This window comes from Bos javanicus, chromosome 5 (assembly GCF_032452875.1).
Source record: "Bos javanicus breed banteng chromosome 5, ARS-OSU_banteng_1.0, whole genome shotgun sequence".
Lineage (NCBI taxonomy): Eukaryota > Metazoa > Chordata > Mammalia > Artiodactyla > Bovidae > Bos > Bos javanicus.
This window is the reverse complement of record NC_083872.1, coordinates 69,536,809-69,608,897: the sequence shown is the minus strand read 5'-3', so window position 1 is coordinate 69,608,897 and position 72,089 is coordinate 69,536,809. Positions and strand designations below refer to the sequence as shown.

At 44.0% G+C, this 72,089-nt stretch overlaps 1 long non-coding RNA gene across 1 annotated transcript; it reads right to left on the bottom strand.

The window, feature by feature from the left end:
- Positions 1-25,877: 25,877 nt before the first annotated feature.
- On the bottom strand, positions 25,878-45,319 carry LOC133247844 (uncharacterized). The gene is made up of 2 exons (XR_009736523.1): positions 43,502-45,319; positions 25,878-26,779 (listed from the first exon to the last, which is right to left on the bottom strand). It is a non-coding gene; the product is annotated as an uncharacterized LOC133247844 (long non-coding RNA).
- Between the last annotated feature and the right edge of the window lie 26,770 nt (positions 45,320-72,089).

The window sequence follows — 72,089 nt, the reverse complement described above, 5'->3', positions numbered from 1 at the left end:
TATATGAAAAGGATAAAGTAGAAAAAAACAGGTTTTAAAACAGTAGTCATAATATTCTTACTTTTAAAAAAACTTTACAAATACATGTATAAAAATATCTGAAAGGCAGACAGCAAAATGTTAATCAATATTAGATTGGTGGGCTATAGATCGCTTCAATATTTTTTTTAATTTACAATGAACATATATAATTATGTAGTCAGAAAAAAGTAATATCAATATGATTTTTTCAAGTTAATTGTTTTTTTAATTTGTTTTTTCTATGGAGGATAATTGCTTTACAGAATTTTGTTGTTTTCTGTCAAACCTCAACATGAATCAGCCATAGGTATACATATATCCCTCCAACAAGTTAATTGTTTTTTTACCAATACATAATAGATCTAATATGAAAGCCTATAAAGATCTGATACTTAATGCTAGTGTCCTCCAGACACTAGATTGTCCCAACTAGCCCACCTCCCCATAACCTTAAACCTTGGGTATTATTATTTTTAATATCTGTTCCAATTTGATGGGAAGTAAATTAACAGTCATCCCAGTCTTTTAATCTGCCCTTCCTTGATTTTTTTTAATGAGACTCAACATGTTTTCATATGACTGTCAGCCACGTAGTGTTTCTTTTTCGTTTGCTACAGTTCTGCTCTTTCAGATTACAGAAGAAAAAGTTAGTTGCTCAGTCGTTTCCAACTTTTTGTGACCCCCATGGACTATAGCCCACCAGGCTCCTCTGTCCATGGGACTTCCCAGTCGAGAATACTGGAGTAGGTTGCCATTCCCTTCTTCAGGGGATCTCCCTGATTCAGGGATCAAACCCAGATCTAACCTGCATTGTAGGCGGACTCTTTACCATCTGAGCCACCAGGAAAGCCCTTGAGATTACTGAAATTCCCCCCAAATTCAAGCATGCTTCGATTCTGAACCACTGAGCCCAAGCATCCAGCCCTCCATTGCTTCCTCCCAGCTTCTCCCAGGCTTTCATTAACTCAATGATTCTCAACCTTGCCTATAGATCACAATGACCTGAGGAGCCTTAAAGATCCTGACACCTCCAGAGCTGTTGGTTTAACTGATATAGGGCTTCCCTGGTAGCTCAGATGGTAAAGAATTTGCTTGCACTGCAGGAGACCTGGGTTCGATCCTTGGGCCAGGAAGATCCCCTGAAAGAGGGCATGGCAACCCACTCTAGTACTCTTACCTGGAGAGTTCCATGGACAGAGGAGCCTGGCAGGCTACAGTCCATAGGGTGGCACAGAGTCAGACACCACTGAAGAAACTAAGCAGCAAGCAGCAGCAGGTGCAGCCTAGGAAACGGGAATTATTAAAGCTCCCCAAGTTACTCTTTTTTGTTGTTGTTGTTGAAGTGGAGTTGATTTACACCGTTGTGTTTCAGGTGTACAGCAAAGTGATTCAGTTATATGTATGTATGTGAGTATATATATATATATATATACACTAACATATGCATACATTCTTTTTCAGATTTTTTTCCATTATAGGCAATTATAAGATATTGAATATAATTTCCCAGCTCATTCTAATGTGCATGATACTGAGAACCACAGCTTCAGAGAGTCTCTGCTAATGGCATCCTAATGAGCATCCTGAGATGCTGGAAAATGCCGCCCATTAGCATCTACATCTGCTATGAAGAGCAAGGCAATAAAGATGCACACAAAAGACAGAGATGAGGAGGGAAACAGATTGATCTCCAGTGTCATCTCATTCGTTTAACATATTGACTCAATAAATATTTGAGCATCTACTAGGACAATAATGGGCTTCCCTTGTGGCTCAGTGGGTAAAGAATTCACCTGCAATGCAGGAGACCTGGGTTTGATCACTGGGCTGGGAAGATCTGCTGCAGAAGGGAAAGGCTACCCAGCACAGTATTGTGGCCTGGAGAATTCTGTGGACTTCTTGCAAAGCCCTGTAGACTATAGACTATAGCCCATGGGGTCGCAAAGAGTCAGACCTGACTGACTTTTACTTTCACTAGGACAATAATAATCGTGCACAATTATTGAACGTTTACTATAGGTCAGCCTCTCTTCTAAGCCCTTTACACGTAGTCCTTATCTCATCTTATCGCCATTATATAGATGAGGAAACTGAGGCACAGAGAAGTTGAGTTATTTGCTTACAGTCACACAGCTATTAAGGAGTAGAGGCAGGATTCAAACACAAACAAGCTAGCTCTGGCATTCATGTCGTAACACCACAGGCCAGTTGCTGCAAAGGCAGCTGGTACATCATAGTAAAAAAACAAAACAGTTAACAGTTCCTGCTTTCATATGTTTTAAGGTTTGCATGCTTGTCAAGTCGCCTCAGTCATGTCCAACTCTTTGCGACCCCATGGACTATAGCCCGCCAGGCTCCTCTGTCCATGATTCCCCAGGCAAGAATACTGGAGTGTGTCGCCATGCCCTCTTCCAGGGGATCTTCCTGACCCGGAGATTGAACCCATGTCTCCTGTGGCTCCTGCATTGCACAGATTCTTTATCACTGAGTCACCAGGGAAGCCCTGTTTTAAGGTTTACTGGAGAGCAAATGAATAAACACATGAGATATGAAGGAAAACACAAGACACTATAAAAGCACATAACCATATACACACATTCATAGCAACATTATTCGCAATAGCAAATGTAATATAAAAGATGGAAACCACCTAAGTGTCCATCCACAGATGAATGGATAAAGAAAATGTGGTATACACATACAAAGGCACATTATTCAGCCTTAAAAAGGAATGAAAATACTGCCTCATGCTACAACATAGATGAATCCTGCGGACATTATGCTAAGTGAAAGAAAAACCAGTCACAAAAGAACAAATACAAATAATGTACGATTCAACTTCTCTGAGGAATAGAGTAGTCAAATAGAAACAGAAAGTATAATGGTGGTTATCTGGGGCTTGAGAGAAGGGAATGGTGAGTTTCTATTTCATGAGCACAGAGATTGCACTTTGGAAGATGAAAACCAGTTCCAGAGTTGGGTGGTGACAAAAGTTGCCGTGAAATGTGAATATATTTAATGCCACTGAGCCATACACTTGAAGATAGTTCAGACTGTAAATGTCCGTGTTCTGTACCTTTTACCACAATTTTTTTAAATAGTTTTTAAAATTATAAAGAAAATAGCCAGAAATCTCAAATTAGGATGGGGAGAGAGTCAGGAAAGGTCTATTTCAGGAGGTGACATTTTATGGGAAACTCGGGGATCAAAGGCTTAGCAAGGTAAAGATTAGAGCAAGGCTATTCTGAATAGAAGGAACAGTGTGAACGAGACTCCAGGCATGGTCCCTGTACAACTCCTCCATCTCAGAGGCAAGAAACCGTGGCGTGGAGAAAGAAAACGACTCGTCCCAGGTCACCTCATTTCCTACTGTCCAAACCATCCAGGCTCTTTCTAAATGCACTTGGAAAAAGTGACCCAGCAACCAACCCTGTTGGTAGCAGCTGGAAGTCGACCTCACACAAAAACCATGGCAACAGCTACAGAAGAGGAGGGAGGATTTTCCTAAGAGCTGAGCAGGCACTGGCCAAGCAAAAGGGAAGTGGGAGCAGCAGAGAGGTTACAGAGTGAGTTCTGGAGCTTTGCACTGTGTTCTGCTTTTAGGAAAAGAGGAACATTATGGTGGGAGACATCTGGGCTATAGTTGTGAAGATTGAGCTAATGCCCTGATTATCAGTCTGCCTACCACAGCATAGTTGCCCCATAAACAATAGGAAAGCCAGCGAAACTTTTCTCGAGTGTGGCTGAAAATATTTCTGAGTAACTCCTCATCAGGAAAAAAAATTTGATCGGGAGAATGTCATTTGGGATATCTGAGACTCGGCTATAAAAGTGAGATTTTCATTCATTTCCGGGAAGGGGGTTGGGTGCAAGTAAGGGAGGGAGGGATCCAAGGAAGATAAAACATTTCTGCATCCCAGGCTGACACACTGAACCTTTTCAAGTATGAGAACAGTTGGAATTCAGCAGGGGCATTTTGACAGCACTGAAATTTATGCCTGCCTGGGAGGAGATAGTACCCCACGTTTTTAAACAGTTTTGGTCAGAGGAGAAAAATGTAAAATTGGTCCCGAGCTAATGAGGCCTGATCATCCTTTTATGGCGCTCTAGTATGCAATTAAGGTTAGCTTCATGTAAACTGCCAGCAGGCTCAGACTTTTAACAGCCTTATGTATGTCAGGAAGGAAAATAAATAGTCCGCTGTTTGTGCTTTATGTGGGGAAATTATTGAGATAAACAGTGTGAGCCTGACAGGTGTGACTTCTTGCAGCTTAATGTGATGGATTCGCCAGGGGCAGCTGGAGCTGATAGCACCAAACTGTTGATGGAGGAAAAGCATGGTGAAGATTCTGACAATTATAGAATTGCCAGAGCCAGCCTGGGTCTGCTGTTTGACTGTGAGGCATGCAGACTTTCAGGGTTTGGGAATGTGGATGGAGCCAGAAAGCAGAGATAGCTTCATTCTATAGAGTAGGTGGAATCCTCAAACTCCAGAGGAAATTAGAGATGGGGACAGGAAGACCTAGAAACGTCTAGTGACCATACAGCTGTTCAGAATTGGCCCCCAGGTCTCCCAGCCTATTCTGCTTCTGTTACCAAACTTGCGTCACCTGCAGGCAGTGAAACCAACTTACTGACACCAGTTTGTGCTGAAGGAAAGTGCCGTGTCTATGGCAGGGCACCAAGCAAGGAGTCAGTCCAGACAGCTAGAGCTTAAAAGACCCCAACTCCAGATAGCTTTCAGGGAAAGGTTTTTAAAGATAAGGTGAGGGAAGGGGGTTGTGTGCTGCATGATCAGCTCAAGGACATTCTTCTGAATGGTGGGTGGTGAGGTAATCAGAGACATTACTTTGCCAACAAAGATCTGTATAGTCAAAGCTATGGTTTTTCCAATAGTCATGTATGGATGTGAGAGGTGGACCATAAAGAAAGCTAATGGCAGAAGAGTTGATGCTTTTGAACTGTGGTGTTGGAAAAGACTCTTGAGAGTCCCTTGGACAACAAGGAGATCAAACAAGTAAATCCTAAAGGAAATCAGTCCTGAATATTCATTGGAAGGATTGATGCTGAAGCTGAAGCTCCAATACTTTGGCCACCTGATGTGAAGAGCCAAATCGTTAGAAAAGACCCTGATGCTGGGAAAGATTGAAGGCAGGAGAAGAAGGGCATGACAGAGGATGAGATGGTTGGATGACATCACTGATTCAATGGACATCAGTTTGAGAAAGCTCCAGGAGATGATGAAGGACAGGGAAGCCTGGCATGCTGAAGTCCATAGGGTTGCAAAGAGTTGGTCACGACTGAGTGACTGAATGATGACAACAAGGTAATCAGGAGCCAACATCATCAACCTTTTGGTTCCAACCATGTGGGGTCTACATGCTTGTGAGCAACTTATAGTTAACTCCTTCTACCTTGTGAGAGTTTCAGTTCAGTTCAGTTCAGTCGCTCAGTCGTGTCCGACTCTTTGCAACCCCATGAACCACAGCACGCCAGGCCTCCCTGTCCATCACCAACTTCTGGAGTCCACCCAAATCCATGTCCATTGAGTCGGTGATGCCATCCAACCATCTTATCCTCTGTTGTCCCCTTCTCCTCCTGCCCTCAATCTTTCCCAGCATCAGGGTCTTTTCCAATGAGTCAGCTCTTCACATCAGGTGGCCAAAGTATTGGAGTTTCAGCCTCAGCGTCAGTCCTTCCAATGAACACTCAGGACTTATCTCCTTTAGAATGGACTGGTTGGATCTCCTTGCAGTCCAAGGGACTCTCAAGAGTCTTCTCCAACCACAGTTCAAAAGCATCAATTCTTTGGCACTCAGCTTTCTTTATAGTCACACCCATACATGACCACTGGAAAAATCGTAGCCTTGACTAGATGGACCTTTATTGGCAAAGCAATGTCTCTGCTTTTAAATATGCTATCTAGATTGGTCATAACTTTCCTTCCAAGGAGGAAGCGTCTTTTAATTTCATGGCTGCAATCACCATCTGTAGTGATTCTGGAGCCCCCAAAAATAAAGTCAGCCACTGTTTCCACTGTTTTCCCATCTATCTGCCATGAAGTGATGGGACCAGATGCCATGATCTTAGTTTTCTGAATGTTGAGCTTTAAGCCAACTTTTTCACTCTCCTCTTTCACTTTCATCAAGAAGCTCTTTAGTTCTTCTTCACTTTCTGCCATAAGGGTGGTGTCATCTGCATATCTGAGGTTATTGATATTTCTCCCGGCAATCTTAATTCCAGCTTGTGCTTCCTCCAGCCCAGCGTTTCTCATGATGTACTCTGCATATAAGTTAAATAAGCAGGGTGACAATATACAGGCTTGATGTTCTCCTTTTCCTATTTGGAACCAGTCTGTTGTTCCATGTCCAGTTCTAACTATTGCTTCATGACCCGAATACAGGTTTCTCAAGAGGCAGATCAGGTGGTCTGGTATTCCCATCTCTTTCAGAATTTTCCACAGTTTATTGTGATCCACACAGTCAAAGTCCTTGGCATAGTCAATAAAGTAGAAATAGATGTTTTTCTGGAACTCTCTTGCTTTTTCCATGATCCAGCGGATGTTGGCAATTTGATCTCTGGTTCTTCTGCCTTTTCTAAAACCAGCTTGAACATCTGAAAGTTCACGATTCATGTAAAGCTGAAGCCTGGCTTGGAGAATTTTGAGCATTACTTTACTAGAGTGTGAGATGAGTGCAATTGTGCGGAGTTTCAGTATCTGCAAAACAGCTCAAAGGACTAAGAATATATAGCTGAGAATATTATCTATAGACCTTGAGGAACTAAAAGTCCTTGACTTTGTTTAGTAGCTAAATTATTTTGTCTTTCTTGACTCTTTTCCTGTGTTTATGCACTTTCTCACTTCTCTGATTTAAATTTATTCATTGGAACTCTGGGAAGGCCTAGGAAGATAAAGTTTTACTACAAAGAAGAGGCAGACAGACATGGGGGAGGGGGGTAGTCTGCCCTGGGAAGGCCCCATAGGGTCCTGCTCAGTTACATTTCCACTATTCTCAACTGTTAAGAACCCTGCAGCATAATGAATTGATGGACTCAGACATAAACTTGGGTTTGATCCTGCTTTTGCCACTGTCTCCTGGCCTCTGGTCACCCCCTCTGTCACCTCGTTGTAATTCATATCATTCAGCACCAGTGGAATTTCCTAAAATGCAAATCCGAGCCTGTCTCACCCTCTGTCCCCTGTTTAAAACCCTGTAAGAACTATTCTCTGCTATCTGGATAAATCTGTAACATGGCTCACAAGGACTTTCACAAACCTGACCTGTGCTTTCATCTCCAGGTTCATAATCCCTGTTTCCACCCATCCAAACTCTATATGCCAGTCTTCCTGAATACTCTGCTCTCTCTACAAATGGTTTGTCAGATAAAATACACAGTGCTGAGTTAAGCATAAATTTCAGAGTGACAATGAGTAATCTTTAGTGTAAGTATGTACCATGGAATATTTGGAATGTTATCTGACATTATCTGATGTTTTCTATCTGACATTCAAATTGACTGAGGGTTTATTTATCTGCTAAATCTGGCAGCTTTACTCAATTAGACCTTGATATTTCCTCACCTCTGGGCCTTTTAAAAATGCACCACGTTTGCTAGACCATCAAGCCTTTTCCCTATCATTGCTTAGCTAACTTACTAAGTCGGGGACACCAAAGCTTCATGTTCACCTTCCATAGTATAAAGTTATCACTGGTGGCTACAAACTCAGCAACTATATTTCTAAGCCCCCTGCATCTAGGTGGGGCCATATGACTAGATCTCACCAGTAGAATATGAGCAATGAGCATGCATGTCACTTCTGGGCCAAAGTGGTTAACAAGTAGGTATATCTTCTCCCCCCTATATCCTCATCTGACAACCATACATAAGGACCCCAGGTCTTAAGGGATGGTGGAACTGTAAGCTGGAAGGAATCTGGAACCCTGAATCACTGTAAGGAAGGCCACCCACAGATCAATCACATTGTCAGTTACATAAGGGAGAAGGAAACTTCTATCATGGCAGTGAAAGGTGAGGGTTTGCTTGTTATAGCAGCTAGCATTATTTTAGATAATATGTGCGTTCTTTGAGTCTTTGACATATCCTCCTCATAGAGAGTCCCTCAAATTGGGTTAGTGACCCCTCTTATGTGCTCCCATAACACACTCATTCTTTCTAATTTCAGTAACATCTACCATGCTGTTGTAATAGGCTCTTGTCTGACATTTTTTCCTACTGACAAAATGTTTCTTGGAGGTAGGGACTAGAATTTTCTTGGTCACAATTACATCTGCAAAGCATAGCATTGTTGAATAAATAACTAGAGTCTCTTCAACTCTGTTGTTCTGTTTCCTTGTTTTTTAAATTAAGGTGGCAATCAAGTGATTTCTAAGATCACTTTCATATCTATAATTCAGGAGTTATGAATGCAGTGAAGTGAAAACCTGTTGTTTGACTTCCCAGAACCACATTTTCCATGGGGAATGTAGCTTCTTCCATTGGCTATGGTTCTGATGATCATGGCACCCACCCCTCAACTTTCACCACCACAGAAATGGGGCAGGAGATCAGGTTAGACCCTACTGATTCACCCTCCTACAACAGTGATTGATCAGAGATAGGAAGAAGACCCATTCTAGATTTTACCCTTTCCTTATATATGCATATTGAAACACAGAAGCTGTTTCCCCGCCCACTGGGATTCTTACGGTAGAAGGATGTATATGGTAGCCTCTTAGTGGCAGTCTAATAAGTGGCTCACTTATTAGAGTGTTTTAAAAAAATAAAACTAACACACACACACACATCAGAAGGAAATGAAGAAAAAGGATCTCCAATAATTTCTAAGTTTCTGGATCAAGCATTGCCTGAAGCCAACAACCTCTAACCTTTTCACTCACATGTGCCAACAAATCCTGATTTTGGCTTGAACCAAACCTTAGATTATGCACTTATATCCAAAAAAAGTTCTGAATAATGTAAAAATAGTAGCCTTCATGAGATAAAATATATCCAGGACCGCACACTATTTGGTATAGAATACATACAAAATAAACTTGATATTTAATTTTAATTGGTTAGGATGAGATAACAATAGATACAACCAGTGTATTAATATTTACCACAGAACATAAAGCACGTGCCTGTACTATTCACTATAAAAGTGGATGAATTTAGAAAAAATTTTTTTAAATTTTTGGCCATACTGTGCAGCATGCTGTGATCTTAGTTCTCTAATCAGGGATAAAACCCACGTCCTCTGTGTTGGAAGCATGGAGTCTTAACCACTGGACTATCAGGGAAGTTCCTAGAAATGCTTTTTAAAATTCAGTTTCATTCTGTAAGTGCCAACCTAAAGAACAACTAAACAATATAATTTTAAAGATATGAAGAGTTCTTGTCAGTAGGTACCTGCTCTCATTTTCTCACATGTACTGGAGGAGGGTAGTTTCTAAACAAAATTTCTAATTTGCTATAGGGAAACCAAGTTGAAGCAGCTGCCAAGTTTTTGACCACACTTGCATGCATGCTAAGTCTAGTCGTGTCTCACTCTTTCCGACGCTAGAAACTATAGCTCTCCAGGCTCCTCTGTCCATGGGCTTCTCCAGGCAAGAATATTAGAATAGGTTGCCATGCCCTCCTCCAGGGGATCCTCCTGACCCAGGGATGGAAACCGTGTCTCTTAAGTCTCCTGCGTTGGCAGGCAGGTTCTTTACCACTAGCACCACCTGGGAAGCCCTTTTGACAACACCCCAACCACCAAATCTATACCACTTTTTATCCCCAGCACAGCCAACTGATCAAGGAAAAGTACCTTACAAGCTGAAGCAATCAGCTTCTGTCCTACCTGAAATTTGAAGCTTGTACTGAGAGACAGACTGAAAATGAGGGCACTAGGTCACATGAAGAGCCCACCCAAATGAGAAGGAACCTAAACATCTGCTTCTGTATTTCAGGGAATGTGCTTGTTTCTGCTCTTTTAATTCTGGATTGTCTATTCCTCCAATCATAGGAGCAGCCCAACATCTTTTTCCAGAATGTTTTTCTTAATCACGTGGAGTCAGAAAGAGGACATCTAAAAGTGGACATCCGATATCATTGCTCCTGAGGTCCATCACTCATGCCCTTCTGCCAGCATCCCACTGGATACTGGCGTGCTCCTCTGCCCTCCATCATGTTGAGGACCAGTCCACCTCCTGCAATCACCAGTGTCCTGAAATCCAAGCCCCCAATTCCCCTCAGATATGTAATACTTTCCACAGCTGCAATTTGTTATATTATGCTACATTGTCATGCAGAGTAGTTGAGCTATTCTGTCTCAAATTTCTCCACTATAGACTAGGATTTTAATTTGACCATTGTACTGCAGTATGTTATGTTTTTCACAAAATAAAAGGCCAGCCTTACTCCAAAGATGAATTCTTCTTCTACCGTTACAGGGAAAATAACTGGTGACAGCTTTATTCTTTTTAAATTTCTTTCCAGTTTCTTTTTTTTAATTTCTCTTTGTATTTGGAATCACAAAATTAACAATTAACAATAAGCACACAATATATACATACATGGATATATTATATATATGCATGCATGCATGCTAGGTCATTTCAGTCATGTCCAACTCTGCCACCATATGGACTGTAGCCCCTCCAGGCTCCTCTGTCCATGGGATTCTCCAGGCAAGAATACTGGAGTGGGTTGTCATCCCCTTCCCCAGGGGATCTTCCCGACCCAGGGATCGAACCCATGTCTCTTATATCTACCTGCACTGGCAGGTGGGTTCTCTAGCACGAGCACCACCTGGGAAGCCCCATATATATGCATAAATACATATATAGGCAGATATCTATCTAGAACAATAAATATACATATAAAATGCAGAAGCCTGTACAACAAACTATGCAAAGTTTGGCCCATGGACTGGCTAGTGGCAGCTTTATACTATTGGTTTGTTCTAGCTTCCAGCCTAAAGATTTCAGAGCTATTGGAAGTCAGACTAAGTACCCACTTTGCATGGAAAGGCCTGGTTCACCTCCTTTTCTTAGAACACCAAATGGCATCCAGGGAGACATACCTGAAATTCTTCAGTTCAGTCGCTCAGTCGTATCTGACTCTTCGCGACCTCATGGACCACAGTACGCCAGGCCTCCCTGTCCATCACCAACTTCCGGAGTCTACTCAAACTCATCTCCACTGAGTCGGTGGTGCCATCCAACCATCTCATCCTCTGTTATCCACTTCTCCTCCTGCCCCCAATCTTTCCCAGCATCAGGGTCTTTTCAAATGAATCAGCTCTTCACATCAGGTGGCCAAAGTACTGGAGCTTCAGCTTCAACATCAGTCCTTCCAATGAACACTCAGGACTGATCCCCTTTAGGATGGACTAGTTGGATCTCCTTGCTGTCCAAGGGACTCTCAAGAGTCTTCTCCAACACCACAGTTCAAAAGCATCAGTTCTTCTGTGCTCAGCTTTCTTTGTAGTACAACTCTCACATCCATAAATGACTCCTGGAAAAACCATAACTTTGACTAGATGGACATTTGTTGGCAAAGTAATGTCTCTGCTTTTTAATATGCTGTCTAGGTTGGTCATAACTTTTCTTCCAAGGAGTAAGTGTCTTTTTAAATTTTTTTTATTTTATTTTACAGATCGAAAGCTTTATGGTAGGAAGATTTCTTTCTTTTTTTTTTTTTTTGATGTGTTGATTCCACTCTTGTGGAATTGAGATCTTTATTTTATTATCTTCAAAACTCAACAATAACAGAAATATAAGAGTAGAAAATCTCTTTAACAAGTGGTGCTGGGAAAACTGGTCAACCACTTGTAAAAGAATGAAACTAGAGCACTTTCTAACACCATACACAAAAATAAATTCAAAATGGATTAAAGATCTAAACGTAAGACCAGAAACTATAAAACTCCTAGAGGAGAACATAGGCAAAACACTCTCCAACATACATCAATCACAGCAGGATCCTCTATGACCCACCTCCTAGACTATTGGAAATAAAAGCAAAAATAAACAAATGGGACCTAATTAAACTTAAAAGCTTCTGCACAACAAAGGAAACTATAAGCAAGGTGAAAAGACAGCCTTCGGAATGGGAGAAAATAATAGAAAATGAAGCAACAGACAAACAACTAATCTCAAAAATATACAAGCAACTCCTACAGCTCAATTCCAGAAAAATAAATGACCCAATCTTTTTTTTTTTTAATTTTATTTTATTTTTTAACTTTACAGTATTGTATTGCTTTTGCCATATATCAACATGAATCCACCACAGGTATAATAATTTCATGGCTGCAGTCACCGTCTGCAGTGATTTTGGAACCCCCCAAAATAAAGTCTCTCACTGTTTCTACCGTTTCCCCATGTATCTGCCATGAAGTGATGGGACTGGATGCCATCATCTTAGTTTTCTGAATGTTGAGCTTTAAGCCAACTTTTTCACTCTCCGAGTTCTATCAGTAATCCAGAGCCAAGGGAAATAATCCAGGGGACAAACGCTTCTGTCTCCAGACTCCCTCCAGGCATCTGGTGATCCTCAGGCAGCCAAGGTGGACAGGCTGCACGGCGACAAGCAAATAGGAAACAGGCCTCCGTCCGGGTGGTCTGCCGCTCAGTGTCCATCACAGGCCAGGGAGCCATAAACAGCTGTCTGGCAAGGAGGCCAGCGCATGCCCAATGCAGACAGCGACGAGCCAGCCCTCCCCACCCTTCTGCCCCAGGAATCCCCCAGTGGGCTGCCAACAAGGAGGAGGGACAGTCTTTTTTTCACCGAGTAGGTCACATCGAGTTGACCAACAGAAACCACCCAAAGGCTGTGTCCACACATGGACAGTCATCATGGTAGAGGGGCCAATCAGTGTGTAAATAGGGAATCTCGCTCAGGCGTCCTGCAGTTTGGAGAAGAAAAGGAAGCCATGGATGTTTAATTGGCTGCCCGAGTGCCCGAGAGCCATTGTGTACAATGGGTGGAGACTACAGTTCCTCTGCTCCACCGAATGTGGGAAATCACTTCATATTTGAAGCTACTTTTCTGACTGTAAGTTGAGATGGTTGGACCAGACCTTGGAATCGCAGAATACTAGAGAATGACTGGTGAGCTAAACCAACCCCCTCATACGACAGCTGAGTAAATTGAGGCTGGTTTCATATAATAAGCACGTTTCTTGAGCTTAACTGAGTGTCAGGTGAAGTGTTAGATGCTAGAGATAAACTAGTGAGCAAAAAAATACACAGTCCCTTCCCTCGAGGTGCTTACAGTACAGTGGGGGTGGGGGGCAAGAGAGAGACATTGATTGAATAATCACAGGTATGAAAGCCTACCACAAGCTGAGCTCTGTGAAAAGGAATTCAGTATACTAAGAACACATTTCAGGCAGACCTGACCCAGTGACATTAGTCCTGTAGGGAAGTTCTTTTAGATCTGAGACCTGAAGGAATGATAGGCTTTGACTAGTTGAGGGAGTGGTGGGGAAGAAGAGACAGAGAAAAAGCATATGCAAAGGCCCTGAGGCCATAGAGAGCAGGGGGACTTTTAGGATTCTGAAAACTGCCAGGGGGTGAGGGGCTAGAACAGAGAAAGATAGGCAGAGAGTGGGGCAAGATGAGACCAGAGTGGGAGGCAGAGACACCCTCCAAGACGTAGTATGAAGGGGTTGTGTGGTGGGTAAAATTCTAAGATGGTTTGTAACACTTCAAGGCCCTCTTGTTCTTGATGTGCTCAGTTGTGTCCAACTCTTTGAGACCCCATGGACGGTAGCCCACCAGGCTCCTCTGTCCATGGGATTCTCCAGACAAGAATACTGGAGTGGGTTGCCATGCCTCCTCCAGGGGATCTTGGAGGAGGGATCAAACCTGCATCTACTGCACCTCCTGCACTGCACATTGCAAGAAGATTCGTTACCACTTATCCACAGGGGATGCCCCCAGTGTCCTGTAATCCCTCTCTTTTGAGTCTAGGTAGGCAGGACCTATGAATATGATGGAATGTTACTCCTAAAGTTGTGCTACATTAAAGAGCAAAAGGGTTTTGTAGATGTAACTACAGCTAAGTCACTTCAGTCATGTTCGACTCTGTGCAACCGCATAGACAGAAGCCCACCAGGCTCCCCCCTCCCTGGGATTCTCCAGGCAAGAACACTGGAATGGATTGCCATTTCCTTCTCCAATGCGTGAAAGTGAAAAGTGAAAGGGAAGTCACTCAGTCGTGTCTGACTCTTAGCTACCCCATGGACTGGAGCCTACCAGGCTCCTCCGTCCATGGGATTTTCCAGGCAAGAGTACTGGAGTGGGGTGCCATTGCCTTCTCCAGATATAACTAAGGTTCCCAATAAATTGCCTTTGAGTAAAATTAAAGGATTGGAGTAGGCAATGGCATCCTACTCCAGTACTTTTGCCTGGGAAATCCCATGGACGGGGGAGCCTGGTGGGCTGCAGTCTGTGGGGTCGCTAAAAGTCGGACACGACTGAGTGACTTCACTTTCACTTTTCATTTTCACACATTGGAGAAAGAAATGGCAACCCACTCCAGTGTTCTTGCCTGGAGAATCCCAGGGTCGGGGAGCCTGGTGGGCTGCCGTCTATGGGGTCGCACAGAGTCAGACATGACTGACGTGACTTAGCAGCAGCAGCAAAAAAATTAAAGGATAATTATCATGGGAAGGCCTGATCTAATCAAGATCAGCAGCAGCAGCAGCAGACACTCCTCTGCTGACCTGGAAAAAAAGAACTGGCCATCTTTATGAGCTGCCTGTGGTGGGGGCTTGTGACTGTGTCCTGAGGGCAGCCTCTAGGAGCTGAGAGGAACCCCTGGGCAACAGCCAGCAAGAAAATGGGAACCTCTGTCCTGTGGAAACAAGCAAATGAAATCCGCCAACCACCTGATTCAGTCTAAGAGGATCCTGAGCCCCAGGTGAGAACACAGCCTCAGTCAACACCTAGATTTCAGCCTTGTGAGACTGAGCGGAGAACTTGGCCTGCTACACTCAGAATTCTGACCCATAGAAACTATGAGACAACAAATGGGTCTCTCAAAGTCCTTGAGTGTGTGTGTTTGATTGTTGTAATTGGTTGTGTTGTGACAGACACTAATACAGCTGTTTAAAGATGTTTGTATTTACCTTTAGAACATTAGGAAATCATTGGGGAATTTTAAAGAGGGGCTTGGAGGGGTTGACATAGTCTCCTTGGGTTTCTGAAGATTCCTTAGGTTCTTATATGAAGAATGAATTTGAAAGCAAGAGTGCAATAAGATGCAAGAGATGGTAGTGGTTCTGATGGTGGATTTGGTCACAGAGACAGACAGAAAAAATAAACAGACAGTAACCAGGGAAAATTCTGACTCTTACCTTCAGAAATATATACTGAAATATTTGCTTCAGAACAATCCAAAAGGTAAGGAAGAGAATAGATGAGACAAAATTTGCCATGTTTTAATAATATTTCAAGCTAATAGAAGCATCAGGTTTATTATTATACTAGTATTTCTATTTTGTATGTATACAAGTATATTGATTTTTAGTTAAAATATATACACAGTGAAACATAAATCTCAAGAGTACAGACTGATAAATTTTGAAGAGAACATATACTTACATGACCCATTCTCCCTGCCATCCCAGAAATGCTCCCTCCATTCCCCACCCAGCTAATATCAGCTCTCTATCCAGAGGCAAAATTTACTAATAAATTCAATAAAGTTGCAGAATACAAAACCAACATATAAAAATCAGTTTCACTTCTTTACACTAATTAAAAACTATCCAAAAAAAGAAATTGAGGACAATTTCATTTACAATATCATTAAAAAGAGTAAAATACTTAGGAATAAACTTGACTAAAGAGGTAAAACTCATGTACATTGAAAACTAAAAATGTTGAAAGAAATTAAAGGCACAAATGAATGGAAATACGTGTGTTTGTGGATTAGAAGATTTAACATTTAAAATGTGCATACTACCCAAAGTGTTGTACAGAATCAATGTAATCCCCATTATGTATCAAAATTTTAATTCATTTTATCTTTATCCTATAGTTCATTTTTATCCTATAAAAATAATCACAAAGCACATAAAGACATATGATCATAACCATGTTTTAGAATGGAAAGAAATTAAAAACACTCTGTGTCCATCACAATGGTTCGGTGGAGTAGTGTGTAGTCATTAATGTGTTTATGAAGTTCTACATTAACATATTAAAATGTTCACAGTAAATTATTGGGTGAAACAGCAATTACAGAGCATAATGTACAGTACATCCCACTAAAGTAAGTTTGTGACTCTTTAGGAATATTTGCAGATCCATCCAATTCCTAAAAATCTGGGTGAGGGGATTTGTGATTCTTCTTTATAATTTTCCATGATTCTGTACTTTTTTGGGTAATGAACAAAAATGTTTTGTAATCAGATGGAAAAAAAATGATTTTATTTTGGAGTGAGCAAGTGAGTAACAGGAAATGACACAGGCAAGAAACATAACTGGAATGTGATTTCCAATGAGAATGGTCCTGCAAAGCGATGGTGCACGAGCCTTGTCATGCTTGCTAAGGAGAGGACTGCTCGAGAGACTGGCCAGACCTTGAATCTGCCTGTTCTCCAGCTCCCACCTACCTCTGCCCTAGTTCAGCCTCAGATTCCTCATCTGTTAAACAAAATTTTAGTAACTTGCCTGTAATTATGGAATTGGGCTTCCCTGGTGGCTCAGTGGTAAAGAATCCACCTACAATGCAGGAGACTCGGGTTCAATCCCTGGGTCAGGAAGATCCCCTGGAGGAAGGGATGGCAACCTATTCTAGTATTCTTGCCTGGAGAAGCCCATGGACAGAGGAGCCTGGCAGGCTACATCCATGGAGTCGAAAAGAGTCGAACATGACTTAGTGACTAAATAACAACAACTCATGGAGATAACAGGTGAAAAACACCTGAACTTGAACCCAGACAACTGACCCAAAAGCTGTACATCATTGTCCCCCTGAACAACCCTGACTCTGGTCCAGAGAGCTGATCAGCCTTGGCTGTCTCCCTCCACCTCTTACAGATGTCCATCACAGCCCCCAAAGACTTGGCTACAACCCTTTCTTCATGATCCATCATTCAGTTTAGACTTGTGCTGTCACATGAGGCTGTTTACATTGAAACTAATCCAATTGAAATAGCATTTTAGAATTCATTTCTTTAGTTGCACTTAGCACTTCTCAAGCACTCAGTAGCGCCACATAGCTAGTGGCTACCATGTTGGAGAACACAAACACAGGCTGTTTCCATCATCACAGGAGGTGCTGAAATGAGAGGCCAGGAATAGTGCACTGGGTTCTCAGTGACCAGCTGAGTATCTAGTACTCGAAAGGCCTGCACTGAGTGAGTGAAGAATTAATGATTCAATCCATCAAATCCTAACAAACTGAGCCTGAGTGGGAAAGGTATTTTGCAGGAGCTAACATTTCAGCCAAGTGCCAAAAGGTAATTATATAAACGGGTGGGTCAAGAGGAGGGTAGAGTATTCCATATGGGAAAAGACATTGATTTAGTGAGTAATGTGAAGGGAATTGGCAATGTCGAGCTATTGTTCTCAAGCTCTTTTTCGCTGCCAATTAAAAATCTTCTTAGGTGGTGTTTTCTTATCAGACTTCCTCCCTGATTTGGTATTATTGTAAGGTCTGCACTGACTAATTGGGCTCTTGGCAGTTGAACAGTCAGGCAATTTTTTTAAGTCTTTTAATTTTGTTCATTATTTTTTTTTTTTTGATTGGCGGTGAAAGCATATACCCTAGAGAACTACAAGAAGTTTTCCAAGAGACTTTCAACCCAAATGCCCACTAGTTCAAGTGTTCATATAACCATCATCAAAAAGGATGTGTCCTAAATGGCCCTGGAGTGTAGCAGGGAGACAGTTGAATTCTGTGAAGGAGCTGTATTCAATCCCCAGGCAAGATATTTCAAGTCAGTTACTGCCAGAGACATAAAAGCAAGAGTTGTCCCAAACTAATTCTAAGAATCATCTTCTTTCTTTTATTCCAAATCTAATACTAGTCCAGACTACATGGGGTGGGGGTGTTAATCCAGTTGGCTTTATGACTTACTAGCTGTGTAGCATTTCTGAGCCTCAGTTCCTTCTTCTGTAAAATGGGGATAATAGAAGTGTTGTGCTGTGCTTAGTCGCTCAGGTGTGTCCAACTCTTTGTGACTCCATGGACTGTAGCCCACCAGGCTCCTCTGTCTATGGGGACTCTCCAGTCAAGAATACTGGAGTGGGTTGCCATGCCTTCCTCCAGAGGATCTTCCTAACCCAGGGATCAAAGCCAGGTGTCCCACATTGCAGAAGGATTCTTTACCATCTGAGCCACCAGGGAAGCCCATAGAAGTGTTAGGACTAATAAATACACTAATGTATATGAAGTGCTTAGTGCAATGCCAGGTACATAGTAAATACCACATAGGAGTGAATATTAACTACATAATGGTAAAGAACCCGCCTTCCAATGAAGGAGACGTAGAAGACATGGGTTCGATCCCTGGGTCAGGAAGATCCCCTGGAGGAAGAAATGGCAACCCGCTCCAGTATTCTTACCTGGAAAATCTCATGGACAGAGGAGCCTGGTGAGCTACAGTCCATGGGGTTGCAAAGAGTTGGGCACGACTGAGTAACTAAACACACACACATAAACAATAAATAACTAAAAGGTACATGCTTTGCCATAGCTCCAAATATGTTTTTGTAATTGACTAGTGTTAAGAATGAAAGTAATAACCCTTAAGTATATCATTTATAAAGCTTCTACTAAATACAAATCTTTATAGCAATCTGGAAACCTATCACCCTGCTTCACTACTACCCTGATCCAAACCACCATCACTCCATGCTGGCACTAGTACAATAGCCACTTACCTAGTCCCCCGGTATCCACTCTTATTCCTCATATGGCATTAAGGGTATCTTTTCTTAATGGTAAATCAAATTTCATCACCTCTCTATTTAACCCACCAGTGGCTACCCCTCTAACAGGGTAGCAGAGTGGAGTTTCAAATTTGTCATCAATGAAAATTTGTTTAGATATCCACTATGTCCAAACACCTTGTGTCTTATCCAGTTGACCAGAGAACAACAGGATTTGAATTGTGCAGGTCCACTTATAAGTGGATTTTTTTTCCCCACTAGATAAATATTTTAGTACTACATGATCCACAGTTGGTTGAGTTGTGGATGGCATATGAAGGGCTTACTCTAAAGTTACACCCGGGTTTTCTATTGCACCTCTAACCTCTTAGTTGCTCAAAGGTCAACTGTACCATCATTGTCCTTTTAGCAGGGAAAGGAAACTGAGGTTCAAGAAGGTTCAGAGAGAATAAGGAACTTGCCAGAGTTTACCCAGCACGTTAATTGGGTGGGTGGGGGTTGTTGAATGCTGAATCCAAACCTCTTCTCTTAATCTCAGTGATGGATGGCTGGCCTGTAATTGCTGAACTATAGAGTGTAAGAACTTATAACCCAGGTGCCCTCTGCCCATTCCCAGGCTGGGAGCCTGGGAAAGGTTGATGTTAATCTCTTGATTGCCTTGTCCTTGAAAATACCTTTCACAGAACAGAGAAGAGGTGTATGGGGTGTTCTCTTCTGTCACAGCCTCCTGTTCCTAAGACTCAGTCCCTACAGAGTTCTGCAAGCCCCCAGACCTTCTCAGCCTGACTTTTCCATGCCTTGATTTTGTGCTCCTTCTCCAGAATGTTCTTAGGCTTGACACAAAGGAAGTGCCTATGCCATGGCTAACATCTACCCAAAATATCTAACATTCCAGTAACTTTGCAGGAGGGGCCAGGAGACATGGGCACACCACTGATCTGTTTATATTGTCCTTGCAGACAGACCAACTTGAAATTAAACTATATCAACCTCCAATGTATGGTTTCTGCCATTTGGCATCCACTGAACATTGATTAGTAATTAACTTCTCGGGCTGATATTACATCTTCTTCATTCCTGAATACTACCAATAACTTCATTCCATTGTCTGCACAGTTGCACATGTATATAACCTTCTACTTAAATATTTATAGAGTCATATATAGTTTTATATATTGTCCTATCATACGTTTTCATGTCTATGCTTGTAACTTCAGTTACTAGCTACATGCTGACAACTCCCAAATTTATATCTTCATTCCAGACATTGCTTCTAAGTTCCAGACCCATATATCCAGCAGCCCACTCAACATCCCCACTTTCATGTCTCACAGATGCACAAGCTCAGCAAGCCCCAAACGAAACTCCTGATCTTCCTTCCAGAGCGTGTTCATCCTCCCATGCTCCTTATCTCAGGAAGTAGCAGGAACCATCCAACCATGTGTTCAAGCCAAAAACCCTGGAAGCCATCCTTAACACCATCTCTCCCTACCTACCAGATCCATTCTTTCCATGTCTGGACAGCTCTGCCTCTTAGTCATTCATTCATCAATCTACTCATCTATGTTACAATTCCTTATTCAGCAGCACTCTATGAAAAATGGGTGATACCATGGTGAATAAGATGGTTATGGTCCTTCCTTCTCAGAATTCATAGTCATAAACCACAACTGCACATTTTGTTGAATGAGTGAATAATATGCATACAGAAAGATGGTTTATACAGGACAGAAAAGTTATATAATTTCACCAATGTGCAATTGCATATTTTCCACTAAATCTTGTCAAGGACCATCTATAGAGAGAGTGTAAGGGCTGAGGGCATGGACTCTAAAGTCACAGACAGAATTATTTGGTCAATCAGTTATTAAATACTTATGACACACTTATTTTCTTAGTCTGCTCTTGCTGCTATTACAAAATAGCTTGTTGTTGTTCAGTCAATAAGTTGTGTGCAACTCTTTGCAAGCCTGTGGACTGTAGTACACCAGGCTTCGTCCTTCACTATCTCTCGGAGTTTGCTCAAATTCGTGTCCATTGAGTTGGTGATGCTATCTAACCATCTCATCATCTGCTGCCCCTTCTCCTTTTGCCTTCAATCTTTCCCAGCATCAGGATCTTTTCCAATGAGTCAGCTCTTTGTATCAGATGGCCAAAATAGACTGAGTGGCTAAAACAACAGACTTTTCTTTCTCATAGTCATGGAAGTTTGAAAGTCCAGGATCAAGGTGCCAGTTGATTCAGCTCCTGGTGAGAGCCCCCTTCTTGGTCTGCAAATGGTTGATGTCTTGCTATATCCTTACATGTTAGGGAAAGAGCAAGAGCCCTGGATCTCTTCCTCTTCAGTTCAGTCACTCAGCTATGTCCAACTCTTTGCATCCCCATGGACTGCAGCATGCCAGGCTTCCCTGTCCATCACCAACTCCCAGAGCTTACTCAAACTCATGTCCATCGAGTCAGTGATGCCATCCAACCATCTCATCCTCTGTTGTCCCCTTCTCCTCCCACCTTCAATCTTTCCCAGCATCAGGGTCTTTTCCAATGAGTCTGTTCTTCGCATCAGGTGGCCAAAGTATTGGAGTTTCAGCTTCAGCATCAGTCCTTCCAATGAATATTCAGGACTGATTTCCTTTAGGATGGACTAGTTAGATCTCCTTGCTGTCCAAGGGACTCTCAAGAGTCTTCTTCAACACCACAGTTCAAAAGTATCAATTCTTTGGCGCTCAGCTTTCTTTATAGTCCGGCTCTCACATCTATACATGACTACTGGAAAAACCATAGCTTTGACTAGATGGACCTTTGTTGGCAAAGTAATGTCTCTGCTTTTTAATATTCTGTCAGGTTGGTCATAGCTTTTCTTCCAAGGAGCAAGCGTCTTTTAATTTCATTGCTGCAGTCACCATCTGCAGTGCTTTTGGAGTCCAAAAATCTCTTCCTTTTAGACAAGCACTGATCCCATTATGATTTCATCTAAACCTATTTACCTCCCTGGTCCTTTCAAAATGCCAGCACATTTGGGAATTAAGGCTTCAACCGGAGGCATTGTTTCTGTTGAGGACAGAAACTTTCAGTCCACAACACCTACTATGTGCTGAGCCCTGTCCTAGGAACTAGGAGTTTAGCTAAGAATGAGCAGTGCCTCTGCACCCCCAGCATCTTGGAACACTTCCTATGTCTGGGAGATAACTCATCTTGATGGGAATAAGAAATTTCTTGTCTCTATAACTTACTTTTTTGAACTCCCTTGCAGCTAAGTTGCAGGCATTAACCTGGGCTCAGACTATCAGAAGCCTCTGTAAATTGTATGTTGCAAGGAAATTGGCACCAGGGAGAATCTGCTTAAAGAACAGTGCCAGATACATCCAGCTCCCAGAGGCAACAATAGGAGAAGTTCTGGCATGAGCAACCCAACTGTGACATTAGCAGGAAAAGCTGCTGAATGTAGAATGTTGTTCCATGCCTGCTTCTTTAGGGCCAGTCAATATCTTTTATGAAATCAACTTCTTGTTTAAACAAACCAATATTGAGTTCTGTTTCCAACTAAGCTGAGTATCTCTGGGCAAATTATCTAACTTCTTTCAGCTTGTTTCCTCATCTACAAAATGAAAGCCATTTAGTGCAATAGTTCATGGGCTTCTTGGGTAGAGTGATTGTGATTTTCATCAGGGCTTTCCAGTTTTGATATCTCCATGTGCTCTTATGGAATAAGCATCATTCTAAGAACTCAAGGACTGGGCTTCCATTTCCCCTCCATCTATGGTTCCTCCCACTTCTTTCTTAGACGAGAATCTCCTTCCTGAGCTTTTAGTTAATTCATCCAGTTTTGGAAATTAAAACCAGGCCTCTTAGAAAGAAGGTAGAATTTAAAGACAGACAGGCAGGCATGCATGCATGCACGTGTGTGCAGTCGTGTCTGTTTCTTTGCGACCCCGTGGACTATAGCTCACCAGGCAAGAATACAGGAATAGGTTACCATTTCCTTCTCCAAGGGATTTTCCCGACCCAGGGATTGAACCCATGTCTCCTGCATTGGCAGGTGGATTCTTTACCACTGAGTAACCTGGGAAGCCCACAGTCAGACAGATCTGGGTGTAAATCCTATCTCTGCCTCTTATCAGTGTATAGCCTCAGGGAACTTGCTCCATATTTCCTGTTTTTGAGCTTTGGACACTTTAATTGTAGAATGAGATCTCTTATGCCCCTGGGCATATCACCACACTCCAGACAACAAATAGCCCATGCTGTAGAGGTTGTTTGTAAGTGGTTTATCAGCTAACAGGGAAAAATAGTCAGATATATGCTCCTTTGATATGTATTTAATAGTCTGCTATGTTGTTGATTCTCTCAACAACCTTGAGATAGGTATGCAGGATAGTTATTTTAATTACCATTCCATAAAAGAAGAAACTGAGAGGATCAGAGAAGTTGAATCTAAGTCAGTGCTTTTTCAGTTACACTCAAGTTTTAAGGATGGGCAGAGCGTTTCACTTAGGTTCTTTGTCTTTTGAACCAAAAGCTGTGACAGTAAGTTAAAGCTATCTAGTTTTCAAGCATACCAGACATTCATCTTTAAACCACCTTCCTACTTTTAGAGAAACCCCGCTACTATGCGATCCCACAAGGAAAGCCAAAGAAGCCCCTCCGCCCTCTCTGGAACCAGGCACAGAACCTGGGATCAGTCATTGGGTTGTTCCAACTCAGGCCTGTGAATACTGAGCAAGCAATCCAATGACATGGAGATAGCTGAGGATTTTTATCCGGCTACATTGAGGTTCAGTGCCAGAAACCTCAGGGTGCAGGAGTAGCAGCAGTGGTGACATAGTGGCAGGGTGCTAACAAGAGGCTTCAGCTGTGGCCTAACCCCCCTGTTGTTGTTGTCCAGTCGCTAAATAATGTCCGACTCTTTCCAACCCCATGGACTGCAGCACGCCAGGTTTCCCTGTCCTTCACCGTCTCTTGAAGTTTGCTCAAACTCCTGTCCATTGAGTCAGTGATGCCATCCAACCATCTCATCCTCTTTAGCCCCCTTCTCCTGGAGAAGGGAAAGGCAAACCACTCCAGTGTTCTTGCTTCAATAACTTCCCTGGAATACACTTATTTCCTAAACTTGGTTCTCTGGTTTTCCACCAATTTTGGAAGCTACTCAATATCTCCTCAATACATGCATTTTATGTCCAAATCTATGGCTTACACCCCATAACCTTGAATGATACCCTAAGGGAAACATCTACAGGAAATACTGAGATGTTCTTTCTAACACACTTGGCCTCAAAGAAGGATTTATGGATAGACTGGCCCAGCTTGAGCTCTATCCAACTCAAAAATGGAAGGACAAAGGGACTTTGAGCCATCTACAGAGCAGGTCCATAACAAAAGTCACATGGGCTGGCCAGGTACATGGGCTGGCCAGGTTCCTGAGTTCTCTGTATTTCTGTACACATTATAAACCTCACGGCCACAAAAAGGCAACCTCAATACAATAGAAATGCATTACAGACCAGGGCCAGTGTAGTAAGTGAATTACTGAAAAGATCCTGTGAGAGAGTGTTTTACAAAATGACCTTAGTGAGAAGCTACCACCAAGAAGAAAACAGGCACTGACTTGGAGCAAAAAGAAAGGTTAACTTATTAGAAATCCTAATGAAGACTATTTAAGAACTTCCTTCTGTAGAGCAAATGCTGCCTGATTTGTGTTATTTCAGGGTATTCAAGAGGAAGAGACCCATAAAACTCTGCAATTAGCCTACAATGCAATCTTCCCCAAATGTCAAAATCTATCTACCATGTGTCTTGCAGGCATGCTTCCACGCATCAACTTGCTTACCTTTTCCAAATAATTCTGTAAGATGACTATTATCCTCTTTGCACTGTTTATTTTACAAATGAGGAAACCAAAAGTCAAGGAGGTTAAGTGATTCGCCCAGGGTTACCCAAGTATTAAGTGGTAGAGCTGGAGGAGAGCCCAGGGTCTGCCTGGCTCCAAAAGTCACATTCTTTCCACTAGCCCCCCACACCGTTTTCCTTCCCAAGGTGATTGTCAAGCTCCTTTGCCAAAAAGGCTAACAACTAATGTCTCTGGCAGTGGAATAGATAGGAAGTCTCTTGGTGGCCCTGGTGACACACAGGAGTAGCTGCCCATGAGATATGAGTTTGTTGGGATGGGATGGGCTGTCAGAGAGGCGAAGTGATTTCTGACTTGGCTGTTTGTCTCAGGATGTCCTAGTGGGGTTATTAATTCAGGAAGGGTAAGGAAGAGAGAGGTTGAGGGGTAGGGAAGGAGAAAAAAGAGGGGAGAGGGAAAAGGAGAGAAAGAAAGAGGGGCTTTGCTGTCATGCATAGCCACATTTCTGCCTTGCATGGAGTTCACACCCCTCAAATCCCAGACAGCAGCTCCTCTCCAGAAGCAGTCACTGCCCCTTCAATAAGCCCCTCACAGTACCAACTCTCTCTCCCACCTCAGAGGCTCTGTGTCAAGGCTCCATCCTGACAGATTCCTTCATCAGTCTTGCTTCTCCACTGGACAAGAACCTCTTTGGAGCTGTATTTGAAGCTGTACTAGATGGAATTTGGGACAAGAAGTAAGAAAGGGGGTATTTCTTAGTGATTTAATTCACATGAGTTGCTTCAACTCAGAAATTTCTGAGAGTCAAGTTGACCCTGCCCCCAGCAACCTAAACAGAACACCAGAGGAGCAGAGACCATATGGGAAGAGCAGCCCCTTGAAGCGGGAGTTGAAAGGATTCAGCTCCCATGAGGAGACAGCAGCACCCTATCCTGACTATGGCTATGTCTCGAGTAGTCTCAGCCTGCAGCAGCTTGGAGCAGGGCCTGGGTTCCCAATCAGAGACTGGGCTGGGTCGTGGCAGTGAGAGCACCAGATCCTAGCTACTAGACCAGTGGTCAGTGACAAGGGGCCTGGCCCTTGCAGAAAAGAATTTCCACAAAGACAGAAAGTAGTGAAGCAATTTAAGTATTTATTAGGAGGAAAAAGAGTACAATACAGTACATCTGGAGAGACACACGGGCAGGCTCAGAAGGAGAGTCCCTGAGTTGCTAGGTTGAGCCCTCATGGCAGTTTGAATTACTTTTATGGGATATTTCTTCCAAGTCTCCTTTGGCCAATCATTCTGATTTGCCTGGTTCACAGGCCATATTTAATATATCTCCGGATCCTCCCATGTGTGCACACGCATCTCTTAGCCAAGACGGATCCTACCGAAAAGGCGTCTGAGTAGAACATCCCTTGACATGACTCCCCTTTGGCCTCCAAGGTGCCTTTTCTGCACCTGTGTGGTTGAGGAGGTCTCTTGACTTTGTGGGTCTGTGCAGGGTCCAGCCTCATCCCTTAATTGTCCTGCTATTCTTGTCTTGGAGTTTTGATCAGTAGAGAATAAATTTCCAACTGTTTTACTCTGGGGGGCCCACCTGCCTCCTGCCTCAGGTTGACTATGACAAAAACGGGGGAGCATTCAGAGGAGACATGTTTTCCCCACTCTGTGTGTTCACTGTGGTGAGAGGGGTTCCCCTGACCACACCTGGCCTCTTGTTCCACCTCTCATTATTCCCTGGGGAGACCATGAGTTAGTTGGTGGGCAAACGAGAGCCTTCTGTCTGTTCCTTAAGTGGGTGGTGCTGGTGTGTCAAAGACTAGCAAAGATTAGTTGGTCTCTCTTCTGCATCCTCTTCACCCTAACAGAATGTGCTGTTTGCAGACCCCAGTGTGCTCGCAGGTTGGTTCCTCCGAAGTCCAGTCTGGGTTTGGGGAGTCAACAAGCCCATGTGGGCGGTCACTCAAAAGTGCTCCAGTCATAACGGTGACGGTTCAGCCCCATCCACCTCATGCCTTTGCCTTGGCTCTGAACCCAAAGGGAAAGAAGAGATATTAATTTTGCCCCCTCAAAACCCCAGCTAGCAAAAATGAGAGCTGTGATGATTAATATTATCATTTCCTTGTTTCTGAGGCAAATTTATCAACAACAAAAACTTGGGATTTCCGTCTCCACTGGTTTATTCAGACACATCCCAGTATCCCTGCAAACGGCCTCAAGCTCAGCACTCATGCCCTCACAGCAACCCCTCTGTACTCCTCACCCACAAACACCCCATCCATCACTCCGCACCCACATAGTTTCCTGTCTTCTTAGCACATAAACTCTTCGCTCAGTAACAGGGCACTTACAATCCAAGGTCACTTACCATGCAAAAGAGGCCGCCAGAAAGAATGTTGAGATCCCCATTGTCCCACTGTCTTGGATGAGGCCCTTGTTAAATCAGTTTTGCAAAAGCCTGCCAAGCATTTAGGAGGAGGAAGGGTCTTACCCGTGGGCCTGTGCAGTCCCTGGAGGGTTTGCAGACATTCCTATCCACTGATGTAAGGGGACTGGACAGCAATACAGTGCCACAGGGTGTATGGGATTGTGTGTGCATGCACACAAGTGCCTGTGTGTTGGCAGGAACCCAGGCATCTGTGTCTGTCTGTGCCCAGGCCTCTGACAAGCCCAGTGTCCTTCAGTTTCTAACTAAGAACCAACAGTTGGCAACTTGTAAATTAGCAAAGAAAGGGAGGGAGGAAGTGCTTGCTACAGAATGGCTTACATTGTGCTTGGTAGACAAACTGGGGATTGGGGGACTTGAGAATGTGTTTATTTAACACTTTATTTCACATTAAGGAAGAGGTGACTGGGGACTTCTCTGGTGGTCAAGTGGCTAAGACTCTGCACTCCCAAAGCAGGGAGCCTGGGTTCAATCCCTGGTCTAGGTTTAATCCCTGGAACTAGATCCCATATGCTGCAACTAAGATTTCACATGCTGCAACTAAAGATCCCATGTGCCCCAACTAAGACCTGGCACAGCCAAATAAATTAATAAAAATATTTAAAAAGGAAGAGGTGACTGTACAAAGAATCGGGGTGCTGATGGAGATTATGGGGGAAACCTCAAGCTTCCCCATTGAGAAAATATTTCCTGCCATGTCAGTAAACAAGGATGTCACAGTTATCAGCGATTACAGCTCAGCACAAGCTGGAATTAAGATTGCCAGGAGAAATACCAATAACCTCAGATATGCAGATGACACCACCCTTATGGCAGAAAGTGAAGAGGAACTAAAAGCCTCTTGATGAAAGTGAAAGAGGAGAGTGAAAAAGTTGGCTTAAAGCTTAACATTCAGAAAACGAAGATCATGGCATCCAGTCCCATCACTTCATGGGAAATAGATGGGGAAACAGTGTCAGACTTTATTTTTGGGGGCTCCAAAATCACTGCAGATGGTGATTGCAGCCATGAAATTAAAAGACACTTACTCCTTGGAAGGAAAGTTATGACCAACCTAGATAGCATATTATAAAAGTAGAGACATTACTTTGCCAACAAAGGTCCATCTAGTCAAGGCTATGATTTTTCCAGTGGTCATGTATGGATGTGAGTTGGACTGTGAAGAAAGCTGAGCGCCAAAGAGTTGATGCTTTTGAACTGTGGTGTTGGAGAAGACTCTTGAGAGTCCCTTGGACTGCAAGGAGATCCAACCAGTCCATTCTAAAAGAGATCAGTCCTGGGTGTTCATTGGAAGGACTGATTCTAAAGCTGAAACTCCAATACTTTGGCCACCTCGTGCAAAGAGTGGACTCATTGGAAAAGACTCTGATGCTGGGAGGGATTGGGGGCAGGAGGAGAAGGGGACGACAGAGGATGAGATGGCTAGATGGCATCACCGACTCAATGGACATGAGTTTGAGTGAACCCCAGAAGTTAGTGATGGACAGGGAGGCCTGGCATGCTGCGATTCATGGGGTCGCAAAGAGTCAGACACGATTGAGCAACTGAACTGAACTGAACTGAATGTGAGCCCTAAGGGAACTCAAGAAGAAGAATACCTGTCCTCCAGCAACCATCAGACTATAGCCACTCCCTACAGTGAGCCCTGAGAAGCTCAGGGTATGAAAAATACAGGATACAGGCCCCAAATAGCTGAGGTATATATCAAAGGAATGATTTCAGTGAGCCCAGACTCTTGCATCTTCCCATACATAGAAAAGCGCTAAATCCTTTGACTTGGGTTATCTGGTTTTCTTTAATTAACAATAATCTTTTGATGTTCAGGCTACCTGCCCTTTGTTGCAAAACTTCTATATAACACAGATCCTCTTTTCACCTCTTCAGAGTGGTTCTCTCAGAGTTACTTGAGATGCTGTCTCCCAGACTTGAAGTCCTAAGAATTTCTGCCGAATAAAATATAACTCAACTTTTAGGTTGTGTGTACTTTTTAAGTTGACATTATGCTACGGCATCGCCCCTGCCAGGGGAATTTTATTCAAGGCAATTACACCCTGTCATTCAGTTTGTCTGAGTACATGGGAACCACCATTCTTGCCCATTTCTGTTTATTGCATGTGTCTCTGTGCTCTCTCCTTTGTCTCAAGTTTTGCTATTTTCTTTGTGCCATACCTATGGAATTTAGGGGCTGGTAAGACTTTCAAGGGCAGGGATAGAACTGAATCACTTTGTATCCCAGCACCCAGGACCGGCTAGCATGGGACAGGTGCTCGGGGAGTGTTGATTGCCTAGGAGAAGCATCTTTCTATCTACAATGTGCAGATTCTCGCCTAATCAACAACACAACATTTCAGACTCTCCCAACTGGCTCCACTGTGAATAATCTGATAAACGGCTCCTATTGAAAGCCTGGCTGAACTATCAATGCTCCAGAGAGAGAAAACCATTAGCCAGGATTTTCCCAAGGTTCCCACCATAACAAAGAAGAAAGGAGGTAAAATGGTATTCCATTCCAGAGTTTTCAGATATAGTTTTCTTTAAAAAAAGCAGTCCCTAACACTCTTGACCCCCACCCCTGCTAGATTCATTGCTTGAAGACTCTAGAAGAGTTGACATCTCATTTCACCCCTGGCTTTGTTGAGAGCCAATAAAACAACCAATAATGTGTGGAATGTCTCCATGTTAAAAGAAATAATTGCTATTGTGGACATCATCCATTATGATGTCCAGTGTCCCTTTTCTTTTGCTTTAGGCAAACTCATAAAGAGATGAAGTGAATCCACATGGTATGGAATGGGAGAGAGACCCAAGTCTTTAGCTGAGCAGAAGACAAGAGGTGCCTGTTGATGGCAGAGGATGCTCTCAATAGCCAGGGAAGATTTCAAGTAAATAAGCAGTGACAAAACATATTCAGAAAGGGATAGGTGGCTACAAAAACGTGAGAGGACCACCCACTCAGACAACAGGAAGGAGGGCTTCCTGGAGAAAGTGAGAGCTGAGTGAAGAAGATCATGTAGGAGTTGAAAAGGGTAGGGGTACGGAAAAAGTTCCTTAACAAAGGAAACAGCATGAAAAAAGACAAGAACACTGTTCGTTTGGAGAAAAAGAAGGCAGTTCACTATGTCTGGAATAGATGAGGCAAAAGATGAGAACATAAATGTTAACAGGAGTTCTGAGAATGATCAGAAACATATATTTCTTAATATTTATTTACTTGGCTGTGCTGGGGCTTCATTGTGGCATATGGGATCTAGTTCTGTGACCAGGGATCAAACCGAGGCCCCTGCATTAGAAGCATGGAGTCTTAGCCACTGCACTACCAGAAAAGTCACCAATCAAAAACATTTTGAACTTTATTTCCCCCCCACCAAAAGGTAATATGGTGACATTGAAGAGTTTCAGTAGGGGAATTAACCAATGGAAATTTCCTGGGCTCAATGTGGACACGGATGCATGGATGATGGGTGGGGTGGAGGGGATGTGGGGGGATGTAGAAAGATGCAGTTGCTGTACTGGAAGTGAGGTGACAGTGACCTGGACTAGGAAGGTGGCTCACGGGATTAGGAGAAGCGATGGATCCGAACGATATTTTAGAAGTAGAATCAATGGGACTTGGTAACTAGTTGGGTGGTGATGATTTAGCACCAGATTGAAATAGAAAGGATTCAAGGTCAGCTCCCAGCTTGTGACACTGGGGGTGAGACATTCCCTGGGCCATGATTTCCTGTGGGCAGGGCCACCACTTCTGCTCAAGGACAGTGTTGATGACAGACAGGTTCTCCGGCACTGCTACATGCTAGACCAAGCCTCAGTGCATCTCATGCACTCCGCTCCAGCATCACCGTGTCTGCCACTGGATGGACACACAAACGTACTATTGACAGATCTACCCTGACTTTGGGTGGAGGCAATAGGAAGCTTGCCTAAGCTTCCAGGCCTCAGCCTTGTACCCCAACACAGAAAGCCCTTCTATAGCTATTGCCAGGGATGGGGGTACAGTATATGGAGGAAGGGGGTATCAGGTACTTGCCCAACTATTACTAGAGGAGGATTTTTTTTTTCCTTCCAGTGTTTGTCCCCAAGGAGTTCCAGTCTCTTCATGGGGAAACTAACAGGCACAAATGAGAGGATGGTGAGGTTCAGGTACCTAAGTCTTACTCCAAAATCCCATCATTATTCATCTTTGTAAGCCTAACACAGGCACTAGAAGGAGCAACCCAGGGAGTGGGGAGGGGGTAAGGAAAGGGGATAAGTAAATAAAGGGACCCTCTATCCATAGCAGCAAGGTCTCCCTCCATTTCCCCACCCACTCCTAAAAGGTCCCCACCCAGGCCCTTAGGAGCAGAGTCCTCCTTCCAGCCTTGCAGTGACCATCTGACTCCCCTGTGTCTGTCTCCACAGCAGAATTCCTGATGAAATCCGCTCCCCATCCCCACCCCCCTCGCCCAGAGTGCATTCCTTGGATCCAGTCCTAGCTCTTAAGGAAATTGGCACTTTAGTCCAAGTACTTAAAAATGAGGAAGACAGAGAGAGGAGTATAAAGAAGAGTCGACAGCTGTGCTGTGTGCTTCTCAAGGGCACCATGGACGTTGTATCTTTGTCAGCCGAGAACTTGGAGTTATGTGGACTGCCACCCAGCTTGGGAGTCAAGAAACCCAGTCCCATTCCTGCATGGCTGACCTGTGGGCATCACTATCCCAACCCATCCCACTGCACATACCACAAAGCCTCAAGCCTTGCCTCTAAGAGTCCAGGTATTGGGTTCCTACCACAGGTCCCATGGACCCCTACAACTCCATGCCTCAAATGCAACAGTGTTTCCCAAGGCATTAAATTCACTATACTTACTTGTAATAAGACAAAAAATCCAAAAGGGGAAAAAAAATGTCAAAACTGAAGAGCCCAGGTTTGACAAAGGAGCAGGGAAAACCAGCCCAATGGCTGAGGGGAAACTTCCCTGAGCCACAAGAGCACTCTGCTCTCTACCACTTGGTTGTGAACTCTGCCAGACTCAGGGCTGGGACAGCTCACCCCAACCCTCCCATCGTCTAATGAATGTATCCTCTGCTGAGCCTGCCAGCCCTCCACTCTCCCCACCACCAGGGCTCCTTAGGGGCTGCGTTGTTGACATTTCTCTCCGGGCCCACTCAATGACATGATTATAGGAGAAACAAAGGAAGCATATTTGTAATAAATTCTGAACCAAAAAAAGAAGTCATTAAAAAATTGGGTTTCTCCCCAGTGCCTTTGGCAGAAGAGAGCAAAGAGAGAGATTTGCTCATTGGTTTCAGTATCTTTAGTTTGCTCTCCACTTTTCCTCCCTGCTATGGACTCTTTGTGTCCTCAAAACTCACAAGTTGAAGCCTAACCCCCAATATGAGAGTATTTGGAGGTGGGGCCTTTGGGAGGTCATCAGGTCATGAGGGTGGAGCTTCATGAATGGGATCCCTAAAAGAAAAGACAAGCAAGCAGATCTCTCTCTGGCATGTGAGGACATAAAGTCAGGCTTTTACCATTTACTGAATCTGGAGCCCCTTCACCTTGGACTTCCCAACTTCTAGAACTGTGAGAAACAAATGTTTGCTGTTTAAGCCACCCAGGCTATGGTATTTTGTCATAGCTGCTTGCTAGCCCATGGGCCTAAAGCCTGCCCCCTTCTCCCAGATGCCCAGGAGTTCTAGCTGAAGGACTCTAAGGCAATGGAATTTTGATGCAACATGCAGGCGACAGTGAATAAGGAAGGGGATCTAAAGAAAAGGCTGGAGTGAAGATGCTGCATAGCTTCTAGGGGCCAGTTAACAGGGCTGGGCACCAGTAGATGTTATCTCCTCAACAGGATGTTCACTCTGAGAGGTGTGCAGGCATGCTAAGTCACTTCAGTCATATCCAACTCTACAATCCTATGTACTATAGCCCACCAGGCTCCTCTATCTATGGGGTTCTCCAGGCAAGACTACTGGAGTGGGTTGTCATGCCCTCCTCCAAGGGATCTTCCTGACCCAGGGATAGAACCCGGGTCTCTCATGTCTCCTGCATTGGCAGGTGGGTTCTTTACCACTAGTGCTACCTGAGAGGAAGAGAACCCATTTGCTATCTCATTCCCTGTAAAACTCTATAGTCCAAATCATTGTCTAGTACATAGTAGTTGTTTAATAACTATTTGTTAGATGAATAAGTTAATGAATCTCTTTCAGTCTGTACAGAAACCCTATGGGGGATTATCATACAGATTTGACAGATGAGAAAGCTGACTCTAATAGTCAAATACCCTATCCCATGGATGATGTTTCAGACTTTGAACACAGAAGGACACACAGAGAACATGCAGATAGTTGATACGAACCCAAGGTCCTGATCCATCAAATAGGAAGCTCTTCCTCTCTAAAATGCTCAGAAGGCCACCTTGAGCTTGCTTTGTCTATATGACACTTCAAATATCTACTCCATTCTATTTATGGCAACATACATCTATCCCTGCTTTCTTTGTCCCACCATAACACATGAGATGTGGCACAATCATGGCACTTACTATTCATGACGGCAATTGTTTTCTAACAGTTCATTAGACCATGACTTCCTTGACAGCATCTTGTTTACTGGATGCTGGGGATACTGAGATAGTCTTCACAAAGATTCATGGCATAAATGAATAATTGAATGAATGACTTCATATGAACCCTCCATTTCAAAAAATACTTTTGGTTACATTATTTCATGCAATCTTCATGTGACTTAGTGAGTTATTACTTTTAGTAACCTCAAGTACAAAACTTCCACTTGGAGGTGTAACAGTTGTATGGGAAAACACTTCAAGATGGTGGAGGTAGGTGAGAACCACAGGGCCAGAGATGTTGACCCAGACAACAGAGAAGAACAAAGAATCTTGACTTTGGGTAAGATGTAAGGCAGTGAATATGCTGAGATCAATTAAGAGAAGAGAAAACAGATGATACAAAGAAAAGACTCAGAGAGAAAAGTGAAAATGTTAGTTGCTCAGTTGCATCCAATTCTTTTGCAAGCTCATGGACTGTAGCTTGCCAGGATCCTCTGTCCATGGGATTTTCCAGGCAAGAATACTGGAGTGGGTTGCCACTCTCTTCTCCAGAGCAAAGAGAGAGAAGGACTTAATTAAACGATGAGTGATGCAAGGAGCCAGTGAGACCCTCTCATGTGGGGAGGGTGGCTGAGGGACATTTTAGGGATGGTATAATGCGTACCACCCTTTTGAAGCTGATCAGATTTCTATCATGCAAACCCTCATGTCTTTTTCCCCTGCCAAAACCAAGATGAAAAATAAAAAAAAACAGCAACAAGACACTCTGGTCAATTTTACTCCTCTTATTCTTGCTGCTCTGCAAGCAGGCTGTTCTGGAACTTCCCAGAAGGACCAGGCTCCATACTGGGTCCACATGACACAGAACAGAGACCACATATAAGGAAGCTGGAGCCCAGAATTCAGACATTCAGGAGATTTTTATGAGCTGTGGTAGGAGAGGGGAGAGGTATAAGTGTTAATCACTTAGTCATGTCTGATTCTTTGTAACCCCATGGACTGTAGTCCACCAGGCTCCTCTGTCTATGGAATTCCCCAGACAAGAATACTGGAATGAGTTGCCATTTCCTTCTCCAGGGGATCTTCCCGACCCAGTGATCTATCTCGGATCTCCCACATAGCGGGAAAGGTTCTTTACCATCTGAGCCACCAGGGAAGTATCTCCTTTTCCACTTTCTTTCTGACAGAATGTTCCTAAATTTCTAGCTGGGTCTTTTCTGTGAAGAAACCAAGGCCCAGAGAGGTTAAGGACCTTGTCCAAAGTCACACAGGTAGCAGTTGGCAGAAAAAGATTCTAAACTCAAGCTATACACTTGACCTTAAATCCCTTGCTTCCCTTGCATATCGAGGTTCCTGCACAAAGAACACTGTTAGCACTGACAGGAGGAAGATGGGCCTGAGCCTGACTTTTGGACTGCGCGGCCCAGAACAAATGACCACTCACCATCCCCCCCACCACAGGAGACACCACTATGGTTTGTCCTGACTGTTAACACAAACTCTGGAGGACTTCAGTAAATGCCCGCCCCCGCCCCGCCACACACATTCCCTCGGTACAAGCTCCTGCTCCACAGAGATCTCCTGCTCTAGCTCTCTTGTGTCTGTTTTTGGAGATGGGAAGAAGGGGTGCAGGAGGGCTTGTCCTGGAGCTCTGCAGACAACCCTCCCCCCACCTCCACCCAACAGGCCAGAGCAGCCAGAGGAGCCAACTTGGCAAGCAGAGGCCCCATTATATCTGTCACCGGCCCTCACACACACTCAGGCTTTATTAGGAACAGGCCCAGGCATGAGCAGGCAGGACACTATAGTGGAACGTTCACCCGCCCATCTGCCTGTCCTCTCAACACCCCGGCCTCACACCAGGCAAGGCACTGGCCATGTCTCAGGAGTGGCCAAGCCACTGCAAATGCCCACCTACCTCCCACTAGCCATCATCACCATGGCAATGGCCATCCGGGTAGGCCTGGGAGGCCTGAATGCCTGATGCTCAGCCCAGATTCCAGCAGGGTCTTCCCAGAGCTCCCCTGGCTCCAGCACTGCACCAGGAGAAGCCATGCTCAGCCATTTCTTTGAAATACTGTTCCATGAATGAGTCTGTCCAGCTCCAACCAGGAGTGACTTGAAGAATGCTCACTCTCTCCCACCCAATCCTCTTTCTCCAACACATGATGAAATGCTACAAATCCTCATTAAAGCTTAAATATCTCCTAACTGGGGAAACACTTAAAAGTTTTTTTTATTCAAATGACATTTAATATTTATTAGGCACCTACCATGTTCCAAACACGTTATATACATCTTGTTTAATCCTCACTATAGCCTCACAAAGCAGGTACTATAAACGCAGCCACCAAGGCTCAGAGTGTTGGTCATGCAGCTAATAAACTGGGAGGGAAGTACTTGAACCAGTGGACCTTCTGGCCCCCACTCCCGTGTTTGGCCTACCATACTGTGTAGCCACTAAGGGCAGGTTTTAATGTGGGCTAAAAGGAGGGAGTCTGGGTTTGCTGTGGGCTTGCAGGGTGACAGGTGCTGGGCTGTGGGGCAAGGGACTTTGGGGTGGGACCAGCAAGAAAGGAAAAAGATGAAGAACTAGACTCCAGAGAAAGGTCATGAATTTTCAGAGGATCTGTGGACAGAGTTCAGGGGGCCCATGAACTTGTGGGAACTTTTCATCTTTTTTCTACTAATTGAAACTGAAATGTATTCAGTTATGAATGTGGACCACAAACCACAGGAGCATAAGCAGTTCCTGTGACTTTGCATGAATAGAAATCACAGATTTTTTAATCGCTTTATAGTTCTCACAGTTTTTCAAGATACGATTTTAGACTCATCACCACCTTGAAATTATAGTAGCTATCAGCCCCGCTGCTAATTCTTAAACATAGTAGGTTATTAATAAGGAACCACTTATAGTACTAATTTTAGAAGTTTGGTGTTTTTTAATTGTCTTATTGTATATTTCAATATATTTGGCTTCCTCTGTAACCCTATGTATTTTGCTTTAGTCATTTAGGAAGTAGCAATATATACTATTTTGAGGAGGGTCTATGGGCTTCAACAAATTGCCAAAGACCAATGGCAAGAAAAATCAAGAACTCCTGGTTGGGGAGGTCTAAGATATGGTTTTCCTACTTTAAAACTTTATCCACTCCACCCCTTCCCACCTATGTTTCATTAAATGAACTCTGGCCATGAATTAATTACCTAGGAGGTTTGTTAAAATGTAGATTTCCAGGACACACATCCAAAGTACAAAAACAGAATCTGAAAATTGGAAACTGGGAATCTGCTTCAACCCATTCACCAGTAGAGGTGCTTCCCAGTTGGTTCAGTGGTAAAAACAACAGCAACAAAAACAAAACAAAACAAAAACAAATCTGCCAGTCAATGCAGATGTGGGTTTGATGCCTGGATTGGGAAGATCCTCCAGAGAAGAGAATGGCAACCCACTCTAGTATTCATGCCTGGAAAATTTCATGGACAGAGGAGCCTGGCAGACTACAATCCAGGGGGCTGCAAAGAGTCACAGATGACTGGGCACCCATGCACACACAGGATAGGTGCCCTGTATGATGCCCCTTCATGGATGTGGTCCCTTGGGGTGGGCTCGACACCCACCCCCAACCTTGTGCAAGTAGGAAAAGTCTACAGGGCTTCACCTGGGGATCTTATCCTCCAGGTGATTTCCAGTACTCACTAAAGTATCTCAGTGAGGAAGAAAGGATAAGTCATTGCTTTTTGTGTTGGTTTGTGGGGTTTTTTGGCACTGGCTTTTTTTTGAGGGGGTGGGTTGTGGGGTTGGTTTTTATTTTTTGCCTTTTTTCTTGCATTTTAGGGGATTTTTGTTTCTCGGGGCTGCCATAAGACATTATCACAAACTAAGATGGCTTAAAACAATAGAAATGTATTTATTCTCTCACAGTTCTGGAGGCGCAAGTCCAAAATCGAGGTGTCTGCAGGATTGGTGCCTACTAAAGTTTCTGAAGGAGAGCCTGTTCCATGCTTCTCTGCTAGTTTCTGGTGGTTGCTGGAAATCCTTGGTCTTCCTTAGCTGGTAGATAGATCACTCCACGGAGAAGGCAATGGCACCCCACTCTAGTACTTTTGCCTAGAAAATCCCATGGACGGAGGAGCCTGCTAGGCTGCAGTCCATGGGGTCGCTAGAGTCAGACACAACTGAGCGACTTCATTTTCACTTTTCACTTTCATGCATTGGAGAAGGAAATGGAAACCCACTCCAGTGTTCTTGCCTGGAGAATCCCAGGGACGGGGAGCCTGGTGGGCTGCTGTCTATGGGGTCACACAGAGTCGGACATGACTGAAGCGACTTAGCAGCAGTAGCAGCAGCATATCACTCCAGCCTCTCTCTTCATCTTCACTGGCATTCTCCCCTGTGTGTCTCTGTCTTTGTGTCAATAAATCTAAGTTGTCCTGTTCTTAGGACACTAGCCATAATGAATGTAGGGCCCTCCCTAATCTAGTATGACATCTTAACTTGATTACACCTGTGAAGACCCTATTTCTAAACAACATTGCATTCACAGGCTACAGATAGACATGAATTAGCAAGGGGCACTGTTCAATCTAGTATGGCTGTGTGATGTTTTGTTTGTTTCAAATACCTACATCTAACCTTCCTCCCATCCAGGGGGAAACTATTAACCTAAAACAATGGTTCTCAGGGCTAACCTGGTGGTCCAGTGGTTAAGAAACCACCTTGCAGTGCAAGGGACATCAGTTCAATCCCTGGTCTAGGAGGCTCCCACACTCCAAGGTGCAGCTGAGCCTGTGTGCCACAACTACTGCAGCCCGCTTGCCTACAGCCGATTCTCCAAGAGCAAGAGAAGCTACTGCAATGAGAAGCCCACACACACAACCAAGAGTAGCCCCAGCTCACCACTGGAGAAAGTCCCCGTGCAGTAACAAAGACCCACTACAGCCAAACCATAAAATAAATAAATAAATAAACCTTTAAATTAGAAAACAGAACAATGGTTCTCAAAGCATGGTATCCAGAATTTACCTTGTCTGCGACCATATTAGAAATGCTATTATCCGGCCTCTAGAATCAGAACTCTGAGGTGGGGCCCAGTGATCTGTGCTCTAACAAGTCCTCTGAGAAATTTGGATGCCTTTTCAAGCTTGAGAACCTTTGCTCTCTGAGCAGGGGCATCTGGGTGAATCTTCCCTTCAGGCTGAATCATCCATTTATTTCACAAACACTTAGATGACAGTGTTAGCTACTGGGGATGCCCCAGGTGCAAATCCCAGTCTCTACACACTGGGAGCTCTCATTCTAATGGTAGATGGATGCACAAGACCAGATATCTGACATGTACTGGGCTGCAGCATGTGTAATGGTCAGCAATCATCTGTGACCACAAAACAGGCAGTTCCACATGGCTCATCGCTAAAAAGCGATGAGTTTCCAGGGTGCTGCAGAAGTCTCTCAAGAGACATGAACACACAGCCTAGGGCTGGAGAAATGACTTGAGGAAGTCCTCACGAACAAAGGAGGGGAGGAATGTGCAGACAGGAAACCGCACACGCAGAATGGAGGCTTCCACAATCTTCCAGGCTGACCCTCCCCACCTGCTGTCTTTGCCACAGGCCACTCCACAGTCATCTGGGTCTCAATAAACAAAGCTGCATCTAGATACCAGGCATTAACACACTGGAACCTCCACTGGGAATGGAGCAAGCAACTGTCAAAGAAGGAAGGTATAGATAAGAGTGGAGAGAAGAGGTTCAGAAACCCTGGGGGATTCTCAGAAACAGGGCCAACCTAACTCATCAGTTTACCATTAGTCAAATGAGACACCACCAACACACAGGTTCTCAGGGTTCCAAAAGGAAGACCTAAGGGAGGAAGAATGCAGAGTTGAAGCTATAGCTGTAAAACTGCAAAGAAGATGGGAGACAAGGTAGGCCTACCCCTACATGAGGGTCACCTGGTTCGTAAGAGAATGACTACATCTCAGGATTGATACTGCAGGAGATGAGGATGAGTGGGGAGTGCAGAAATGGAAAGGACCAAAACTGGGTCAAGAAAAGGGAGGCACTGGAGTCTCTGGGCCATGCTCAGAAGTACGGTGCCCACAGACAATAGGCCACCATGGAAGTGAGCATCCCGTGTGGACAGGACAGAGGAGCCACCTTAGCTACTGTGTCAGTGTGGGGCCTACAAGTCATCTATTGATCACCCAGGAGAAAGTCACTTGCCTGTGACCTCAGATTTACCTGAGCCCCAAACTTTCCTTGTAGCATACTCCTATTTTTTTAACAAGCTGGCTCACATGTAAACCCCACTGAAGCCAAGAGTAGGTAGGGTAGAAAAGTCCCAGAAGTAAACCTTAGGGAAAGATGGGCAACGGGGAAAGATGTGCTCAGTCACTCAGCCATGTCTGACTGTGGCCCCATGGACTGTAGCCTATCAGGCTCCTCCATCCATGGGATTTTCCAGGCAAGAATACTGGAGTGAGTTGCCATTTCCTACTCTAGGGGATCTTCCTGACCCAAGAATCAAACCCGAGTCTCTTTTGTCTCATTGGTAGGGGGGTTCTTTACCACTCACCACCTGGGAAGCCCAACTCTCCTCCAGACTCTACCCTAAATTCTTGACTTATGTCATGTCATCCTCACAACATCCCTGCTACAAGGGGCCATATACCCCACCTTTAAAGGAGAAAGTCACCCTCAGAGACTGTAGGTAACCCAAGATCACAGAGCTAAAGTGATGACAAATTCAGAGAAGTGGTTCCATCTTGTTCTTGCTAGAAGACTCAAAGAATGAAAAGCTCATTTTTCTCTTTTTCTGAACAACCAACCAAGGGGAAAAAAAATCTAACATAATTTTTGTTTACTTTGGTTTTCTGCTTTTCTGGCTGATTGGTTGGTTTGTTTGGCTTTTAAGAAAGGCTTAAAGAACTTAGTTACCAAAAGGGAAAGGTGGAGAGGGATAAATTCAAAGGTTGGGATTAACACATTCACGTTGCTATATTTAAAATAGATAATCAACAAGGACCTACTGTACAGCACATGGAACCCTACTCAATATTTTATAATAACCCCTGTATAGGAAAAGAATCTGAGAAAGAATGAATATATGTATGTATACCTGAATCAGTTTGCTGTACACTGGAAAACCAACACAACATTGTGAATCAACTATAGTCCAATATAAAATTTAAAAATTTTAAATTTTAATTTAAAAAAAAGGCTTAAAGAGATGAGAAAACTGTGCTGAGGGAACCTGTTTTAATAAGGGTAGGAAGACAGACGAGAGGTGACTCCGCCTAAGGGGCTACATGTCTTCCCTGAGACTGAGACGGGAAAGGATCAGTAGTTTGCATGCCCCTGAGGGTGGAGACCTTCAGCCTGGAATGGTGGGGGGTGAGAATGACTGAGAGGTGTGCCTGGGAAAATGTCAGCCCACTTGCCTCCGGAGAGCCCTGCCAAGACCCCAGACCAGGCTTGTGATGGAGGAACATGGTGGCTACCTTCAAAATGGTGCAGACCACGAGCCAGAATTTCTCAGCCATGGACCCAACACCTCAAACTTGCCCCTGTCTTGCTGAGTTCCCTAATTCCCAGGGTTTCCTATGTTCCCAAGAATGAGAGAAAGCACCCTTAGCACCACACCTCCCCAAAACACATTAACTAAGAATAAGTTTCCTGCCAGCCGTGGCAGGTGGGGGACGAAGCCCGATTTAAATGTTTTAGAAAAATAAAGAAAACGTGTGGCCGCTCACACCCAAGTGTTTCAGAGCAAATCCTCCTGGGTTCCAGCTGGTGAGCAGCCGTATTAAGCATCCAACCTTCCCCATCGTCCCTCAAAAGAATCAGGGGCATACGGAGCCCCTGCCCCCATAAAGAAGCGATCCTTTCCATACTCAAGCCATCACTTCTGGCTCAGGGCTCGGAAGGCACTGCAGCTGGTGAACGTGCAGTAATGAGGTCGAGCGCGCCTGAAAGATGATAACAATAATTTCTATTTCTCCACCACCCTCCATCCCCTCATGAGTTTTGCAGATTTTACAGCCATGACTCACCTCCGCTACTGCGGCGGGGTTGCTCAAGGGAGCGCACGCTCACAGCACGCTAAATCTAGGCAGAACATGAAAAGAAAGAAAGAAAGAAAAACCGCACACCCTGGCTAATTACAAGAGAAACGCTCCCCGTCACGCGCCGTCCAGCTGACTTCATGCCTGGGCGGCAGAAATGCGATAAAACTCCCAAGTTGGTCCTTAGAATTTCAAGAGTCAGATGGTTCAGCCATGATCTCACAGCCGGTGGCCCTGAGCCAGGCTTTGAAATATGACCTAAGAGGGGGCTGGTGACCGAGGGGCCTTTTCTGGCAGGGATCATCCTAAATCAATTTTCCTATGAGGTTGCATCCTTCTCTGGCTGCCCAGCAAGGCCTCCCCACTTGCAGCTGCTGGCATGACCGGGTGGTGGGGGCCACCTAACAGCCCAATGGTTTCACAGAGGGTCCAGATTTCTCTATTCCTATGGTGATGCTCTCTGTACTGGGCACTTGGCCCTCAGCCCGACGCACTCAGGTGGTGCTATTCAACGCCATTCAATCAGCAAACATCTGCTTGGAGGCATGAGAGCATGGTGCCTGTGAGTTTGGATTAAGAAATACTATGGATTTGTATTCTGCCTCTCTCTAACTGCATGAATGCAGGCAGGTGATTTCACCTGAGCCTCATTTGTCATTGGAGGAACCTCACATATCAGATGTGGGCCATTATATAGTGCCTGACAGTAGGGACGATTATACCCCACCAATAATACTGTTTCCTCTCTAGCAGCAAAGTGCACCAATTCCAGGAGCAGCAGCAGGTTAGGAATGTTCTATGAAAGGTGTGAATATGCATGGCGAGGGCGAGTTCCCCACCAGTCGTGGCATCAGGGGCAATGTCTGAACCCGGCTTTGAAGGACGGGGCCAATGTGGTGACCTTACAGTGGGAGCAGCAGGAAGAGATGCTCAGGGGAAATACAGGGGAAACACAGCATTTGTTCAGGGAGCAGCAGGCTGGCTCTTGGGGTATCGAGATGGGGAAGCAGAGCAGAGTCACGCGGGGGAGCCTCCAAATTCCAATATAAGGGGTAGGAACTCCTCTTCTTTTAGGTCTCCAAGTGTGATTCATGGGCTGTTGTAAGCAGAAGCAGGGGTGGGAGATGCCCATGAGGAAGTTACACCAGCCACCAGAAATTTGAAAGGAGGATCCGGGGCTGGAAGCAGGGACAGGGCAAAGGAAATGAAATGATGAGGGTTGGAGAAAATGAACCACAGGATGTGGGAGATTCACATTCTAAGTAGAGGAGCAGGATGAGAGAAAGAAAACAAACCAAGACGAAACTGGGATTTCAAGCCTAAGGAAGGAGCGACAGAAGACCAGCTGGAGCATATCAGATTGAGGACAAAAAAGATGCACCCTGAGTCTGGGGTAGTGGGAAGGCTAGGGGAGACCCCTTCTCCTGCCTCTTTCCTCTCCCATCCCTAAAAACCTATTCTCAGGACCTCAATCAAACACAAAAGCAATGGCCAAGACTACCTTGAAGCCATCCAGGTTGCAAGAACCTTGGGTCCTGAGTTCTTTCTGGCTCCTCTTGAGGCTGGTCCCACCAGTGATGCTGAATGAGGACTTGACCCATCACCCAACACCTTCCCTTGAGGGAGCATTTCATGTAGATGGTCTCATTCCACCCTCCATAACACTGTGAAGTGGGCACACTCACCTCCCCTGTCTCACACAGAAGGAACTGAGTCTGTGAGCATCCAGACGTGTAGGTCCCACACCAGCAAGCAGCTTGAGGCTCCAATGCAGGCCCTTGGAGGCCACATCTGCTCCACTGCACACAGATCACACAGAGGAGAAAACCCAAGGGTGAGAAGATTGAAACCCAAGTCTGTCCAAAGGCCAAAAGCTCAAGTACAATCATTGTCATGAAATGAACATGGTGGTGGTGGCTCCTTATAGTGAGTGAGACACTGGGTCCAGCATCTCGGAGGAAGCAAAGTGTCAGTTGAGACCTCCTCCCTCAAACACCTGCAGCTTCATGAAGCAGACAAGACTCCCAGCCAAACAAAACATGCTAGCAGAATGAGTAAATGAGCCTCTCCTTGTGTTTACTTCACGGCACTTACCTCTAACTGAATTTACCCTTCTTAGCTAACTGTGTGTTTACTGAGTGTCTTCCTGCATTGGCAATGACCAAGAGCAGCTGTTTCTGGTAACTCCCCAGTGTCTAGAAAAGTGCCTGAAACCTAGCTGGCACTTTGTAAATATTAATATTTGTTAAATGAACACCAAGCATGTGGCCAGGCAGGAAAGTGGAAGTGAAGCTGAGAGGAGCAAAAGATGGTCTTAAGACTTCACTGATGCTGGGAAAGACTGAAGGCCGGATGAGAAGCAGGCGACAGAGGATGAGATGCTTGGATGGTATTGTCGACTCAGTGGACATGAGTTTGAGCAAAATCTGGGAGATCGTGGAGGATGGAGGAACCTGGTGTGCTGCTGTCAATGTGGTTGCGAACAATCAGACACAACTGAGTGACTGAACAACAGAGACTTCACAGTAAGGAAGAGTAAGAAGGATTTGAAGTTCAGGATGTAAGCGAGAAGAGAGAAAGATGTAGGTAAATATAGATATTGAGGAGGAGAGCATCATTGCTCTTCACCTTTCCCCTTCTCATCCTAGCACACCTGCCCCTGTCCCTTCTCACCAACCCCAGATCCATTCCCTCCTTTATCTCCAAAACAGATGAAACAGCTAACACCAAAAAAGATGTCCTTTCCATCATAGGGGATTGGAATACAAAAGTAGGAAATCAAGAGATACCTGGAAAAGATTGAAGGAAAAAGGAGACAGGAGCAGCACAGGATGAGATGGTTGCATGGCATTACCGAGTCAGTGAACATCAGGTCAGCTCAGTCGTGTCTGACTCTTTGTGACCCCATGGACTGCAGCATGCAAGGCCTCCCTGTCCATCACCAACTCCCAGAGTTTTACTCAAACTCATGTCCATTGAGTCAGTGATGCCATCCAACCATCTCATCTTCTGTCATCCACTTCTCCTCCTGCCTTCAATGTTTCCCAGCATGAGGGTCAGCATGAGTCAGTTCTTCTCATCAGGTGGCCAAAGTATTGGAGTTTCAGCTTCAACATGAGTACTTCTGATGAATATTCAGGACTGCTTTCCTTTTGGATGGATTGGTTGGATCTCCTTGCAGTCCAAGGGACTTTCAAGAGTCTTCTCCAATACCACAGTTCAAAAGCACCAATTCTTCAGTGCTCAGCTTTCTTTATAGTCCAACTCTCACATCCATACATGACCACTGGAAAAACCATACCTTTGACTAACAGACCTTTGTTGGCAAAGTAATGTCTCTGCCTTTTAATGTGCTGTCTAGGTTAGTCATAACTTTCCTTCCAAGGAGTAAGCATCTTTCAATTTCATGGCTGCAATCACCATCTGCAGTGATTTTGGAGCCCCCAAAATTAAATTCTGTCACTGTTTCCACCGTTTTCCCATCTATCTGCCATGAAGTGATGGGACCACATGCCATGACCTTAGTTTTCTGAATGTTGAGCTTTAAGCCAACTTTTTCACTCTCCTCTTTCACTTTCATCAAGAAGCTCTTTAGTCCTTCTTCACTTTCTGTCATAAGGGTGGTGTCATCTGCATATCTGATGTTATTGATATTTCTCCTGGAAATCTTGATTCCAACTTGTGCTTCATCCAGCCCAGCATTTCTCATGGTGTACTCTGCATATAAGTTAAATAAGCAGGGTGACAATATACAGCCTTGATGTACTCCTTTGCCTATTTGGAACCAGTCTGTTGTTCCATGTCCAGTTCTAACTGTTGCTTCCTGACCTGCATACAGGTTTCTCAAGAGGCAGGTCAGGTGGTCTGGTATTCCCATCTCTTTCAGAATTTTCACAGTTTATTGTGACCCACACAGTCAAAGGCTTTGGCATAGTCAATAAGTCAAAAATAGATGTTTTTCTGGAACTCTAGTCCTTTTTTAATAGTCTAACAGATGTTGCCAATTTGATCTCTGTTTCCTCTGCCTTTTCTAAAACCAGATTGAACATCTGGGAGTTCATGGTACTGTTGAAGCCTGGCTTGGAGAATTTTGAGTATTACTTTACTAGCATGTCTGACAAAATGTGGTCCACTGGAGAAGGGAATGGCAAACCACTTCAGGATTCTTGCCTTGAGAACCCCATGAACAGTATGAAAAGGCAAAAAGATAGGACACTGAAAGATGAAATCCCCAGGTCAGTAGGTGCCCAATATGCTACTGGAGATCAGTGGAGAAATAATTCCAGAAAGAATGAAGGGATGGAGCAAAAGCAAAAACAACACCCAGTTGTGGATGTGACTGGTAATAGAAGCAAGGTCCGATGCTGTAAAGAGCAATATTGCATAGGAACCTGGAATGTTAGGTCCATGAATCAAGGCAAATTGGAAGTGGTCAAACAGAAGATATCAAGAGTGAACGTCAACATTCTAGGAATCAGAGAACGAAAATGGACTGGAATGGGTGAATTTAACTCAGATGACCATTATATCTACTACTGTGGGCAGGAATCCCTTGGAAGAATTGGAATAGCCATCATAGTCAACAAGAGTCCAAAATGCAGTACTTGGATGCAGTCTCAAAAACGACAGAATGATCTCTGTTTCCAAGGCAAACCATTCAGTATCACGATAATCCAAGTCTGTGTCCCGACCAGTAACACTGAAGAAGCTGAAGTTGAACGGTTCTATGAAGACCTACAAGACCTTTTAGAATTAACACTCCAAAAAGATGTCCTTTTCATTATAGGAGACTGGAATGCAAAAGTAGGAAGTCAATCCACCAGAAAATTACTAGAGCTAATCAATGAATATAGTAAAGTTGCAGGATATAAAATTAACACTCAGAAATCTCTTGCATTCCTATACACTCACAATGAAAAAACAGAAATTAAGGAAACAATTGCATTGACCATTGCAACGAAAAGAATAAAATACTTAGGAATATATCTACCTAAAGAAACAAAAGACCTATATATAGAAAACTATAAAACACTGGTGAAAGAAATCAAAGATGACACTAGTACATGGAGAAATATACCATGTTCATGGATTGGAAGAATAAACAGAGTGAAAATGAGTATACTACCCAAAGCAATCTATAGATTCAACGCAATCCCTATCAAGCTACCAATGGTATTTTTCACAGAGCTAGGACAAATAATTTCACAATCTATATGGAAATACTAAAAACCTCGAATAGCCAAAGCAGTCTTGAGAAAGAACAATGGAACTGGAGGAATCAACCTGCCTGACTTCAGGCTCTACTACAAAGCCACAGTCATCAAGACAGTATGGTACTGGCACAAAGACAGAAATATAGATCAATGGAACAAAGTAGAAACCCCAGAGATAAATCCACGTACCTATGGACACCTTTATCTTTGACAAAGGAGGCAAGAATATACAATGGAGAAAGACAATCTCTTTAACAAGTGGTGCTGGGAAAACTGGTCAACCACCCGTAAAAGAATGAAACTAGAACACTTTCTAACACCATACACAAAAATAAACTCAAAATGGATTAAAGATCTAAACATAAGACCAGAAACTATAAAACTCCTAGAGGAGAACATAGGCAAAACACTCTCCAACATAAATCACAGCAGGATCCTCCATGACCCACCTTCCAGAATATTGGAAATAAAAGCAAAAATAAACAAATGGGACCTAATTAAAATTAAGAGATTCTGCACAACAAAGGAAACTATAAGCATCGTGAAAAGACAGTCTTCAGAATGGGAGAAAATAATAGCAAATGAAGCAACTGACAAAGAATTAATCTCAAAAATATACAAGTAACTCCTGCAGCTCAATTCCAGAAAAATAAACGACCCAATCAAAAAATGGGCCAAAGAACTAAACAGACATTTCTCCAAAGAAGACATATAGATGGCTAACAAACACATGAAAAGATGCTCAACATCACTCATTATCAGAGAAATGCAAATCAAAACCACTATGAGGTACCATTTCACGCCAGTCAGAATGGCTGCGATCCAAAAGTCTACAAGCAATAAATGCTGGAGAGGGTGTGGAGAAAAGGGAACCCTCTTACACTGTTGGTGGGAATGAAAACTAGTACAGCCACTGTGGAGAACAGTGTGGAGATTCCTTTAAAAACTGGAAATAGAACTGCCATACGATCCAACAATCCCACTGCTGGGCACACGCACTGAGGAAACCAGAATCTAAAGAGACACGTGTACCCCAGTGTTCATCGCAGCACTGTTTATAATAGCCAGGACATGGAAGCAACCTAGGTGTCCATCAGCAGAAGAATGGATAAGAAAGCTGTGGTACACATACTCAATGGAGTATTACTCAGCCATTAAAAACAATACATTTGAATCAGTTCTAATTAGATGGATGAAACTGGAGCCTATTATACAGAGTGAAGTAAGCCAGAAAGAAAAACATCAATACATAATATGTATAATAACGCATATATATGGAATTTAGAAAGATGGTAACAATAACCCTTGAGAAACCTATATGCAGGTCAGGAAGCAACAGTTAGAACTGGACATGGAACAACAGACTGGTTCCAAATAGGAAAAGGAGTACATCAAGGCTGTATATTGTCATCCTGCTTATTTAACTTACATTCAAAGTACATTATGAGAAATGCTGGGCTGGATGAAGCACAAGCTGGAATCAAGATTCCCGGGAGAAATATCAATAACCTCAGAAATGCAGATGACACCACCCTTAAGGCAGAAAGTGAAGAGGAACTAAAAAGCCTCTTGATGAAAAGTGAAAGAGGAGAGCAAAAAAGTTGGCTTAAAGCTCAACATTCCGAAAATTAAGATCATGGCATATGGTCCCATCACTTCATGGCAGACAGATGGGAAAACAGTGGAAATAGTGGCTGGCTTTATTTTTCTGGGCTCCAAAATCACTGCAGATGATGATTGCAGCCATGAAATTAAAAGACGCTTCCTCCTTGGAAGGAAAGTTATGACCAACCTAGACAGCATATTAAAAAGCAGAGACATTACTTTGCCAACAAAGGTCTGTCTAGTCAAGGCTATGGTTTTTCCAGTGGTCACGTATGGATGTGAAAGTTAGACTGTGAAGAGGGCTGAGCGCCAAAGAATTGATGCTTTTGAACTGTGGTGTTGGAGAAGACTCTTGAGAGTCCCTTAGACTGCAAGGAGATCCAACCAGTACATTCTAAAGGAGATCAGTCCTGGGTGTTCATTGGAAGGACTGATGCTAAAGCTGAAACTCCAGTACTTTGGCCACCTCATGCGAAGAGTTGACTCATTGGGAAAGACTCTGATCCTGGGAGGGATTGAGGGCAGGACAAGAAGGGGACGACAGAGGATGAAGATGGCTGGATGGCATCACCGACTCAATGGACATGAGTTTGAGTGAACTCCGGGAGTTGGTGATGGACAGGGAGGCCTGAGGTGCTGCAGTTCATGGGGTTGCAAAGAGTTGGACACGACTGAGTGACTGAACTGAACTGAGCTGAACGATAACCCTGTATGCGAGACAGCAAAAGAGACATAGATGTACAGAAGTCTTTTGGAGTCTGTGGGAGAGGGCAAGAGTGGGATGATTTGGGAGAATGGCATTGAAACATGTATATTATCATATGTGAAACGAATTGCCAGTCCAGGTTTGATGCATCATACAGGATGCTTGGGGCTGGTACACTGGGATGACCCAGAGGGAGAGTATGGGGAGGGAGGTGAGAGGGGGGTTCAGGATGGAGAACACATGTACACCTGTGGCAGATTCATGTCAATGTATGGCAAAACCAATACAATATTGTAAAGTAATTAGTCTCCAATTAAATAAATAAACATATTTTTAAAAAGTAGAAAGTCAAGAAACACCTGGAGTAACAGGGAAATTTGGCCTTGGAGTACAGAATGAAGCAGGGCAAAGGCTAATAGGGTTTTGGCAAGAGAACACACTGGTCATAGCAAACACCCTCATCCAACAATACAAGAGAAGACTCTACACATGGATATCACCAGATGGCCAACACTGAAATCAGATTGATTATATTCTTTGCAGCCAAAGATGAAGAAGCTCTATACAGTCAGAAAAAACAAGACCGGGAGCTGACTGTGGCTCAGATCATGAACTCCTTATTGCCAAATTCAGACTTAAATTGAAGAAAGTAGGGAAAACCACTCGACCATTCAGATATGACCTAAATCAAATCCCTTATGATTATACAGTGGAAGTGAGAAATAGCTTCAAGGGATTAGATCTGATAGAGTGACTGATGACTATGGATGGAGGTTTGGAACACTGTACAGGAGGCAGGGATCAAGACCATCCCCAAGAAAAAGAAATGCAAAAAAGCAAAATGACTATCTGAGGAGGCCTTACAAATAGATGTGACAAGGAGAGAGGTGAAAAGCAAAGGAGAAAAGGAAAGATATATCCATTTGAATGCAGAGTTCCAAAGAATAGCATGCAGAGATAAGAAAGCCTTCCTCAGTGATCAGTGCAAGCCTTTCCTCAGTGTTTACAGGAAAACAGTAGAATGGGAAAGACCAGAGGTCTCTTCAAGAAAATTAGAGATAGCAAGGGAACATTTCATGCAAAGATGGGCTCAATAAAGGACAGAAATGGTATGGACCTAACAGAAGCAGAAGATATTAAGAAGAGGTGGCAAGAATACACAGAAGAACTGTACAAAAAGATCTTCATGACCCAGATAATCAGGATGATGTGATCACTCACCCAGAGCCAGACATCCTGGAATGTGAAGTCAAGTGGGCCTTAGGAAGCATCACTATGAACAAAGCTAGTGGAGGTGATGGGATTCCAGTTGAGCTATTTCAAATCCTGAAAGATGATGCTGTGAAAGTGCTGCACTCAATATGCCAACAAACTTGGAAAACTCAGCAGTGGCCACAGGACTGGAAAAGGTCAGTTTTCATTCCAATCCTGAAGAAAGGCAATGCCAAAGAATGCTCAAACTACAACACAACTGCACTTACCTCACACACTAATAAAGTAATGCTCAGAATTCTGCAAGCCAGGCTTCAGCAATATGTAAACTGTGAACTTCCAGATGTTCAAGCTTGTTTTAGGAAAGGCAGAGGAACCAGAGTTCAAATTGCCAACATCCTCTGGATCATCGGAAAAGCAAGAGAGGTCCAGAAAAACATCTATTTCTGACTTATTGACTATGCCAAAGCCTTTGATTGTGTGGGTCACAATAAACTGTGGAAAATTCTGAAAGAGATGGGCATACCAGACCACCTGACCTGCCTGTTGAGAAATCTGTATGCAGATAAGGAAACAATAGTTAGAACTGGACATGGAACAACAGACTGGTTCCAAATAGGCAAAGGAGTACATCAAGGCTGTGTATTGTCACCCTGCTTACTTAACATATATGCAGAGTACATCATGAGAAACGCTGGGCTGGAGGAAGCACAAGCTGGAATCAAGATTGCCAGGAGAAATATCAATAACCTCAGATATGCAAATGACACCACCCTTATGGCAGAAAATGAAGAAGAACTAAAGGGCCTCTTGATGAAAGTGAAAGAGGAGAGTGAAAAAGTTGGCTTAAAGCTCAACATTCCGAAAACTAAGATCATGGTATATGATCCCATCACTTCATGGGAAATAGATGGGGAAACAGTGGAAATAGTGCCTGACATTATTTTTCTGGGCTCCAAAATCACTGCAGATGATGATTGCAGCCATGAAATTAAAAGACACTTACTCCTTGGAAGGAAAGTCATGACCAACCTAGATAGCATATTAAAAAACAGAGACATTACTTTGTCAACAAAGGTCCATCTAGTCAAGGCTATGTATGGTTTTTCCAGTGGTCATGTATGGATGTGAGAGTTGGACTATAAAGAAAGCAGAGTACCTAAGAATTGATGCTTTTGAACTGTGGTGTTGGAGAAGACTCTTGAGAGTCCCTTGGACAGCAAGGAGATCCAACCAATCCATCCTAAAGGAGATCAGTCCTGGGTGTTCACTGGAAGGACTGATGTTGAAGCTGAAACTCCAGTACTTTGGCCACCTGATGTGAAGAGCTGACTCATTTGAAGAGACCCTGATGCTGGGAAAGATTGAGGGCAGGATGAGAAGGGGACGACAGAGGATGAGATCGTTGGATGGCATCACTGACTCCATGGACATGAGTTTGGGAGTTGGTAATGGACAAGGAGGCCTGGCATGCTGCAGTCTATGGGTCACAAAGAGTCAGACATGACTGAGCGACTGAACTTAACTGAACTTACTAGTGTGTGAGATGAGTACAATTGTGCGGTAGTTTGAGCATTCTTTGGCATTGCCTTTCTTCAGGATTGGAATGAAAACTGACCTTTTCCAGTCCTGTGGCCACTGCTGAGTTTTCCAAGTTTGCTGGCATATTGAGTGCAGCACTTTCACAGCATCATCTTTCAGGATTTGAAATAGCTCAACTGGAATCCCATCACCTCATCTAACTTTGTTCGTAGTGATGCTTCCTAAGGCCCACTTGACTTCACATTCCAGGATGTCTGGCTCTGGGTGAGTGATCACATCATCCTGATTATCTGGGTCATGAAGATCTTTTTTGTACAGTTCTTCTGTGTATTCTTGCCACCTCTTCTTAATATCTTCTGCTTCTGTTAGGTCCATACCATTTCTGTCCTTTATTGAGCCCATCTTTGCACGAAATGTTCCCTTGCTATCTCTAATTTTCTTGAAGAGACCTCTGGTCTTTCCCATTCTACTGTTTTCCTGTAAACACTGAGGAAAGGCTTGCACTGATCACTGAGGAAGGCTTTCTTATCTCTGCATGCTATTCTTTGGAACTCTGCATTCAAATGGATATATCTTTCCTTTTCTCCTTTGCTTTTCACCTCTCTCCTTGTCACATCTATTTGTAAGGCCTCCTCAGATAGTCATTTTGCTTTTTTGCATTTCTTTTTCTTGGGGATGGTCTTGATCCCTGCCTCCTGTACAGTGTTCCAAACCTCCATCCATAGTCATCAGTCACTCTATCAGATCTAATCCCTTGAAGCTATTTCTCACTTCCACTGTATAATCATAAGGGATTTGATTTAGGTCATATCTGAATGGTCGAGTGGTTTTCCCTACTTTCTTCAATTTAAGTCTGAATTTGGCAATAAGGAGTTCATGATCTGAGCCACAGTCAGCTCCCGGTCTTGTTTTTTCTGACTGTATAGAGCTTCTTCATCTTTGGCTGCAAAGAATATAATCAATCTGATTTCAGTGTTGGCCATCTGGTGATGTCCATGTTGTTGGACGAGGGTGTTTGCTCTGACCAGTGTGTTCCCTTGTCAAAACTCTTTTAGCTTTTGCCCTGCTTCATTCTGTACTCCAAGGCCAAATTTGCCTGTTATTCAATGGACATGAATTTGAGCATACTCTGGGAGATAATGGAGGACAGAGGAACCTGGTGTGCTGCAGTCCATGGGGTCACAAAGAGTCGGACATGACTTAGGGACTGAGCAACAATGAAAGACCACTGCGCTCCATCTCTCAGCAGCCGGTTAGGAACCTGAAGCCCAACCACCCTCAGAGAGAGCCATCTCTTTCTCTTGGATACTCTGCATCCTATTTGGGAAACTTTCTCTCTTGATCCTGTCAGTGGGGACAATGTAGGCCTGCCGCTCCCTCCACTGTCACTTGATTTAAGCCTGAATCAAGCCATCTAGACTGGTTCTGCTCTGGCACCGGAATAAGAATATGCAATGTGGTCTCCCCACTTCTCCCTGTGAGTATGACCATCCCTTTCCCCAACATGGTAAGACCCCGATTCAGGTGTGGGTCCTGATGGGGTAAATCCTTTTGCTGACTTGGCATGCTTATCTGTTTTACATCTGGTTCTTTGGAAGCAGAGCCTGAGACAAGGATTTGGGCACATGTGTCTTACTAAGGAAGTGAGCAAAGCCAGGATAGGGTCTCAGCTTGGATCTGTCTGAAGCCTGATGCCCACAGGGAGCTCTGGAGCATGAACTGTATGTCACAGCTGATCTCCCTTTGAAACAGGGGCTCATCTCATATAACCCCTGTTGGTTACTCATTGGATGCAGGTTGAAGAAGACAAATGGTGGAGCTTGCATTCTCCCAAGTAAAGAGGCTCCAAGGATGGAGGCAAACCTCTAGAGAAGGGGCAGTTGTGAAGTTTTAGCAGGCAGCGCACAGAGCAGCTGGGATCTGGGGGCACCAGACTGGTAACAGGGATGGGGTGGGAATATGAACAGCAACCCCTCAAGACTCCTTGGTGCCACTTTTTAAAAATATTATTGAAGTATAGTTGATTTACAATGTTGTTTTAATTTCTTCGTGTTTCAATATAAATATAATGTCTTTTTCATGTTCTTTTCCATTATAGTTTGTCAGAGGATATTGAATATAGTCCCCATGCTATAGAGTAAAACCTTGTTGTTTATCCAACCTATTTACAGTAGTTTGCCTCTACTAATCCCAAACTCTTTCTTTCCCACCCTCTTCCCCGACCCTTGGCCACCACAAGTCTGTTCTCTATGTCTGTGAGTCTGTTCTTGTTTTGTAAATATGTTGATTTGTGTCATATTTTAGATTCCATACTTGGTGCCACTTAAGAAAAAGAAGTCTTCATAAGATGGAGCCTGGGTCTACTGAAGTTTGTAACTAGGTTTGGAGTCAGGGTCTTAACAAATAATTCAGGGTTGCTTTGCCTTGTTCTGTTCTGTTCCCATTTCTTTCCATTGAAACCTATCCTGGAAGGGGTTGGTACAGGTGAGCCTTAGTCTCATGCCCACCTGTGGAAGCACTCAATGGTGATGTCATTTCTCTGGGAGAGTACCTTAAGGGAGACAAAAGAACAAGATCTGGGACTTCCCTGTTGGTCCAGTGGTTAAGACTTTGTTCTTCCAATGCAGCAGGCACAGGTTCAATCCCTGGTCAGGGAACTAAGATCCCACATGCCCTGTGGTGTGGCAAAAAAACAGAAATAGAACAATACCTCCTGTCCACTCCATAAAATCAGTGTTCATAAGACCTGAACAGAAGCCGTGCTCAGTCCACAGGAATTCCTAAGGAAACCCTCTCCAGAGCAGTCTCTCTGCACAGAGGCATGTGGAGACTTGCCTACTATACAAAAAAGTGCCAAAAATTTTTTCATTTGGGGAGGTTGATTTTTAAGTGGAAAATTCTTAACCTTTCAGCTAAATGACATAAATTGATTGCAAATGCCCCATTCAGAAAAGAAAGCAAAGAAAATCTGTGGAAAACTAAGTACATATTTCTACCCCCAATATTCTGCTCCAGCCACCCTGTCAGGTCACATTGGACCAAATAAGGAGAAAATGACACACAATCTCTTTGAAGAGAAAGCTGAGAAGGCGATGGGGGGCTGGGAGAAACAGCTGAGGTGGAGGGAGAAAACTGGGGGAGATTGGAAGTGACAGAAGTTTCCAAAGAAAGAGATTAAGATCACAGAAGTCCACACCAGGGTTGGTGTGACAGAGAAAGAGGGGACAGGAGGAGGTGGCAAAGCTGATAAGATGGAAACAGAGCTCTGGGCCAGGAGAAAGGGCCCCTCCTGGAGGAAGGACCCCCTGATAAAGGGAACCCTACTGCCCCAACAATGATGATGAATAAATGGCAAGATATGAAGAGCAAGTCAGGGAAAATGAAGCACTGGGGACTCTGTTTTGTGTTTCATACCCAGGGTGGAAGGTATATCTGGAACCATGGTGACCAGATGTATGAGAGACTGTGAAATCCCCACCAAGATAGGGGAAGTTGAATGTCAGCCTCGCTTGGCCACGCTTTTCCCTAATCTGTGAGTCAGATTTCTAGATAGGGCAGAGATACATTTATCCCACCCCTGAAAGGGTGGGGCTTTGTCCCCTTGGCCATCTGGAAGGCCAATCTGCAGATCCCCTGGCAATCTAGAACAAAATCAGAGACCACCCCATGGGGATGGAGGTGGCCAAGTGGACAAGCCAAGAACACCAAGCTGATGTTGGCTCCTGGGCCAGCAGGGCCAGTTCCAGAGCCCACTTGCTAGGCACTTGGCCTAGCCTGGCAGGAGATCAAGCAAGCCGTCCCCTGGGCCAGCCCCTGAGTTGGGAGAAAGATCTACAATGCCCCACGGACTCCCCCATCAATACCATACTTCTCAACCTATGATTCTCAAATGTCGCCTTCTTCACTCAACCATTCACTTTATTCATTCAACAAATAGAGCTGAACCTAGTCCACATTTCAGGCTCCAGAACCAGGGAAAGCCGGGTATGCCCTGAAGTCTCCCTGCATCCTAGCTGTGTGTCCCAGGTCAGTTGTGCAACCCTCTCAGCCTATTTTCTCAATTGCCCTTCTTCCTCACTGAAAGCTATTTCTTCCACATGGGGGAGGTCCCACTTCATTCCTGTTTCTCTCTGTTTCACTGGCTCTCAGGAGAGAATAAATTTTTTTTTTTTTAATTGGGGTATAGTTGCTTTACAACGTGGTGTTAGTTTCTGCTGCACACAGAAGTGAATCAGCTCTAAGTATACAGATATCCTCTCCCTCTAGGACCTCCCTCCCACCCCCTACATTCCAGGCCTCTAGGTCATCATAGAGCACCAAGCTGAGCTCCCTGTGCTATATGGCAGCTTCCTATCAGCTGTCTGTTTCACACATGGTAGTATATATATGTCAATCCCAATCTCCCAATTCTTCCCCCCTTCCCCACCATTTCCACACGTCTATTTCCTACATCTGGGTCTCTATTTCAGCTCTACAAATATGTACATCTTGACTACTTTTCTAGACCCCACATACATGAGTTAATAAACAATATTTGTTTTTCTCTTCTGACATAATTTTACTCTGTGTGACAGACTCTAGGTCCATCCACATCTCTACAAATGACCCAATTTCATCCCTTTTTATGGCTGAGTAAAATTCCATTGTATGTATGAGCCACATTTTCTTTACCCATCGCTCTGTCAATGAACATTTAGGTTGTTTCCATGTCCTCACACTGAACAGAATGGCCATCATCAAAAAATCTACAAACAGTAAGAGAGGGTGTGGAGAAAAGGAACCCTCTTGCATTGTTAGTGAGAATGTAGATTAATACAGCCACTATGGAGAACAGTATGGAAGTGCCTTAAAACACTAAAAGTAGAACTACCATATGACCCAGCAAAGAGTGATATTTTTATTCTAAGTTTGAAGAGAGGAGTTAGGAATGTACAGCCCATCCCTTTCTTTACATTTTCTCTTGGGAGAGAGCCTGTCTGCCAGAGCATGCTCTGGTACAAAAGGGCATGCTCTGCCCTTTGTATGGTGTTTCCAAGGGCCTGTCCAGAGCTGCTCTGCCTGAGGGAGTTAAGTCTTTTTAGGTTGGGGACTCAGTAGCAAGAAATCTACCCGTCCCTAGAACACACAGGTATAAGCTTACATTTCCCACTTCATCAGTAACAAAAATGGTGCTGTATTTCAATCTCCAGCAGCCAAGACTTTTGTTTTAGTCCTCAACCAGTTCATAACTCTGGTGAAAAAGAAAGGTGCTATTTATGGGGTGAACCTCAAATCCCAACAATTAGAAATAATTATTTGCACACGCATAACTGAGATTCAACCGCATCAGTTCAATGAAACAGTTCAAAGGGAACAATGAATTCAAATCCTCAGACTATTTTTTCCCCTTGAATCCCACGGGCATCCCCATCAACATTCCAGACATTTGATGACCCTGTGATTTCTAACAGAAATTTACAGTTTCATTATATGAAAGACGAAAATAAGGCTCCTTGCCCATTTACTCTTTTTAACCCGGTTCCGTCCTGGAGCCAAGATTCGCAGTTTTCATGACCACCACTTACTTTTTGTTTAGATCGTCCTTCCCTGCTGAATTCCAGATCCTTATCCAGGACCTGTGCAGGAGAGGACTTCTTTCATGTGGTTTTTCTTTATGAGCGTCTAGGGCTGAGCTACCTTCGGTAACTAAGAGCATCTTTGGCTCCCTGGTGACCACAAGGGTTTCATTTGTGGAGGCTGACTCTTGTTTGGAAATGGTGATTACACAAAGCAGAGAGATGCTGAGATTAGGCGAGACGGAGCATTCCAGCTCAATAAATCAATCCCTTTTTAATTGTGTCCTTGTCAGTCAACATTCTTCTAGAGACTGGAGGTCGAGGAGCTTGTTTAGCTGAGCGATTCCTCACCGCCCTTTGTGTGCTAACCTGACTGTCAATCACGTTAAGCCAGAGGGAGCAGAGGCCGTGCAGGGGCTACTGGGCCTGTCACAGTCACTAGAAAAAATTCAAATAGATCATCCACACGCTTGGCTCTGATTTGGAGCTTCTGAGCAATTTAAACCTGAATTGTCATCTCTGGGGGGTAGACAACCTTGTTCTGACCCCATTTGGCAAAACCAACCAGCTCCCTTTGCGTATTTCTAATGTCTTTACCTTAAAGATTATTAAATTATCAGCTACATTTTCCAAGTAGCTTCCAAAAGCTGTTAGACAATACAGCTCCTATTCGGCGTCTAAGTGTATCTTTCCTCACAGGCGTTTCTGCCTCTTACTCTATCAGCCGCACGCCAACAGTTTACATCCACCTGCAAAGTGAATAAAACCTTAGCCATATGATGATTTGCTATCTTACAAAAGCTCGACATTTCAGGATATTGAACAGTGTTTGGATCTTTGTCTTGTTTTACTTCTCAAATTTTAATATGAATGAGAGTTACTTCAGAGGCTTAGGAAAATGTAGATTCTTTTTTTCTTTGTCTCCATCACTTTATTGGGCTATAATTTACATACCAAAAAGCAGTCTTCTTAAGTGTACGGTTTGACTTTAGACAAACCTATTATCCACCACATAAAACAGGGAAAATGTAGGTTCTAATTCAGTAGGTTGGAGTAGTGTTAAGATTAGAGTTAGGAGCTGACATTGTGTATTTTGAAGGAGCTCCCAGTTGATCCCACGGCTTTTGGGCCATGGGCCAGACGTTGAGTAATAAGGATCTAGACTTATACTTTCATCTGGATCACATTCTAAAATCCTTGACATGATCTCCTTTATCTAAGATTTGCAGTCTGGCAGACCTGGACAGGTTATTTAAACCCAGTGAGTCCCCTTTCCTCACTGGTATCTCAGGAGATAGAGCATGAAGCTACTTTGAACAGCCTAGCAAAGATGATGCATTTAATAAACAGTACTGTTTATCAGCATCTACATCAAGGTGGGGCAAACCACAGCCACAGCCAAATCTGTCCTGCCACCTGCTTTTAGAAATAGCTTGATCAAAACACAGCCATGCTCATTTATTTCTACATAGTCTATGGCCACTTTTGTGCTACAATAGAGAGTTGAGAAGTTAGAACTTAAAACCCAACATAGTTTGTGTTTAAACGCAAAACCCAAGATAGCTGCTATGGGGCCCTCACAGAAAAGGTCAGTCAACCTCTGGTCTATATCACTTATTCAACAATAAAAACATACCAAGCACCTATTCTGTACCAGGAGGTAGGCAGGATAAAGAAAAGTTTTTTCTCCTGAAAGTGCTCAATACCTAAGAAATATTTAATGAATCCCTGTGACATCCCAGACAAACATTCCCCTTCAGTCCCTCATCTTCAAAATGGAGATTATAACAGCATCAACTTCAGACTATTTGCCTTGTGGACCTACTGAGTTAATGCACGTTAAAGTCTTAGAACAGGCTTCCCTGGTGGCTCAGGCGTAAAAATCTGCCTGTTAGTGCAGATTCCATCCCCGGGTTTGGAAGATACCCTGGAGGAGGAAATGGCAACTCACTCCAGTATTCTTGCCTGGGAAATCTCATGGACAGAGGAGACGGGCGGGCTACAGTCCATGTGGTCACAAAAAAGTCAGACACGACTTGGCGACTAAACAACAAACAAGAAAGTCTCAGAACACTGCCTACAACATATTAAAGGTTTATAAATTTTTGTCATTATTATCTTTACCCTTGTAGGTATTTTCATTTAAATTTCACACCCAAGAGAGAGGATTGCCATTGCTATTTTATAGATGTAGGAAGTGTGAGCAGTCAGGATCCTTGGTCTTAAATGTTTAAAGCCTCCAATGCAGTTGACACAATGTCCTCCCCATCATCCTATTCCCAGGCCTCTCTCTCCTACAGTCTGGCCCAGGACAGCCCTCGTTTAGATACAATAATGATGATAAAAGTATTACCAATAGCTAACACATACTGAGAGCACTTTACAGGCACCACTTCAAGTGCATGATGACAATCAAGCACAACTAGTGTGACACAGGCCACTTCTGTTTTCCCCACACGCAGAAACAGTGAAAGAGGCCTCGAAAGGCTTTGTCTCCCAGCTAATAAGTGATAGAGTCAGGATTTGACCCCATTTTTCTCTGACTCCAGGAGCCAAAAATAACTCCACTGCAAGCATCAAATAATTAGTGGGCAAGCCATAAATATCTGAAGTATCCTTGTAAACGGAACATAGCATTCCAATGCCGAGCAACAAGCATCACACCTCTCAAATCAGCAAAAACCTTCCGGCGCCTTTATTTTGCTGGTAACAGATGAGTCAGTCACACGACTGTATTGATCTCTGCTCCCAAGATAATAAACCAGAAAGCAAAGGCAGAGGATGGCCAAGCTATTCAATAGGCCATGTGGCCTGAGGTGAGAAGCGACTGAGGATTTGGATTTCAGTCCTGGTTGATAAACATGCCTTTACCTAAAGCCTTAGCCCTGGGCCTGGGTCTTGTGAACATGCGATTCATGGCAGCTATGTATGTTACATGTAAGACTATATAATATAGAACTTTGAAATCAAGGAGAAAAAAGGATTGAAATCTGAGCTCCAGTCATTTCCAGCGGTGGTTTCTCAGGCAGGTGCTCATCTTGAGACCTCGGTTCCTCTTCTGTACTATGGGTCCACGGCAGAGCCAACCCTGGAGGGTCACTGTGAGGATGGAAAGAATGTCCCGTGTAACTGGAATGCTTCCACCCAGTAAACCTACAATGGGTGCCTGCTCATCTGTGTCCAACTCTTTGCAACTCTGTGGACATCGCCCACCAGGCTCCTCTGTCCATGTGATTTCCCAGGCAAGAATACTGGAGTGGGTTGCCATTTCCTTCTCCCGGGGATCTTCCCAACCCAGGGATCAAACCTGCATCTCCTGCTCGGCAGGTGGATTCTTTACCCCTGAGCCACATGGTGCCACCCTGTAAATCCACAATAAGTGCCTTTATTTCATGACTCCAGCACAGCCTGGGCCTTTTGTAAGTGTCCACCATATGTCATGTCCCTTCCCTCTAATTTCCCTGATGGAGACCTGATTGGAGACGTGTGCTCTAAGGCCTTCCCATCCTGAATCAAGCCTTCATATCTTTTAACAAGTTTTTCCTCTAAGTCTAGTTTTATCAGAAGAGAACATAGCTTTCTTCTAAGAGCCGATGGATTTAAAATGTTGCATGGAGCATAATTACCTGACTCTCCACTTCTCCACGGACTTACCATTTTCATTTAGACATGTTCTACTTTTGTTGCTGATGTTTTTTCAAATTAGTGAATCTTTATTGAGCACCTGTGAAGTGCCTGGCACTATTCTCAGTGCAGAGGATAAAGCAGACAGCAGGCTTCTCCCATGGAGTTGACATTCTTGTGGGGATAAACAGAGAATGAACATGTGAATATGTACATGTAACTTCACATTCATGCTCTGAGGAAAATAAAGCAGGATTGTGTGACAGCAACTGGGGTAGGAGACAAATTGGCTCCAGATTTCATGGTCACTCGGACTCTGAATAAGGGGAGAGCAAGACGTGGCAAAATGGGAGAAAGCATTTAAGGCCAGCAGAATGGCCAGTGCAAAGACTGTGGGATGGGGAAGAGCTCCATCTGTTCCAGCAACACACAGACATAATGGAGGAGCAGAAAAGAGGGCTATAGTTGAGAGGTGGGGACCTGGGTTCAAGAACCACTGAAGCTACAGGACGGGGTGGGGAATCTTTTTCCAAGAGTAATGAGAAGCCATGTGAAGGTTTTAAAGTTGGAGAGGGCTATGATCTGATTTCACTCTTAGTGCAGTCTCTTTGGTTACTAGCAAGGGATGGGCTGGGAGGGGCTGGATCAAGCAGGAAGACCCGTTAGGTGGCTACTGCAGCTGCAGCGGAAGGGAGATGGTGGTATGGACCAGAGTGGAAGTAGTGACAACACAGAGAAGCAGACAGGGTTGGGATATATTTTACAAGTCATTACAATTCCAGTATAGCCCCCCTCTCTTCCAATCAGCTCTAGTCAGGCTCCTCTCCATAGCTCACACTGGTCTTCACAGCCAAGAACTGTAGTTATTAGTTTGTCAAGTTTCCACCCCAACCTGGAGATCATCTCCCATCCCTCTGGAAACTCCTTTTCATTCATGGAAAACTTTGGTCCAAGGTGCTGAGGCCTTCATCTCCCTAAGCCCTCCTGGTAACTGTCCCATGGATAATCTATTCCATCCCTTGATTTTCATCTCCACCTACCACCACTGCATTCCTGCTCCAATCACACGTTCCTGTGGCCACACCTGAACTCAGGCTTCAGAAGGATGGCTCCATAGCTGAAATCCAAAAATCAGACAACTCACTTTCTGCCCAAAGCCTCATATTTCAGAAATTAAACAAGGGTGGTACGCAGACCATTCAAATGAGAACTTCTTGGGATGCTTGTTACACATATAAATCCCAGACCTCAACTCATACCTATTGGTTCAGAATCACTAAGAGACATACTCAGAAATCCTTACTTTTTACACATTCTCTAGATGATACTCATGCACAGAGGAGTTTAAGAACCACTACCAATCAACCCAGTGCTGGCTTTACTCTCACCACACCTGTCCTTCAAATCCACAGAGCCCTCTGGTCCTTGGTTCCTCTGTGTTCAATCTACCAGCCTTTCTGCCTTCACTTTCTTCCTGTCCAGCACACACTCCCTCATCAACCACTTCAGCCCTCTTGGCAATTTCAGTTTCCTTGTCCAGAGAGGCTAGTTTTGTCCAGCAAAACCATGGCCCTAGAACAATTCATCTACTCATCTTTTCTACCAGGACTCATTGATTCATTTATCCTTTCAATAAAATTTTGCTCAATGCCCCAAATATTCCAGCCACTATATAAGAGTTTGTTTTACTTTGTTTTTTAATCCATGATCCTTTGCCCTTGAGGGATTGTGGGAGAGCCATAAAAGGATAAGTTCAGTGAAAGAAGTAAGCACAAGACACTGTAACTACAGGAAGGAGAAGATCCCAACCCAGTCTGGGGTAGGAGAAGATTAGGAAAACCTTCTTGGAGGAGATATTGAAGAACAGTGAAAAGGAAGTAGATGGACAAAGAGGAGCGGCAAGCGTTCCCAGCAGACGGCCCTGAATGAGCAAAGGCAGGGAAGTAGACCCACAGAGCAGGTGTGGGATGTGGGAAGCCAGTAAGGGCTGCTGAAGCATGAAGTTCATGGCATGGAGGGCTGATGATATTTTCCAAACAAAAACTCAGGATATACGGCCCCAATGAGGTGGAATGTTCCGAATCAGGAATGTCTCAGAAAATACGAGAGATGATGTCACCAATATGCTGGGTGGTTGGGGCTCTATCTACCACCTCTGCTCTATACTCTGGCTCTGACATGCAGCTTCATTCCCTACTCAAGACCACCAGAAAATACAACTCGCCTTGCAAGATTCTTAGAGACCCTTTTCACATCAACCCTAGTAGTATGTACAAGAGTGAAAAATAAAAACTAATCTCACCACCCATCAACAGGAGATAGTTTAAATCAATTATGGCACATTCAAATATATCATGCCATCCTATTAGACTTTTTTTGGAATAACATAATTATTTTAAATAAAGACAGTCATATTCAATGTATTCAGAGTGATTTCTATTTTTTTTTTTTTTGACTCTATACATGTGTGGTAATTCATAATGCCATCAGAGAACAAGTAAATAGAAATAACAGTTAGGTTCCATTTTTTTTTTCTAATCCTACTCCAAACTATTCTTCATGCATAGTCACACTGATATTCCTTAAAATGCAAATCTTGAAACTCCCCTGGTGGTCCAGTGGTTAACTGCACTCCCAATGCAGGGGGCCTGGGTTTGGTCCCTGGTCAGGAAACTAGATCCCACGTGCTGCAGCTAAGAGTTCCCGTGCCACAGCTCAAGATTTCACATGCACAATGAAGACTGAGGATCCCAAGTGCTGCAACTAAGACCAAGTGCAGTCAAAGAAAGAAAGAAGTGCAAATCTTATCCTGACTAAAACCCTTCAAAGCCCAAACTTCATTATCCTGGAGCCCAGAACCAATGTCATCTGGCCCCTTTCCAACCCCTGCCCTTACTTGCCATTGCTCACCTCCAGGCCTTTGCACATGCTGTTCCTTCTCCTTAGATGCCCTTCCCCATTTCCTTTGCTCACCTGACTAACTCTGCTCTTTCTTCAAGACACAACTTAGATGTTGCTGGCTGTAGGCCCCTCCCACAATGGCCATCAGCCTCAAACCACATCCAGCTCTCCCATATACTCCTATCCCATCCTAGGCTTTTATAGCACTTTTCACTCTGCAATGTAGTTGTTAGCTTTCTCATTTCTATGCCCCACTAGCAGCATATTAAAAAGCAGAGACATTACTTTGCCAACAAAGGTCTGTCTAGTCAAGGCTATGGTTTTTCCAGTGGTCATGTATGGATGTGAGAGTTGGACTATAAAGAAAGCTGAGCGCCAAAGAATTGATGCTTTTGAACTGTGGTGTTGGAGAAGACTCTTGAGAATCCCTTGGACTGCAAGGAGATCCAACCAGTCCATCCTAAAGGAGATCAGTCCTGAGTGTTCATTGGAAGGACTGATGTTGAAGCTGAAACTCCAGTACTTTGGCCATCTGATGTGAAGAGCTGACTCATTTGAAAAGACCCTGATGCTGGGAAAGATTGAAGGCGGGAGGAGAAGGGAACAACAGAGGATGAGATGGTTGGATTGTATCACCGACTCAATGGACATGGGGTTTGGGTGGACTCCAGGAGTTGGTGATGGACAGGGAGACCTGGCGTGCTGCGGTTCGTGTGGTTGCAAAGAGTCAGATACAACTGAGTGACTGAAGTGAACTGAACTGAACTAGAACTTAACCTCCATGATGGCAGAAACCATGTCTGCCTTGAAGATAGGAAAAAAAAAAAAAATCCATGTTAGTTATCAGTACATATCAAGTGAAAGTGTAAGTGTTAGTTGCTCAGTCGTGTTCGATTCTTTGCAATCCCATGGACTGTAGGCCACAAGGCTCCTCTGTCCATGGGATTCTCCAGGCAAGAATACTGGAGTGGGTTGCCATTCCCTTTTTCAGGGGATCTTCCTGACCCAGGGATCAAACTCAGTTTTCCCTCATTGCAGGCAGATTTGTTACCACCTGAGCCACCAGGGAAGCCCTGTACATATCAAATTATTGCCAAAACTTGGTGGCTTAACACAGCCAATATTCATCATCTGGCACAGTTTCTGAGAATCAGGAAACAAGGAATATGTTAACTATGAGATTCTTACTCAGGGTCTCTCATGAGGTTACGGTCCAGATGCAGGCATGGGCTGGAGTCATCTGAAGGCTTGCCTGGGGCTCAAGGACCTACCTCCAGGTTGGTTCACTTCAATGGCCATTGGCAGAAAGCTCAGATTTTCTACCACATGCATGTGTTCATTAGGATGCTTGAGTACCTTCATGGCATGTCAGCTAGCTTCTCCCAGGGAGGGCAAATGGGAAGAGAAAGCATGGACTTAAGACAGAGTCAAGATCTGTCTTAATCCCCATTTTCCATTTAAGGAAGCAGAGAGAGGCCAGGTAAATGTGTCCAGACCTCATAGCTAATTGGGATCAGAGGTAAGGTTCGAACCATGCAGCTTGAGAGCACTTGAGAGCACTTTCTCCTAACCATCATGCTACCCTACCTCTCTAGAGCAATCAGTACATATTTGCTGGATGCACACATTGCCCCCAATAAAAACCCCAAGATTCTGGGGTATTCATGGCTTGGAAGGGATGCCAAAATCCTTTGGCCTCAGAAAGCTGGTCTCATAATCCAGTTCTAAGGGCCAGGTTTCTCTGGAAGGTCATGTGAGCTAAGTAACCTCAGGCCTCTTGGGCCAGGAGGCCCAGCATCACTGCTGCTGACTGAGGCAGCCGTCTTGTCCTTCAATACCTCCACCTCAGGAGATGAGCCTGGGACCTGAGTGTGCAGGTTGAGGCTGATAGCTGCCATTTGGGCCTGATGATTTCACCAGAGAACCATTCTACAGCTGCCTTCCCCGGACTGCAAGAAATCTTGGAGGGAGACGGCCCAGATGTGAAATCACCAGTGAGGCGCCAGGTACAATGGCACCCTTGTAGGATACAGCTTGTGATCTCATGGGTCCAGAAAAACAGAGCCAGTATCCCTGCCTCAGCCCAGCCCCACCCAGGTGCAGCACAGGGCAGTCTGCACTGTCCACGAGCTGGTATTAATCTCCTCCAAATCAAGGCTTAGAATAAATAAGAAGAAACCAGCAATATTCCCTGGAGAAGAAAATTTTCAACTCTCTCCTCAGGCTTAATATCAATAAGAGGAGAACCTGAATGTCCTTCCACTGAATTATTATTCACCCTAGTCTGGATACAGAGATTATTCATATTTAAATGAAACATGTATACTAAAGGATGATTCTTTTTGCTTTTATAAAACATTTTCCCCACCTTACACAGAGATGATTTAAGACTTTTGCATATACAACGCAGCAAGAAGACACAGATTATGTCAGCAAAAGAAGAGAAATCAAGATTAGAACAATAAATGGCACTAGGACCAAGGAAAATATAGAAAAAAATGTATATAGTGGAGTCCTTTATATTTGGTATGGAAGGTTGTACTTTGGCTCTGAGATTCCTAGCAACCACAGTGAAGAAGGAAACCTGATCAAATTCAAAAATCAGTGTTTCACATATTTTTGCCATCATATTTTACTTCAATATTGTTTCTTACAAATCATAGTGTTCCTAAGATTAAAACCAGCCAATTACTAAAGAAAAACACAGCTACTAGAAGGAAATTCATTCTAAGATTTATCACAAGAATGTTAAATGAAATAGTGAATAATATTTTTATATATAAAAAAAAACTCTTGGTGAAGACCACCAATATTACTGTAAAAATCAGAGTAATTCAATTCATGAGCCAAACTTGGCCTTCACCTTGTTTTTGTAAATAAATTTTATTGGAACATAGGTGTGCTCGTTTGTTTACATATTGTATATGGATGCTTCTGTACTATAAAGGCAGAGTTTAATAGATGTTACAAAGTCAAGACACCCAAAGACATTGCCCCTCAATGAGTCATCCTTGTAGAGTCCCCTCCCCTTGAATGTGGGTAGAACCTGTGATTTGCTTCCAGACCAATCAATTACAGCAAAGGTGATGGGATGCTGCTCCCTTGATTGATTACATTATAAGGCCAAGGTGACAGGATATTGCTCCCTTGGTTATGTTACTCTGTGTAAAGCTCTGTCTAAACAGAATGGAGAAAGAGAGACACTTAGATTCTTACTGGTCTTGAAAAAACAACAATGATGTGAATTGCCTATTGCAAGGGCCACATGTCAGGGAACTGCAGGTGATCCTAGGAGCTGAGAGCCTTAGTCCTACAGCCACAAGGAACTTAACTCTGCCAAAAACCATGTGAACTTGAGTGTAGCTTCTTTCCAAGTTTAACTCCCAGATAAGAATGAAGCCCAGTCATTCACCTGACTGCAGTCTTATGAGACCCTCAGCAGAGGTCCCAACTAAACCATGCCCAGGTCCTGGTCAACTGAAACTGGGAGATAATAAATATGTGTTGTTTAAAGCCAATACATTTGTGATAAGCTATTACTCAGCATAGAAAGCTAAAACATCATTCAGCTCTCCCAGACTCAAATACATAATATCTGGCCCTTTGCAGAAAAATTTTGCTAATCCTTGCACTAAAGCACAATTCAAAAAAAAAAAAAAATCCTATGAGGAGTGTATGGAGTTTTTAAAAACATGTGGAGAGAAGTAATAAGAATGTTTAGAGGCCCTGCTCTGGGTCAGCATTTTCAGAACCATTGACCTTGGCACCAGGAAATATATGAACAGGGCCTAAGAGGGCAACTGAAGCAATCAGAGGTCATTGGTGGCAAGCAATAGGAGCTGACTGTGGCTAAGCTTACACAAGAAAGGAAGTTCTTAAAGCTTATCAGATAATTCACAGAATCAAAGGAAAACCTGGCAATTTATTCTCAATCATAGTAACCAGGGGAGTTCTATGGGTTTAAATAGCAGAAAGGGTTCACAGCATCAGCAGGACTCTGCCACTGACATAAAGGCTACCCAACTGCTGGGTTATATTTTTTGCATCACTGGGTTCAAAATTCAAAGTCCCAAGAGAGGGAGGAAATGAGTGGCTGAGGAGGGGCAGGCACTTTGGTTTAATTCACCATGATTGCACAAGGGTGGAAAGAGATTCCTCCCCTAAAGGGAAGCAGGATGCTAGACTGGAAAATGAATAAAAAGTGCTGAGCAACCATAACTAGCCACAACTTCTGTCTCCTCTGCATTCCTGCATCCCCTGCATTACCTCCATCACCTGATCCTCCTGCACTCACCCCACCCACCCAAACCCTCCTGGGAGCATTCTCACATTTATCTTTACATAGCGATGTCCATCTGGATGGAGTGTAAGCTGCAAGGGGCAGGGATGATGTTCACCTTGTTCTCCATGGTAACAGGAATGCTTAGCATGTGCCCAGCACACAGTGAGTACACAAGAAAGATGTGTCAGGGACCTATGTACACCTACAGCTAATACATGTTGATGTATGGCAGAAATGGAACCAATGTGTAAAGCAATTATCCTTCAATTAAAAATAAACAATTAAAAAACCAAAGAAGAGTAAAGAGTGGGGGGCATTATTCATGAATTCCTCATCTCCTCTTCACTAAAAATTTAAATGGATAAATACCAGATAAAGTAATAAGTGAAAAATCATTATGTTAAATAAACTGCTACTTGATGCACAATAATCTAGCTGGTACTGATTTTCTATAAATATGAAAATGTAGTGATTGTCCCTGAGCTAGTCATTAAACTTCAAAGTCAATGAAAAAAAAAAAAAAAGAAGAAAGATAAGGCAAGTGGATGATGAGAGAATGAATGAACAAAGGTTCAGACACACTAATCTCTGGACAGACTTGTTGCCTTCCCCATTTCCCCTGCCACCCACTCTTCCCCAACTGCCTTTCCTCCCCTTTGCAAGATGGGAGAAGCACCTTGCATCTCTCTCTTCCTCAAATCTTTCTCAGCAGCCTTATCCTTTCCTCAGCTGCAGAGGTGCCCAACAGACGAGCCCTTTCCACGACTAGCCCCTTATAGTGGTGTTAGGGAAACAAATGTCCACAGTAGAGATATGGCTATGTGCTTCTCCCCGTGAAATGGTCAGTGAAATGCTATAAACATCACTGCACTATTTCTTGCTGCTTCCAACAGGTGATGCTTTGAGGCCAGGGGGATGGAAGGGAGGAGCAGCTGCTACAAGAGGGCCCTTTTGGGCATTAAGTATTTCTTGTGTTTCCAGAAAGTCAGGAGCCTTGCTCTGGCCAATGACAAACACAGAAATCTTGGCTCAGTGAGAAACCAAGCCTCAGACAGAGACATGGAAAGCCATTCTGAATTCAGCACCATATTCATTCCTTCATGCATGCATTCATCCATTGCATATTTATTTAACTCTGTGTGTTCACCATGCATCATTCTGAGGTGCTGGGAATACCACAGTGAAGCAGCTAGTGATGGTCTCTGCTCACAGAGCTCGAGGTTAATGGTAAACACGACCAGCAGCCAGATGGTTATAGTCCAACAAGGTTAAGTGCAAGAGGAGAGGACACCTACAGGAGCACAGAAGCAGGCGATTTTGTTGGACTCAGGTAACCAAGGAAGGCTTCCTGGAAGATACGACAATAACGCTTTGACTTAGAGAAAGAGACTGAGTGAAAACAGATGTTCTGTAGCTCACAATAAACTCATGGAGGATTGGGTATCAGTGGCAAACACACATGCCATACATACTGCCCCTGCCCTTCTTGCCCACACAACAGACATAACAAATCAATCACAGACCTCTTTGCCACATGGCCTCAGAATCCTTAACACAGAACTCTAGGAAGCCACTGCCAATCACTCAGAAATGGCATGGGAAAGCCAACCAGCAAGGCCTTGCTTGGTGTAGAGGAGAGAGAGCTGAATCTAGAGTTACAGGACCATGACTATAGGTGGGGAGCTGCAGCCCATGAGAGCTACACCCAGGGGTTCCCTGGCGGGGAGGGGGGCAGTGGGGGAAGGGCAGGGCAGGTGGGGAGAAAGCAGGGAGGAAGGAAAATGCTCGGTCAGGGCTCAGACATAAGGCTATGATCAGGGGTTCTGTCATTACACTAGTCTGACCTAACAGCAGCTTTGAGGGGAGGTGTAGGGTCAACCTCTTGGTATAAAGAAACCATGTCAGACAAGACAGCCAGCTCTCCCTCAAGTCAGCTGTGTGACCTTGAGAAAGTTACTTCCCTTCTCTGAGCCTCAGGTGTCTCACCCATAAAATGACGGAAACAATCTACCTCATCAGGCTGCAGTGAGAACCAATCAACACAAGATTTTAACTGTGATATGCTGCAGAAACAATATCATAATTATGGACCTGCTGTGGAACCCTGGGAAAGTTCCTTAACCTCTCAGCACCTCAGTTATTTAATAATTCATCTTAAAAATGGGAGTGATAATACCAACACTTAACTGCATGCTTTATGCATCAGGCATAAGACTTTCATGAACTAACTCATTTATTCCTCATAACAACACTCTGAGGTAGATGCTCTCATTATCCATAGGGCACTGAGGCACAGAGAGGGGAAGTAAATTGCAAAAGATTATACAGCCAAGACATGGACAGAGTCAGGACTCAAGTGCAGAACATGTGACTCAGGGCCTGCATGGACAATCTCCCTATGACATGGGCACTCGTATGGCTGCTGTGCAGGACAAATGTGTTCATGGACAGAAAGCACTTGAAACAATGCCTGGCACAGGACAAGAGGCAATAACGCTGGCTGATAGCAGTATTACTAACTAGAAAGTAAAAGACACGCTTTATTTTGGGGATGGGCTGTCATCATGGGGCTTTTGGCAGAGTTTCTGGAAATGAGGTATTTTGGGAAGCTTGACCCATTGGAGGAAGGTGAGGGAAGGTGAGACTGGTCTTTCAGGAGGAAGACAGGTGAGCCAGGTGGCCCTGCGGCTCTTGGCTGGGCACAACCGTGAGTCCGTGCTCAGCTGTGGTTACAGGAAGCTCTGCTGCTGATCTGGGATCGACTCTTCTTGTGTCCAGGATTGGCTGGCTGTTAACTGGTCTAGAACAGCTTCAGCTTGAACAGCTGAGCTCTTCTCCACTTGGACTCTCATCCTCTAGCAGATTAGGCCTTGGTGTGATTAGGCTTGTTCACACCCAACAAGCGGAGCTCTAAGAAAGAAGAGAGCTGTACACACAGCCTCATGACAGGCACAGCCTCTCTCAACTCCTCACCTTCTATTGGCCAAAGCAAACTGCAAGGTCAGCCCAGATCCAAGCAAGCAGGCTCCGCCTCTTGATGGCAGCATTGCAAAGTCATTGCTATGACCTTAATTTTGTGTCCTCCCCACCAAATTCACATGTTGAAACCAAGCCCCCAAGGCAACGGTTTTAGGAGATGGGGTTTAGGCTCTGCCCTCATAAGATTCGTGCTCTTATAGAAAGAGGTCCCACAGACCTCCCAGCTGCTTCCAACCCTGAACCTAACCAGACACCCAACCTTGTGGCTCTGTGACCCTGGTCTTCCAGCCTTCAGAACTGAAATGTTTATTGTTTACAAGCCACTCCAGTCATGGAACTTCTGTTACCGCAGCCTGAACAGGCTGAGATGGTCATTTGTAAAGGGCACAGGCTCAGAGAAATTAGGAATTGGGTCCATGGAAGCAGGGACCAGTCCTGGCCACCAGGGCCCCTCCCAGCGCCTAGCCCGCTGTTCACTCCCTGGGAACCCACTCCTGTGAGGCTGTGAGCTCCCACGTGGAGAGACCTTGCCAGCTGTGCCCCCTGTTCTTTCTCTCTCACACACACCTGGCACACACTGGGGCTGGAGGTTTGAGCATGTTCATCCATTAAAGCAGACAGCGATGGGAAGAAAGTGTGTCCCTCTCCTCCAAC